Source organism: Gossypium arboreum, chromosome 13 (genome assembly GCF_025698485.1).
Source record: "Gossypium arboreum isolate Shixiya-1 chromosome 13, ASM2569848v2, whole genome shotgun sequence".
Lineage (NCBI taxonomy): Eukaryota > Viridiplantae > Streptophyta > Magnoliopsida > Malvales > Malvaceae > Gossypium > Gossypium arboreum.
The window spans coordinates 109,226,532-109,298,620 of NC_069082.1; the positions used below are offsets into that span (position 1 = coordinate 109,226,532).

General features: G+C 33.8%; 1 protein-coding gene and 1 non-coding gene across 3 annotated transcripts; one reads left to right on the forward strand and one right to left on the reverse strand.

The window, feature by feature from the left end:
* Positions 1 to 35,973: 35,973 nt before the first annotated feature.
* LOC128287166 (small nucleolar RNA R71) lies at positions 35,974 to 36,080 on the forward strand. Its single transcript, XR_008277861.1, has one exon. It is a non-coding gene; the product is annotated as a small nucleolar RNA R71 (small nucleolar RNA).
* Positions 36,081 to 49,741: 13,661 nt separating this feature from the next.
* LOC108463006 (two-pore potassium channel 1) lies at positions 49,742 to 51,329 on the reverse strand. Of its 2 annotated transcripts, none has more exons than XM_017762936.2 (3): positions 51,218 to 51,329; positions 50,188 to 51,098; positions 49,742 to 50,104 (listed from the first exon to the last, which is right to left on the reverse strand). In XM_017762936.2, the coding sequence occupies exons 2-3, from the start codon at positions 51,084 to 51,086 to the stop codon at positions 49,963 to 49,965; spliced, it is 1,041 nt and encodes a 346-aa protein (XP_017618425.1). In that variant the 5' UTR covers positions 51,087 to 51,098; positions 51,218 to 51,329; the 3' UTR covers positions 49,742 to 49,962. The 2 variants fall into 2 exon arrangements, with proteins under 2 accessions (XP_017618425.1, XP_017618424.1); XM_017762935.2 differs by having other exon boundaries at positions 50,188 to 51,095; positions 51,218 to 51,324.
* Positions 51,330 to 72,089: the final 20,760 nt, after the last annotated feature.

Below are 72,089 nucleotides of genomic sequence, written 5' to 3' on the forward strand. Positions count from 1 at the left end.
AAAGTCTTATGCAGATTTGAACGTTGTAACACCCTGAATAATTTATTTCTGTTTCTATAAATATCTGACACAAATATGTATCTGCTTCAGTGGTTAAGTGTTCGAGGTGTGTTTGTGAGGCCTTGGGTTCAAGTCCCATCTTTTCCAAATTTTGTTTTTTTTTTTTATCCAAGCCTTACCCTTGTTGAGTGGGCTTATATAAAACTGTCTGTTAATACATATCAAAATGAGTCTGCTAGTTCGAGTGGTAAGGGAGTTAGTGTGTTGAAGGTCCTGTGTTTGAGTCCCTACGTTGGCATGGGTGTTAATTTTTGCTCAGTTGACTGATAGAGTTTCGGTAGAGCTAAAAGTCTAAGTAGTTGGTGGTTATGATTGTGGATGTAGTGGGATTTGGGTAAAATTCGTTTTTTCCAAAAAATCCCTCTCTTTTGGAATCTGACGTTTTTCTTCTCTGCACTTTTCTTTCGATAAGAATTTTATTTCTTTTCTTTTTCTCTCCCTTCTTCCTTTCTCATTTTGGAAAAATTATTTTTCTAAACTTTGGTGTTCGTACATTTGGTAAGTAAAAGTTGTATGTTTTGCTCGAGTTGGAAGTTTTCTTTAAATTCGATTAGAGCCATGTCAAATTCTTTCTGTTGGAACTGAACTTATGTTTTGGTAGCAACGAATCGTGAAGAACGGGACTCTCCTTTTGTAGAATCGTAGTTGGAGTCTCAAAAAATTGGGTAAGCGTTGAAAATTTTAATTTTGTCTTTGTCTATTTCGATGTAATTCAATTTGGTATCATTTTAAGTGTCTAATTTGGCAGTTTAATGGTCAATTTTAGTTGCTATATGGCTCGGGAGTGTTTTGCATTGGAATCGTACCAGTTGTGTTCCCGAAATACAGAAAATCGAACTTAGGCAAAAGCCAAAAGACCATTCTGTTAATGCCACACGGGCGTGTGCCTGGCCGTGTGGTTAGCCGTGTGCGAGACACGGCCATGTGGTCGACGAAGGTATGGCTATGTACAAGACACACTGTGGCCGTGTAAGCCACACGAGCTAGCCAAAATTGGGCGTGTAGGCCACACAAACGCGTGGGCCCACATAGACATGTCACACGGGCATGTGGGTTTTTAGGCTAGGCCATGTGGGCCACACGGGTAAGCCCAATTTGGGCCTAAAATTATGAAATTTTCCCTAGGGTTGCACGAGTCATTCCGATCGACTGTGGGCCTATCGTAGGGTCGGTAAAGGCTAACCAAACCCTAAAACTATGTGATTTGATAGTCTGATATTCTGCTCTGAGTATGACACTATTTGCATGTCTGTTTAGTATGATGTATATGTATATACTTGATATCTATAAATAAGCATGTAAGCATGATTATTTTGATTTTATATATATGTTTGGGTTGGGATTTGTATATGTGGAGGAAGTGTTCTGTACGACAATCATCACCTATATTCTGCCAGCTTGGTTGCACACTATTTGATATGTGTCGTAATGGCATGATATGGTGTGTAGGGATGGGTGGGTGTTTTTAACCCCACATAGTGTGATGAGATGGTTGGAGTTGGTATGTAAAGGATGGGGGTAGGATTCTGCGGGACTTAAGTCCGAATCTGAATCTAAATCTAACTGTGTATGTGATTTCTGTATGTATAGCATGTCTATGTCTGTTGGGTTACACACTGAGTTTTCATAAACTCACTTCTCTTTGTTTGTTCCGTTCAAGTAATCCTCAAACTTAGGCGGACCGGTACGATGGAGACTCAGTGGTGACCACTCAACCGTAAACTGTTTAAACTTAGTAATTTATGGTTTATTTAAAATTCTGGATTCATTTGAGAGTTCGTAATTTCTGGGATTCTCTAGACTGTATGGTTTTTAACTGTTGATTTTGGTTTTGTATGTTTTGATAATTTGCATGCTTTGACAAAATGTTTTAGTAAAACGAAAGTTTTACGCAAATAAATATTTTTTTCTAAAACTACAAGTCAGATTTTCAAAAGGTATCAGTTTTATTTAACTTCCGCTGTAATTCGTGTTTTGGCAATGAAACAATTGAATAACGTTTCCAGCAATAGCTATAAAAATAAATATGGGTCTTATGAACTTGGATGACCTATCGAACAACTGCACAAGTTTTACCGAAGTAACACTGTTTTCAAAACCCTTCCTTATTACACTCTCTGATTTGGCCATAACGTCAAAGCCGGGTTTGGGATGTTACATTATTAATCTGAGGTACTAAAATTCCCTTAATTCTTTTCCTAGCAATTAATGAGTTATTTTAGTCCAACTATTGAGCTATATTCCTATGCCAATAGTTTAGATCTAATTGATTAAGAACAAAGCCCAATTATGGCTACACAAGATAATCAAGTATATCCTATCCTAATTATGAATCACAGATTGACCCATCTAATTTAGACTAATAACTATTCATTCTAGATCTAAAATGAAAAGTCCTCTTCCGATTTCTTTATGTTTTATCAGACTATTATCAATAAAGATCAAGAAATGAATAAATAATCTAATCTCTATTGAGAATTAAAAAGAAGAAGATGGAAATAGAAAAATTCAATTAACTAAACAAGGATTCCATTGCAATTCTAGAAAAGAAAATTTAGTTCATGGAGAATTTGAAAAATATCTTGAAATAAAAATGATAACTAGATATAGAAAAAAGGAAACAAGAAGAAATTTGATGGAGAAACTCAGTCTTCTCAATGAAATCTATCGATTCTTGATGCATGAAGGCTTTGGCGTCTTCTTCTCTTTTTTCTCCTCTCCTCCCTTAAGTTTAGGTCTCTTTTTCTCTTTTATAATCCATAAAAATTGCAACTCTTGAAAATTGTTTAGGTACATGTGCCGCTCCAGCAGACAAATTTTTCCGCTGGAGCAGAGAGTTGTTTGTCTCTGTTTGCTGGGGCGAAAATTTACTTTAATTGCCTATGTCAAGCTATCCTTTCTCCATGTTATACGAGACCTGCATTAAGTAAAGAACACTTGAAAAATGAGTCTGATTTAACACTACTAATATATAATTAATTAAAAACATAAAAAAAATAAATTTCTTAAAATCTACTAAAATTAATTTATAAAAAAAACTGAAATCCTATTAAAATAAAAGACAAATAACTCTTAACATATTAGAGTTATCACCTTGGAGGTGCGAATGACCTCTTGTTGCTGTGGATGCCTCTTGTTGAAAGGTCTTAAACCATTGGTATTCAAGAATGACTTTTGAGGTTGCTAACTTGGCTAATATTTCCATTGTCGTTTGGCAATCAGGGGTGTAAATAAAGCGACGAATATAGCCATGGCTTCTGACCTTGATATTCTCTTGGACCTTTTTTGCCGGCCTTGATCTTTTGCTGGATTAGCTCCCAATGGCACTTTAGAGCTGGATCACCCATTGCTCCTGTCCCTTGGAAGCTATTATGATTTAGCTGCTTCTTTTTTTTATGTTATTGTTGCCTTCGAAGTGAGGCCTGCTAAAGGGTCTCTTTGTCTTTAGGATTTTTTGTGTTTCTCATTTTTTGTTTATGTTCGAGCCCTTAAGTTTCTTGCCTCAGATTTGCGCCGCTTCCTTAAGTTTTCTTCCCCGGGAGAGGCTGACTTGCTCTTATTAGAGCTTCATATCTCTCCAGCACCCAAAACTTGTTTGGTTGTTCTTCTTTTCCTTGTCCAACTTTTAAGATTTGTTTCCTTTGGGTATGGCAATCTTGGTTGTTAGCCAGCATACCATCCTTTCTAGGGCCTGTCCTAGAGTTGAAATGATAAAAAGAAAAACACGTTATTTTTTTATTTTTGTTATATTTAATCTTTATATTCAATATCTTCAATAAAAAATAAACCTTTAACTCTTGGCCTAGCGGTATTGGGTGTTCATTCTAAAACCCATGTCATTTGTTCAAATCATAAGAGCAATTTTATTTATTGTGTTTAAGTTGACAATTATCTAAGGGTATTGGGTGTTCATTATAAAAACTCATGTCATTTGTTCAAATGGTAGGAACAATTTTATTTATGGTGTTTAAGTTGACAATTATGTGCACTGTTAAGGATGTGTAAGTAAATTATAAATTTACCAAAAATATATTTTAATTATTAATAAAATAAATTATAAATTCCATTATATTGTAATATAATCATACGTTAAACATCACGTATTTTTTAATTAATATATGTAAATTTTTTAAACATACAAATGCAGTTAATTATTATAAAGTGTGATAAAACTAAAATATATCAATCGTAGACCAATATATATATATATATATATATGATAGGATATAAATCAAAATAAACCTAAACTAATAACCCAAATATAATTTACATCTTAAAATTCTGAATCATTTTATTTTTTATTTTTAGCAAACCTAAGTCCTTAATCTTGACATTAAGCAAGGCGAAATTGATTATAAGTTTATTTTTTAAAATTATCAATGATACCTATTATGTTTTTGTCAATTTTTTACTTTTATTTTTAACAATTTTTTATACAAATACACGTTAAATATTTAAATTTAAACTTTATTTTAATTAAATATTAACTTGATGAATTCATTTTTTTCTTTTATATTTTCTAGTAAAACTTTTTAAATAATAGAATTATTATTTGATACACTAATAGTATACCTTTTTATTCTACAAGTAGCCTTGAAAAGTTGACGTGTCTCTTTTTTTAATATATATTTTTTAATATTTTACTATATCCCTATAGAACACTTGTCAACCCTCTAATTTTACTTGCGAGTCTAAAACAACCACTAACAGTATACCAAATAATTTTTCATAATAATAACTACTTGATTTTACATAAAAATAATTTAATAAAGTCATCTCAAAGTTAGTATATAACTAAATTAAATATTATTTGAAAATAATTTATTTTAATTGAAGTCATATATTTTTATGAAATAAGCCAAATATATGTAATTTTATAGTACTTCGATATGTAATTTTTTATTTTTAATTAAAATGAATAAATGGATAAAATAAAAATAAAAAATAAATAAGAGTATAATTATATTTTTATTTAAAATGTTTTAGTAAATTATGAAGGCTTGAAGGCTTACCTTTTATATTAATGTATATTTTATATTAATTTAGGGTGTGTTTAATAAATTATAGAAAATTTTATTTTATTGAAAATGAAAAAATTCAATATTTAATATTTTAGATGTGTTTAATAATTATTTTAATTTTTACTTAGTATAAAATTTTCAACGAAAAAGTTGTTGAATAAGGTAAGTAGCTAGGTAGCTCATTATCACTTAAAAATATAAAATATTAAGTTGATTTTGTTTTATTAAAAATTAAAATAATTTTTTTTAAATGTGATATCTAAATTATCATATTTATTTTTCATTCCAAATTATCTCAAATTGTAACAACCATTTTTCAGTGATGTTAGAAATAGTAATTTGAAACCTCATTTTTAATGTTTGAGTCTGTAATTAAAGTATAAGAACTAAATTGTAAAAATATAAAATTTAATCGCTATAAAATTTTAATTAATTAAAAATTAACTTAATTTGATAAACGATAAAGGATAAAAAGAGGAATCCAAGTCAATATCTGAAAAATAAAATAGGATACGCTTTACCACATTGAAAAGTACCTAGCAATCAATGGAGAGTTGGAATTCAAATTTTAAGATACACTAAAACCATTAATATTTTACCCGGAGGTAAAATTATATTACATTTAAATTAAAAAATAATATTAATTTGATACAATTTTATTTAGGTAAAATTAGTAGAATATGCCAATTTTTTTAATTAGGCTTCTCGGCCTTTTTTTTTTATTTAGGGAAATAGGTCGATTTTAGGAGAAAGAAATGGAAAGCTTGCCCAGTTGGATGCACTTTAGGGAAAGCGCGACCAACTAGACGTGCTTTCCCCCAATGGTAAAAAACGACTTTTTAAACGTTGTCGCTCCAATGGTAAAAAAAATTAATACCCCAATGATGATTTTTTTTACCCTATAAATATCCCCAAATTTTATATTTTTCATTCACATCCTTCTCTCAACTTTCTCAACTCTCTCGTTTTAAATTTTTCGATATTTCATTTAAAAATATTGTTTTTTAATTATCTCGTTTCAAATAATCTTTTCACAAATGATCGCCTCTCTAATTCGCTTCGACGATAAGCATATTTCCATTGCCCAAGCAATAATGGTAAGATGAAATTTTAAATTTGTTATTTTCAATTATGTTAAATTTAAGTAGTTTTAATTTAAATTTTTTAATTGTGGAAATAGGTGGATGATCGTGTTCTGGAGGGCTTCATTCATAATATGGGAAGCCTACGATACTTGAAATTCGTGGCGACTTGCAACAGGCTGGATTCTTGCATGCGTTTCGCATACCTAGGGGTTGCAAACTCAATCTTACACTAATCAGCGTGTTGGTGGGGAGATAGAGGCCTGAAACACACGCTTTTCACTTTCAATGCGACAAGTGTACAATCACACTCGAGAACGTAGCGCTACAACTCGGTCTGCCAGTGCATGGGCCAGTCATCACAAGATTAGCAGTCATTTTGAGTAAAGTGGACCTCTGTAGAGCATTGTTGGGGAAAGTCTCAGACAAGTTTGAAGGTGGTCAAATATTGATCAATTGGTTGAAGAAAAATTTTGACAAGCTCCCTCAAGATCAAACGGAGGAAGTCATAGAATAATACACTCGAGCATCCATCATGAGGTTAATTGGGGGCATTTTAATGCCTGACAAATCTCAAAATTTGTTGCACATAAAGTGGCTTCTACATCTACTGGACTTTAACGAATGTGAAAAACTAAGTTAGGGATCGACCATCTTGTCCACATTATACCGGGAGATGTGTCGAGTCACAATATAAAATAAGATGTCGATTAATAGTTGTTTGCTTCTGCTATAGTCGTGGGATTGGTGGCAACTACTATTTCTACGTCCTAGAGTGACCAACCCATACATGTTCCCGTTGGTGACAAGGTAAACATCATTTAATAATAAATATGTAATTTGTACAGTAATTTTTTTTATTTATTATACGTTTCAACTAACACATCGCTTGTATAGGCGGAACCATAGGTCGAGTTATGTGGGACTGCTCGAGAAGTTGTAAGATTTAAGGATGTTATTAAACTAACGCTCGAAAGCTGAGGTTAGTCACTTATTCTTTTGAACCTATATTAATTACGTAATGATTCGTAAAAGAAAATTTGTACATAACGATATTTACAATTTTTCTTTTCAGTTTGAATGGATGTCATACACTGACACTGATGTCATATCTTATATCTCGCTAGAAGTGTTGACTAATCGGGAGATGTGGGACGCCACGGTGTTATTGATAGTGTACGCGATAGTGAAAATATATAAATCGAACCAGGTGTTGCGACAGTTCTGGAGGAGGAAATGAATTTCGTCGGCACCGCAAGACCTAAAAGAGCTGTACAAGGTGGACATGCGGGAGGAAAATAACGACGACTGGATGCAGCAGCACGGGGAGCATATTGAGGCTTGGGAGCATAGGATGCAATCTTTACTCATTTGTGAACCATTTTTCTCAACGGACACGACGACAAATGTCAAGTACATACCATGGTTTAGACTCACCGGCAAGTCGTATCTACTATCACCAGAGGAGGGGAGAAGGCAAATTTGGTGCAAGAGGCAACAATAACCACCACAAAAATAGCATAGGATGGGATGCGGTCGCACAACAGGATCATCATCGACCTTGGCAGAAGAAGCACCACCTGTGTCTACGCAATATATGGGTCAGTTCACTCAACTTATCCCAGTTCATTACACTAACCCCATGATTTTTTCACAAGCACCACCGCACTACAGACCACCACCGCAAATGGTCGGTTCTTCTATTCCCACAGGTACATATCTCCCTGCATCGACGTCCCCTACAAACTTCACCTCGCTGCTGACCCAGATGTCGTACTAGATGCAGGGGCATGCATGGCCACTGATGACAATGCTAATGTCAATGCAGCATTGGACGCTAATGTAGATGCCTATGCAACACTTGATGCCAATAACGATGTCTAGGGCAATGTCGACGCACTTAGGAGATTTAGGGCACCTTATGGTTATTTGCCTATAGTTACCCAAACACCACTGGCATCACTATTTTGCCAAAATGGGTCATCGCCGCAACCATTACCCGCTAAAGTGCTAAACACATGATGGGAGGCTAAAACCACGCAGAAATTGACCACAGAGGATAAGGATGATGCTGGTGAACCCGAAGATAAAGGCTAAAGAGGCATTGGTAGGTGATACTCTTAGTGTTAATTACACTAAGGAGGAAGTCTACAAGCCTACATTTTTTAATACACCCATGGTTACACCTCCGGATGTACCTCGGATTACACATCCGGCTGTAAGCAAAAAATCTTCTATACGACTATTGTCCATCAACTTATGACACACATTCTCCACGACGACACGGTTGATGCATTTTTGTTATTTTTAATATTACGATGTAAATATATACAAAATTAAAAAATAAATCGTTTAATTCAGACATTACATTTGTCTTCGTTTCTATGTAACATGAGTCATACGTAAGTTAACAATACATAAAAAATTTTAATTTCTTAAATAAAGGAAACACTACATCTACAATATTATTTTGAAGAAAATAATCCTATCAACACTAAGACCCCAATATATCCCTGTGCAGAGAACATTTTATCTTCGTATGCCTTGGGTTTCTTCAGTATCTATATAATCTATGTTGATTGTCCCTCTCCTGAATATCACTGTTGTTCCCTATCCTTATGGAATTCAAGCGACCTTTCAAGACGCAACGTAACTCCCTGTTCGACACAAACTTGTTTAATGCATTAGACACCAGCAATCACATACTCTCATCTGGGACAGTCGAAAATTTAGGACTCCACACACTGTGAATCCATTCGAGTTAGTAGACATCATTGATGTAAGGTGCGTACTCAATTCATACGTTCCCACATGCAAAGGTTCATACCCTGAATCACGAATTTGGATTAAACTTTGTTCGAGGCGTTATCGTCGAACCCACAAGGTTTTGGTTTCGTTGGAATTAGCTCCTATTCGAAAAATAGTGCCACTTCTGAACCATTCAAACTGCACAGCCAGATTGGCTCAAGATCTGACTCCTTCCCATCAATTGTATTTGTTGCACCCTCTTCCTCACCGATATCCTCTTTCTCGGTCACCTCTACTTCCTCACCTGCATATTCTTTCTTGGTCGCATCTTCTTTCTCATTTGTGTCTTCATTGTCACTTTCAAGCAGGTGGTTAAATGTACCATTGCAGGTCCCCGTCGAAAGATGTAGGTCATTGATTCTTCTGTTACCCATATACTTATCAAAAAATAAACTGATTTGGTGTTCAGTGTACATCGATGATCCTCCCGTATAACTGTTTTCACCCCATGACATTGACTAGTGCCAAACTTAAAATCGAATACATTGATTAAATGTCGAGCTAGAGTATCCAGATTGGAGTTTTGCTCAATCCCCAACAAGTACTAACCACCAAAGTTTAGATCCATGCCAACGACCGATGAGTGTCTACCCAATGATATTCCGAGAACAGTGTAGTAGCTACTTTGTAGCAGGCCAGTGAACCTATCATATAACCATGTAGTAAGACTTTTTACTTTGGCTCGTATTCACCGCAATGGTGGTCGAAAATGAGCCAAATCTATTAGCCTCAGTTAAGTCGACGTATAACTCCATTACAATATTTCTGCTTTTGCAGTGCGATGATATGACCGTCTTAAGACTGACCTTGCTAGTCACGTCAAATAGGTCATACATATAGGAGTTAACGGATGCAAGATATCTGTATTACAACTTTGAAATCCTTTTTCAGGTCGATCCCCCGACTTTCATCTTGATTCTAGTTTGTAACTTATGCAATTGAATAGCAGTATTGAATGTCGTTTTTAGGGGCTTCGCTCATACAAACACCACCCCAACCTTTGTATTAGAGATTTGATTGTCGTAGTAAATAACTAATTTCACTCATTGACTCATTTCAATTTCGGTCAGGAATTAGATGGAAAATTAAAAAAAAAAAGTAAAGGGTTATCTAAAGAAGTACACACAACCCTCGTAACGTAAATATTCAATGTTTATTTGTTAGTTGTTTCATGCGTGTCTAAGTTATGAAAATTACGTCCTATTTATAGGAAAATTATATAGGGAGAAAGTGAATATGTGCTTCAAAATTTGTTTACGAATGCACGCATCCGTTGTATTTTTTATGATGCAATCCATATTCAAAACACGTTTAGAAGTCATATAATTTTATTGCACCTATGCTTCCCAATTATTCTGCAATTCATACCGTGCTCCTCTAGTATTTTGAAAAGTTGCTTGTACCCTCAGCAGGAAAGAAAATTTTGTTAGAGAAAAAGAATGTTGACGCTTTGTATTTTTTAGCCTCTTTAACCACATTTCGAATATGTTCTTCACTCCTGTAACGCATTTTCAACGAAAGAATTTTTTTTTTTGCAAATAGACCCTTCCCTATGCCTATAAAGGGGTCACACAGACCAAGCTTCAATTTCGTCTCAAACATCTTCTACTACACACTTTCCACCTCTACTTGATCACGTTATTTCGTGATAGGTTTTAAATATTAATAGTTAATCGTTCTTGAAACTAACTATTATCGCGATGTAGGCAAGTGTACCTATCGAATAGTAGTATATTTTTAGCAAGACCGGATTGTCGAACCCAAAGGAACTAAAAGTACTAGTAATGACTGTCTTTTTATTATCTAGCCTAAGAATAATGGGGTTGTGTTTTAACTAAAAAATTATCTAAACTAAGAACTCACAAAGAATAGAATTGGAGAATTGCTTTTGGGAAAATCGATTGAATTAAGACAATACCTAAGGAAAAATCCACCTAAACTGTTCTTGTTATTCTGGCTCCGAATCGAACGATTTATTCATTTAACTTGTTCTGTAGAGATCCCTAAGTTATGTTATTATCCCTATTCAAGACTAATAACGTCTAATCCCTAGATTGAATAACAGAGAATTTTCTCTAATTAACACTCTAGGGTTGCATTAACTCGATCTATGGATCCCCTTATTAGGTTTCACCCTAATCCTGCAAAATCTTGTCACCCTATGTCTAGGCGCGCAATCAACTTCGCTTAATTATGACAAATGTACTCTTAGACAGAGTCTATTCCTCCTCTGAATAATAGCTTATCTTGAATCAGTATCTTGGGATATAAAAACAAGAATTAAGAACACATAATTAAGAACAAGTTAAATATTTATCATACAATTTAGAAAATAATAACAAGATTCATCTTAGGTTTCATTCCCCTTAGGTATTTAGGGGATTTAGTTCATAACTAAATAAGAAAACATCTCAGAATAATAAAGAATACAAAACATAAAGAAAACCCAAAACTCTTGAAGGGGAATTGATAAGAGATCTTCAGTCTTGATGATGAATCCAGCTTTTGAGATGAATCAATCGGCTTTCTTGGAGTAATTCCTTACTCCCTATTCTGTGTGTCCCCTTTTCTCCTCTTCTAGGGTGTATTTATAGGCTTTGGAATGCCTATGAGCCCTCAAAAGTGGCATTTTCTGAATTGGACTCAACTTGGGCTCGGCAGGGACACACCCGTGTTTGATTACTTCAGGCAGTGTTCGAGCCTGCCAAATTGACACGGCCGTATGGGCTGCCCGTGTAAGGAGGTCCAGGCCGTGTTAATTTCGTACTTTGGCCCATTTTCTCTGTTTTTGGCCCGTTTCTCGTTCCTTTTGCTCTCTTATGCTCTCCTAGGTATAAAACATGAAAGTAAAGCATTAGGAGCATCGAATTCACCAATTCTAATGGAAAATCATCCATAAAATGTGTTAAACATGGGGTAAAAATATGTATAAATTACGGTCTATCAAAACCCCCACACTTAAGCATTTGCTTGTCCTTAAGCAAAATTCTCAAGTTATAATCAAAATAAATTCTTCTCAACTTATAATTCTTATCGAAAATATCTCAAAATAATCCGTAGGTAATTATACATTGAGAATCAACTAAAAGAACATAAAAGTTTGAAACATTCCAAGTTGAGTATTTAATATTGCAAACATAGGTGTCTCTCCTCATTTAAGTAATTACCTTTGATTCGAAATATCACAGAGTTTCACATCCTCACTAAAGATTCGCTCAAAGCACTCGAGGTGTTTAAGAACAATAGATGAAGCACTAAATAGTCAATACTGAAAAGTCATTACCATAGGCTTGTATGAAAATCAAATCTCTACCACTATACTTTAAGATGATACATCAATCAAAAGGTCTTTAGAGGGTTGTAACGAGGCTTGGTTAGGGGTGGTGGTCACAAGCTGAAAGAAAGGGTTAGAATCGAGATTGAATTGAAAAATTACCAAACTAGAAAAAGAGTTGATATCACTTCCGTACAACAAAGCCTCTTCTCAGAATATGGAATTACTAATGTGTATACATAGTTTTTTTTATTTTATTTTTATTATTTTTTTTAAGAAGAAGTTAAATAACATAGGCTAACTTATTACAAACAAGACATAGCTAAGCAATTTCTTCAACTCAAATCTCGACAAAAATATGGATCAAATTAATTTAGGGGATTTCAACAATAATGGGTTAAGAGTCAATATTGAAGTTAATAAAGGGAGTGGCTTGTTAGGCTCAAAGGGGTTTACTAAGGGTTAATCGTGGAGGTAGGATTTTCATCGCATAAGTGGGTTAATCCTAAGTGCCTTAATCATTTTGACATATCAAATCAAATGGTGTGGTCTCGACATGCATAATCAAGCAAGTTCTAGAATAACAATTCAATACTGACGCACTCAAAGCAATAATAAAAGTGAGCATGAAAGAATTAATAGATGCTCAAAAGGCTCAAAAATCTCACAAAAATTATGGCTTTTTGATCTTTAGACTCGTTGTAGCGACATAAAAACTTTGCTTCCGGTCGCTAGTTGAGGCGATGATTTGAAAATTTGAAAATCGACTTTCGATTTTATTAAAAAAAGGGAGTCGCCACCGGTCCTTTTTTCTAGGTGTGATCAGACACCTAATGAATCATCTTTTTTAGAAAAGAAAATTTATTCTTGAATAAAAATGAAGGCCAAATTTGGGTCTACGCGAAAATCCAGAGAAAAATAGGGTTGTCGGTTACGCACGAGGAAGGTATTAGCACCCTCGCGACGCCCAAAATTGGTATCTTTATTAAACGCGTGTCGTCTTGATTTTCAAAAGTACGAATTCAATTTGACATTTAATCGTGATCCAATTGAAAAATGAGAATTCTTAGTTTTCGATTTTTTTTTTAGAAGGGTGTTCTGTTTTTAACACGAGCAGACGAATTTCACCCAACATAGCGATGAAATCGATGGTTTAATGTTAAATCGGTACATTGCCTTATTTATTGAAATTAAAAGACATGAATAAAAATCTTTAAAGTAGTGAACAGCAAGATGATACAAAATGGCAGGAAACAAAAAATAATAGAGTTAGAAATACATTGAAACAAATAATAACTACGACAATAATATTAAAAACAATAACAACGTATGCGATATTAGACATGATAACAATAGTATTAACCATGAAAGAAGGATGAAAGTATATATAAACATATAATAATAATAAGTAAAGTGACGTAAACTTAATATTAAAAATACTAATAGTGCTAGATATATATATATTAAAGTATATGTAATAATAGGAATGAAAAGTGTATACATAATAATACTAAAATATATACATAATATATATAAAATGAACATATACAATATATATTATAAATATTAATAACATAAAAATATATTAATAAATATGTACATATATATTGAAAATAAATACATAATAATATTAAAATCAAATAATAAGTGGCAATAGTGAAAATAATAAGTATGATAATAAATATAATGATATACAAAAATAATATTATATATAAAAATATATATACACGTATAATAAAATATATGTACTAATATTAATAATAAATATGATAGGAATAAAATAAATGTAATAATAATATATACACAATATGGTATTAAAAATATATATGTATATATAATAGTGTTTAAGAATATATACATAAGATGATATATATACATGGAATAGTATAAGAAATATATACTAATAACATTAAAATACATACATAATATATAAAATATATTTATATATATTAGAAATGATAATAATATAAAAAAACTATTCATACGCTATATAAATACGTATATATATATATAAATAATAATGATGTTAGAAATATACAATGATATTAGAAATATACATAAAATAGTATATAAGATAAAGAACTAATAATATTAAAACATATACATAATAATATGTAAATTGTATACATAACATAGTTATAAAAAGTATATATATATATATACGTAATATAGAATTTTAAAATATGCCTACTATATTAAAAGAATATATATAATATAATATTAAGAAGAATATTAAAAAACTATTAATAATGATATATAATATATATATAAGTATTAAGTAAAATAATAATAATAAAATACTAATAAATAAAACTATAATAATAATAAAAGTAATAATAGTATAAATAATATTAAAATTAAAATAAAATAACGAGAAAAGTAAAAAAGGACGAAATTGAATTGAGAAACTAAATTTTGAGGCCAAATTGGAAATAAAAAAAAAAAAGAATACGGACCTTTTGAAGTGCGCGAATGATATGAGGGACTAAAAGGGAGATTTTCCCTTCCCACCAAAACACTGCACTTAAGATAGGATCAAAATGAACACGGAACAAAATCATGGGGCCAAATTGAAAATAAAAAAGTGATTTAATTGCAAAAGCTTGAAAAAGCGGAAGGACCGCGCGCATAAATAACCCATTAAACAAAAACACGCGGATCCTTTAGCGGGTCAGGTCGGACGGATCGGGTATGGCTAAAACGACGTCATTTTGGGGTTAAAGGGCAGCCCCCAAAACGATGTTGTTTTGGGTGGCTATATAAGGCCAAAATTTTTGAAAAAAAATCATTTGTATCATTTGAAAGAAAAAAAAAAGAGGAGAGGAGAGGGGGAGAGGGAGGGATTTCCGGCCACAGGACCGGTCACCGTCCGGCCACCGTAATCGAAAAACGTTATTTTTTTATTTTTCTGTATTTTTTTTACGTTTTAAAATATTATTTTTTATTTATATTTATGTATTTATAAATATGGAAGGAATAGATTCGAAAATAAAACGGAAATGAAAATAGAAAATTCACCTTAGGGCTTTGATTTCGACTTTTGGTATTTGGGTTCTTTGATTTCTGATATTTGGTTTAGTTTGATGCTATTCTTTTACTCTGATATTTTGGAATCGTTCTTTTTACTCAAAATCAAATGCTTTCTTTGTATTTTTTAAGAATTGCCGAAGAAGAAGAGCAAAAAAAAAAGTATTAGATTTGGCTTTCTTTTATAGCCATTGTACAAAAATCTCTTTCTACTTTCTGTCTTTTCGTTTTAATTGGTTGCAGGTGCTGTTGAGTGGTGCTGCAAAGTTGGTGGCTGGTGCAAGTGGGCTGACGTCAGTGGCGTGGTGTCAGAGGGTGGTTGCGGCGCAAGTGGGAAGATGGCTAGGGTTTCTTGATTTGTTTTTTTTTTTTAGGTTAGGGCTAGGGTTAAATATGGGCCTAAGTGTGGGTTAATTTAGATGGATGTGGGCTGATTGGGGCTTGGGTAAGTTAGGTGGGTTTTGGTTTTTTTGTTGTAAATGAGTTTAATTTGTGGTAGGCCAAAATTGGCCTACAACAGCTGCCCCTCTTTACTCATTGTCGTGTAACGGGAATAGAGCAAAGACACAAAGAAAGGCCAATTTTGCCCGATCTTGCCAAGTATTGACTTCTTTGGTGCTCCTCTTTTCTAACAGCCTCATTCTAGTCCACCGCATCTTGTAGCTTTGGTTCAATCCACTGCAAATTCAGAGATATGCCTTATAGCTTCAACCTATTCCAGTGTAACTGCAAGGATATGAGATTTGTGGCTTCGATCTGCTTCACTGTAACTTCAGAAAGATAAGATCTACAACTTTATCTGCTCTTCTACCGCTTCTGTGAGATAAGGTTTGTAGTCTTCTCTTCTGCAACTTTAGAAAGGCAAGATCTGATGTCCTCGATCAGCTCCATTGCAACTTCAGAGAGACAAAATCTGGTGTCTTCAATCAGCTCCAATCTTTATTCTTTACTCGGCAAGTGATCCTGAGCTCAACTCATTTCTCGCAATATGAATTGACTCTTTAAAAACAGACATTAAAAACAGAAATTGAAAATAGCTCAGCACGTGAGCCAAGGCTCAACTCACCTCTCACAATATGAGTTGGTTTTTAAAACTTAGTTTGAAAAGCAGATTTTAAAAATACCTCGACATGTGACCCGAGGCTCAACTCACCTCTCGCAATATGAGTTGATTTTTGAAAAATATAAATTGAAAAAACAGAAATTGAAAATACCTCAGCGTGCCCTGAGGCTCAACTCACCTCTCGCAATATGAGTTGGTTTTTGACAAACAGAAATTGAAATTACCTCAACGTGTGACCTGAGGCTCAACTTGCCTCTCGCAATACGAGTTGGCCTTTTTTTTTAAAAAAAAATAGGAATTGAAAATACCTCAGCTTGTGACCTAAGGCTCAACTCACCTCTCGCAATATGAGTTGATTTTTTTTTTAAACAGGAATTGAAAATGCCTCAGCGCGTGACCTGAGGCTCAACTCGCCTCTCGCAATACGGTTGACTTTTAAAAAATAGGAATTGAAAATACCTCAGCGTGTGACCTGAGGCTTAACTCACCTTTCGCAATATGAATTGATTTTTTTGAAACATAAATTGAAAAACATAAATTAAAATTACCTCAACGTGTGAGCTGAGGCTCAACTCACCTCTCACAATATGAGTTTATTTTTGACAAACAGAAATTGAAAAAAAAGAATTTGAAACATCAGAATACCAAAACATGTCATCTGGTGGAATTCAGGTGTCTTTTCCTTTGATTCAGTACATCTATCATCACATTTTCTTGCTCTGCTGGAGTACCTGTATATGTCATGCATGATGTTATCATGATATGCATATGTTTATCTTAAATGCCTACATGATTATGCTATGCGCCTTGCGTTTGTTTGTCAAATATCCTTTTTCGTCACGATTTTTGTGATGATCTGCATTCATTACTTCGGCTCTTGACTTTCTCTTTAGGTCCTGTACCCTTCCTCAAGTTTTACAAGTAACCTGCGTTTCTCAAATATCACTCTTTTGGCCCTGGTTAAACTTTATCCTTGCTTTGAGGCTCCTGTACTTATCAAATTCTCATCCGGGTAATGCTTAACATTTCTTTTGTCTAGAGTATGTCATTTCACTATTTATCATGTAAATAAATCACATAATGAGATGCATGAAAATGGTCAGGTAGGGACAAAAGGGGTACCTTATATTTATTTATTTCAAAGGTAGCAAACAAAGAAAATTAACCACGGATAGTAAAAAGAATCATAAAGAGAAAGAGGATCGCATTCAACGGATAAAAATACTCTAGATATTCAACATATGAACTCTTCCACGTTTCTTAATCAAGAATCCTTTCGAGTGTGGCCTCTTGTGTAGAAGATTTTGAGCTTTCAGAAATGCTTCAAATACTGTAGTCTCACTATTTGACCCACTGTTCAAAACGCCTTGCTTTTTTTTTTAAGCCAGTGTTTGCTTCATTAGAACGCCCTTTCGAGTTTTCATCCTAATCTTTTGTGTTAATCAAGACGCCCTTTTCGAGTTTTTGCCTTGATCTTTTTTTTAGGCATAATATTTCTTCACAGCATCTGAATTCACTGGATTAGATAACTCCTTCCCATCCATCTCAGTGAGAATCAAAGCTCCACCCGAGAATGCCTTCTTTACGACATATGGTCCTTCGTGGAATTCTCTTGGTCGTACTTTCTTGTCATGGGCTGCGATCATTCTCTTCTGGTACATCTGTCCGTGACAAATTGCCTTTAAACTTTTTTCTTCGATGAGGTTTAACTGGTCATATCGAGCTCGAAACCATTCTGCTTCCTTTAATTTCGACTCTATTAGGACTCATAGAGAAGGGATCTCAACTTCGATGGGTAACACGGCTTCTATTCCATAAACCAGAGAGAAAGGAGTTGCTCCCGTAGATGTCCACACAGATGTGCGATATGCATACAAAGTAAATGGTAGCTTCTCGTGCCAGTCTTTATATGTCTCGATCATTTTCCCAATAATCTTCTTAATATTCTTGTTGGCCGCTTCAACAGTTCCGTTCATTTTCTGGTGATAAGGTGATGAGTTATGATGCTTTATTTGAAATTTCTCACACATTTCCTTCATTATCTTATTGTTCAGATTCAAGGCGTTATCTAAAATGATTCTTTCAGGCAAACCATACCGACAAATGATTTCCTTTTTCAAAAATTTACAAATTGCAGTCTTCATCAAATTGGCAAACGAAGTGGCTTCTATGCATTTTGTGAAGTAATCAATAATCACAAAAATGAATCGATGTCTATTAAAAGCTTTTGGGGAAATTGGCCCTATAACATCCATGCCTCACATAGAAAAAGGCCACGGAGAAGTCATGATATGAAGGGGCGAACGGGCTGCATGAATTTTATTGCTGTAAATTTGACATTTGTGGCACTTTCATGCATAGCTAATACAGTCACTTTCCATTATCAGCCAGTAATAACTGAGTCTCATAATCTTCCTGGCCATAGTGAAACCATTGGCATGTGTCCCACAGATTCCCTCATGGATATCTTCAAGTATTTTGCTAGCTTTAACAGCATCCGCGCATCTCAAGAGCACTTGATTTTTTCCTCTTTTGTACAGGATGTCCCCATCAAGAACAAATCCCGCTGCCATTCTTCTGATTGTTTTTTTTTCGTTCTCATTTTCTTGCTCAGGATACCTTTGATTCTTGATATATTCTAAGATATCATGGAACCATGGCCGTCCATCTAGCTCTTTTTCAATATTGAAACAATGTGCAGGGACTTCATACATGCTCATTTGGAGAGGCATTATTTTTGTTTCTCTATTTGCTTTGAACATTGAAGGCAAAGTGGCCAGGGCATCAACCAATTGGTTTTCTTCTCGTGGGAAGTAATTAAAAGTTATTTCTTTAAACTCTTTGATCAGTTCCACCATTAGATCACTATATTTGACTAATTTTGGATCTCTTACTTCGCAATTTCCACGAATTTGGTAAATCACCAACGCTGAGTCCCCGTACACCTCTAAGATTTCGACGTTTCGTTCAATAGCTGCATGAAGTCTCATGATACAGGCCTCATATTCTGCTATGTTATTGGTACAGAAGAAATTCAGCCTAGCAGTGAACGGATAATGGTTCCCTTCTGGTGATACCAATACTGCTCCAATCCCACGCCCTAAGGCATTCGATGCGCCATCAAAGCTCATTTTCCATAACTTTTCTTTTAATGACTTGCACTCTTTTTCTGTAATGCACATCAAGTCTTCATCTAGGGAATCAAATCTCAATGGCTCGTATTCCTCCGTTGTTCGAGTTGCTAAGAAGTTAGCTATCGCACTTCCTTTTATCGACTTTTGGCTCACATAAACGATGTCGTATTCTGATAGTAGGATCTGCCATCGTGCCATTCTTCCTGAGAGTGCAAGTGATTCCATCATGTATTTTATTGGGTCTAGCTCTGAAATTAACCATGTCGTATGATACAACATATATTGCCTGAGCCTCCGAACTACCCAAACCAATGCGCAAAAGAATTTTTCAATTGACGAATACTTTGCCTCATACTCTGTGAACTTTTTGCTGAGATAGTAAATCGCCTTTTTTCTTTTCCCCGACTCATCATGTTGCCCCAATACGCAACTCATTGAATTTTTGAACACAGTCAGGTACAATATTAACGGTCTTTCTGGAGTTGGCGGTACCAGCACCGAGGGACTAGATAAATACTGTTTTATCTTGTCAAAAGCCACTTGGCATTCTTCATTCCATTCTCCCGGATTATGTTTTCGAAGGAGTCAAAAAATTGGGTCACACTAGTTGGTAAGTTGATCAATGAACCGAGCGATGTAGTTCAACCTCCCTAAAAATCCTCTGACTTCTTTTTGCGTGCGCGGAGGTGGTAGTTCTTGTATGGCTTTTATCTTATCTAGATCAACTTCAATACCTCTCTTGCTGACGATGAAGCCTAGCAATTTTCCTGAGGTAGCCCCAACCGTACACTTGGCTGGATTAAGCTTTAGCTGGAACTTTCTCAGTTTTTCGAACAACTTCTTGAGGTTTCCAACATGCTCTCTTTCCCCATTGGATTTGGAGATCATATCATCGACGTAGACTTCTACTTCCTTGTGCTAAATGTCATGAAACAACATCACCATGGCCCTCTGATATGTTGCCCCAGCGTTCTTTAATCTGAACGGCATCACTTTATAGCAGAATGTTCCCCACATCGTTACGAAAGTAGTTTTCTCCATATCCTTAGGAGCCATCTTTATCTGATTATAACCCGAGAATCTATCCATGAACGAAAACTATGAATGTTTGGCTATGTTATCCACCAATGTATCGATGTGTGGTAAAGGAAAATTATCTTTAGGATTTGCTCGATTCAAATCGAGATAATCCACACACATTCGTACCTTACCATCTTTCTTTGGTACTGGGACTATGTTAGCTACCTATTGTGGATACTTGGAGACTTGTAGGAAGCCAGCATCAAATTGTTTCTTAACTTCTTCTTTTATCTTTAACAGCATTTCAGGTCTCATTCATCATAGCTTCTGTTGAATGGGTTTGCATTCTGGTTTCAGTAGGAGTCTATGGACCACTACATCCTCATCTAATCCTGGCATGTCCTGATATGACCATGCAAACACATCTTTGTACTCATGAAGCAAAGCGATCAAATCATGTTTGGTGTTATCTGAAATAGAGGTCCCAATCTTCACTTCGTGCCTCTTTTCTTCATTTCCCAAGTTTATTATCTCAACAGATTCTTGATGAGGTAGAATCTGTTTATCTTCTTGTTCTACCATTCTTAGTAAGTCAGGAGATGAGACATAGTCTTCAACATTTTCTTCAGCTTCGAGCTCTCCTAAACAAATAGTCTTCTCGAAATCAATTTCAAGATTTGTAATGGGTTTGTTCATATCGTTGATATCTGAGCACCTAAAAATTGAATGGAAAAGAAAACTATAGAGGAGCATCAAAGTATTGGGACCAACAAGCATGGTATGACGTGAGATATATGCAATGACAGGCTGTGAGAAGAGGGAAAAATTATGAAGTTGATGAGAACGTAAAGACCATGACAAAATACATCTTCATTAATGTTCATTTAAATGATAAAGAGCAAAACATAAGCTCTTACAAAAGAATCCCTACTATTACTTAGGGGCACACAAAAAGAAGAGTGTTAACATTAAACATTACTCTGGAGAAGACTTAGAAACTACAATGAGATCCACAGCAGTCCAATTGTTCAAAACAAATCTAGGAGGACAAAGGCGTATCATTGAAACATCTTTAATTGCATCATTTCCTTTGTCAATAACATTTATACTGACATTCTGAAGACCCCTTTCAATTAATAACAGCGTGCTTCGTGGATTATCTTGCCCGGGGTATATCATTCCTGCAGATGTAAATATTTTTGACAAAGGAGGGTACGTTATGGGCTCTCATTCTAATTCTCGGCCTAAGACTCTTGCAATATTCCTTTCTCGATCTTTCTGCAACTGTTTCCTTCTCTGTCGTATGTCTGGCTGAAACCCCAAACCGTATCGGGCCTTGTGGTGCACTAGCTTTAGAGCCCTAACTATTCCTTGCAGATACCTTCCCAAACCCTTCCTTGCTCGGGCTTCTTTTCCCACAGTCATCTTAACGCCCAATCTGGTATTCCTTGACAGTTTTGGCACCAGAATTCTATTTCCGTCAGCGATAAAAGTGGCATTGACAAATCCAAAGGATCAGAAGGAACATTCTATTGCATCTTTGCTCACTTCCAGGTACGGTGCATCGGCAGAGATAGATGCGATAATGTCTTCTTCTCCCTCGACAGTGACCAAACAGCCATCCATGATACACTTCACTTTTTGGTAGAGAGAGGACGGAACTACTCCAGCAGAATGGATCCAGGGCCTTCCCAAAAGGCAGTTATACGAGGGTGTGATGTCCATGACCTGGAACTCGGCATTATAAATAGAGGGACCCACTTCTAGAAGGATCTCAATCTTTCCCATGACTTCACTCATTGTCCCATCGAATGCCCTTACTGTGGAATGACAGGGCCTTAAATAGGACAAATCCATCGGAATTCTGGAAAGCGCGGCCAAAGGCATGACGTTGAGTGCCGACTTATTATCGATGAGCAGGTTTGATATTATGTAGCCCTTGCAGCGAGTCGTAATATGCAGTGCTTTCACTGAGCCTCTACCGTTTGGTGGTATCTCATCACCACTAAAAGAGATGAAATTATCAGCATTCAGATTATTCACCCACCTATCAAGCTTCTCAACAGATATGTTGTTTGCTACGTAAACTTGATTTAACACCTTCAGCAAAGCATTCCGGTGTGGCTCTAAATTTAACAGTAGAGATAAAACCGAGATTCGTGCTGGTTGCGTATTCAATTGTTCCACCACATTGTATTCACTGTGCTTAATAAATTTCAAGAACTCTTGTGCTTCTTTCTCATCCATAGGCCCTTTAGTTTCTTGCACGGGTAGAGTTTCTTGCTCGACTTCAGCCTCGTACATCACTGCCTTTCCTTTTTGCTTCCAGTCACTTTTCTTCTTTATCGGCTCAATCTCTTTAGAATAACACCGCCCACTGCGGGTAAAATGACCTACCTCCCCAACATCTCCAGTTGTGGCTTCGAATTTTTCACCTTCAGGTGTGACGATGTTGATGTCGTATTTCTACGGTATCGCCTTGTCGTCCTTGTAAGGGAAAGGAGATGGTGCTTCAATGATCATCTTTGGTTTCACCGGTTCCTTCCTTGCATCGTAATAAATTACGAATGGTCGATCGACGCTATACGGAAGACCTAATGATTGATTGTCAAAGGCGCATACTTCTCCTTCATCGGCCTCTTCCCTTTTATTAAAAATCCCAATCTCCTTATTATCCTTCATGTCTTGTAATAATTTTCTAAATTCTTCACAAGATTGAATGTTATGCCTTTCAAGACCATCGAAATTACAAAAACCTTGACCTCCTTCTCCGAAAATTTTGTCGGTGCGACAGAGTAATCCCTTCTCAACCAATACCTCCCAGATTTTCTGCAGAGGTGTCCTTACTTCAGAAACATAGTTTTTTGTTTGCCACTTACCCTCATTCGTTACCACGTTCACATTCCCTTCAGCATGGTCAGGGAACGGGTTTCTAGTTGTATTGCTAGCACTATCGAATCGCAGGATGCCCGCATCAATGAGTCCTTGAACTCTCCTTTTAAAGGCAAGGCAATTCTCCGTAGAATGCCTCTGGTTTCCAGCATGGTATACACAACTAGCGTTAGGATCGTACCATTTCAGGTACGGGGGTTTTAGGGGTGCCATATAATAGGGAGATATCAATTGTTTCTCTAAAAGTTTTGGGTACAATTCCCTATATGACACGGGGATAGGAGTAAATTGCGATCTTTCGGGATTGGGTCTTGCTGGTCTTGGTTCATTTTTGGGTTGGCTTTGAGCGGGTACAGTGCTTTGTGGGAATGTGGCGACGGGTCTTTGGTTGTTCGTGGCGTATACGGGGTAGGAAGGAGGTGGTGCTTAGTAGCAAGGGTTTTGGGGAGGAAATTAGACGTTTGGGGATGAGTGATATCGCGGTCGTGGTTGGTTTGAGTATGGGTTTGGAGTATAGCGGCTTCTAGCTCCCACCATATGGGTTTCTGGCTCTCTTTTCTTTACGGATGTTGCCCTTCTTGAATTGTCAGAACCTTTTATCCTTCCACTCTTGATGGTATTCTCAGTAAGTTCCCTAGATATCACAATATCCGCAAAGTCCTTTGTGGCACTTCCCACTAACTTGTCATAGAATGGCACTTTCAACGTGTTGATAAAAAGGACCGTTATCCCAGTCTTAGTCACTGGAGGCTTCATTTGGGCTGAGATATCTCTCCACCTTTGAATGTATTGCCTGAAAGTCTCCGTTGGTTTCTTCTCCATCATTTGCAGAGTCATTCGGTTAGGTACCATATCGGATACGTGTTTGTACTGTTCACAGAATGCTGACGCTAAATCCTTCCATGATTGGATCCTTTCTCTATTAAGCTGATTATACCATCGAAGAGCTGATCCGACTAAGCTATCCTGAAAGCAGTGTATGAGCAGCTTATCTTCATTCACATAGCCGGTCATCTTCCGGCAAAACATGATGAGATGTGCTTTTGGGCATCTTCTCCCATCGTACTTTTCAAATTTCGATACCTTAAACTTTGGACCCAAAACTAAATCGGGTACCAAACTAAGCTCTTTAGTGCTCAGTGAAGAGAAGACTTCAGTGCCTTCTATCGCCTTGAGCCTTTCCTCTAGGCTCCTATATTTCTCCTTTGCATCGTGATCATCCAATTTCAGTCTGGTTATATCTGCTGGATCGTCCAAATCTGGAACGGGTAGATCAACAGGACTAGCCCCCGGGTTTGATATGAACATTTCTTGCCCCTGATTAGCAGGTGGCGCAGGTCGTTACTCCAGGCTGGTAGGTTCCCATTGAGCGTACCCTCTTTGTGTTGCGTGGGTGTGCGGTGGAGTAAATCCTGGAGGATGGGGCATATCCTGATTGAGGTTAACCCTTGACTGTGGTTCCACAACGTCAGGGTTCATAGGTCCCTTTCCTTTTACCAGAGCCGACATTATTTCCATCATCCTGGCTATTTGGTCCCTTTGTTCGAGCGATTCTTCTCGAGATCTCACCATCAGATCTCTGGTTTCTTGTTGTGACTTTGCCAAATGTTCCTGTAATTCCCTTTGTATTCTTTCCATCCTCTCAATCCTTTCATTAAATTCAACTTCCATCACTCTAACTTGTCGATGCGTCCTATATGAGTGACGTGATTCCAGGTTTGTAGTGTCGCAGCTGCGGATTATATGGTTTTAGCCTCAGTAAATGATTAGGGTGATATGTACATGCAATGAATAAATGAATGAATGAATGAATAAATGTCAAGTGAATGTTAGTCATGAATGTATATGAATAAATGTCAAGTGAATGTTAGTCATGAATGTATATGCAAGAATTTGTTGTTGATTTCAAGATAGCCCCTATTTAGGCATTTCATTTATCAAAAGAGTCTTTTACCAAACATTTTGTCGTCATCATACGAACTTTCTGGCTATATCGCTATATTTCTTCACTCATTCTAAGAATACCGATATGTTTGATCTTTGGCTCGGGGGGAACTGGCAACTGAGAACTTTGGCTTCATCTGATAGTTGTACCACGTGCATGGTTGCTTTACGAATTTTATTGATCAAATAACTCAATTTCTTGTCCTTTTCATAGAGGGTTCTTTCGTAGGAGCGAGTATCTCTGTCATACTGACTATTCTTTTCTTGTAAGGCTTCTAGGAGAGTATCTAGCTGTTGTTGACGAGCTTGCAGCATCTCTTCTAATTATCGCATTTTCTCTCTCAGCTCTTGACGTTCAGATCGGCTAGCTATTAATTCGGTAGACACAGTTTCGTATTCTGCATTCTTCTTTCTTAGCTTTAACATAGCCCGCGCAGCTTTTCCCTCTTCTTTCTTCGCTTTCCCTTTCCAGAATTCCATCCCGCCTTTGATGTTGCTTAATTCTTCTTTCCATTCCGCTGATGACTTGCCCAGCCCACTATTCTTTATAGTAACTCTTAATTTCTTATTTTCCAGATGAAGATCTCTTAAGTCATTTTTTACGATCTCAGCTTCTTTTTACAACTTTCTCGGCTCTGGATCTTTCAATTTGAATATCAATCTTCAGCTGGTAATTTTCCTCTTGAAGAGCACTAAGGTCCCCGTAACATCTTGGCTTTTTCTCGTTCAAATTCTAGTCTTGCCATTTCTAGCTCAGATGGCATTTCTTTCGAGAAAGAATTTTAGAAGGTATAATTCGTTGACGAGATTTCCTGACTATTCACTCGTTGTTTTCTCCATACATTATAATCCTGGGAGAAAGTATCAGCGTATAGAGCCAATTCCATCATATGAATTTTCTTCCAAGACTTCGCCGTATCTCGGACCCTTTTCATATAACCCTCGCCTGCGAAAGCAAATTCGGACTGTGCTAATCCTCCAGTGGCGGGTATGAATTGTCGCGAAGAAAACTGCCTCTAGGCCAACAACGGAGCATAACCTACTCCTCCCCATAATCCGAGCAGTGGCATCCAATCTTGGTTTCCAACCTTGTATAACAAAATCGAATGGCGGATCCATGGTGCTCTCCAGGTTACATATTCAGCTCGAAGGTTCTGAAAAACTGAAACCCAATGCTCTTTGGTGACATCCTTTGGCCATTCTGTCTCAAGATAGGCTTCTAACGGGGCGAAGGTTTTTGAAAACATGTGGTATGGTGTGCGCTTTACTTTCCAGAAATGGCTCAAAATCCAAACATTAAGCAATTGCGCACATCAGATAAAGCGTCCTTCCCCTTTCCTCCTACAACTGCTTAGGGATCTGAAGGTCTCAGCCAAAATAGTTGGGATAGGGTTGATTCCTTGTTTTAACTTTTCAAAGAAGTCCACTACTACAACCTCTAAATGTCCCAGAACTTTTGGGAAGACGACCAATCCGTAAATGGCCAAAGCGAACAGATTCACTCTCTTCAAAACATCGGGATGATTTAGGACTAAATCCCACAGGGAAAACCACGAAATACAGCTGATTTCATTCTTTTTCTTTATTTGTTTCTCGGCCCATGTGTCGGTCAAGCCAGTCAACTTTACCAACTTTTTCTTGAAAGTCATCGGCTTGGGCTCCTTCACATAAATCTTGTAGAATTGCATATTATCAATACGAAGTAGAGTAGCGTACTCTTCCACGGTTGGGGTCATATCTTCTTGATTGAAAATGAAACACTGGTAAGCCGAATCCTAGAATCTGATCATGGCCTGAATCAATCTTTCATCTATGTTGACGGCGATCAGGCTGGCTATATCCCCGTACCTTTCAGTGAAGATGTCTCTAGTGTCCGAATCCCACTGTCTCCAAATCTGAGTCAAGTCATCAAGGTTATTCTGATGAACGTTCACAGTTACGTGCTCGGGTAGGTTGGGAATACATCTTTCCATTAGACTGTCCCCTTTTTTCTTTCTTGGTTCTTAGAGACCAATCTCGGACCACAGCGTTTTTCTCGGTTGTTTCTATAATCGACTCTTCCATTAGAAATCCGTTTTTTGCAACCGATCTTTAATCAACACCCTCCTAATATGATGCCTATAATGCATGATGAAAAATAAAGATAAAGACAAACAACCTTGGTTAGTAATCACAACAAATATGAGAAAAACTATGGAAAATCTAACAAATTAAGTTACCCGGTCCAATAGACCCGATTCCTTTGCAAAGTATAAATGAAAGGTAAGAGTCGTTTCTCCCGTATACTTATTTTGGTGACTACTAACGGACGGAGGTTCAACATGGCTCTAGTTAGGTGGCTCGTATGGTTTACTATATGCGGTTTCGGTTCTAGACAGGTACTCGAATTGTTCGTACTATCGTCTACTAAGACTAGTACGGAACCTCGGTCATTGCCCATCACAGGCTTACGAGTTCAATTCGAGGGATTACATTTTGTTATGCCTATGCGGAGGGACAAGTTAACTCACGAAAGCATAAGTCATATGTAACCTGAAAGTATTTACTAGCCTGTGCGGAGGGACGAGTTAACTCACGAAGGCATAGCATTTACTTCCACTTAAAGGGACGGAGCCCGGTAGAGAGCTCATGTTATGCAACAATGCAAGTGCGCGGTGTGTGGGGAGAAACTCACAAACTTTTACGTTTTATTTAAAAACTGAACAAAAGTTTAGAGCTGAAAAACAACTAGATAAAACAAGTTAGAAGAATATTTACAACACGATACAAATGCACGACTTTTCAAAAACAAAATTTAAGGATCACGACTAAATATTAATTTGAACAAGGAATTTTGAAAATTTTGACAACACGTGTTTAATTCTAGATTCGACTCTCCAATGGTCCCCAGTGGAGTCGCCAGCTATAACGACGTAAAAATTTTGCTTCCGGTCGCTAGTTAAGGCGATGATTTGAAAATTTGAAAATCGACATTCGATTTTATTAAAAAAAGGGAGTCGCCACCGATCCTTTTTTCTAGGTGTGATCGGACACCTAATAAATCATCTTTTTTAGAAAAGAAAATTTATTCTTGAACAAAAATGAAGGCCAAATTTGGGTCTACGCGAAAATCTAGAGAAAAATAGGATTATCGGTTACGCACGAGGAAGGTATTAGCATCCTCGCGACGCCCAAAATTGGTATCTTTATTAAACGTGTGTCATCTTGATTTTCAAAAGTACGAATTCAATTTGACATTCAATCGTGATCCGATTGAAAAATGAGAATTCTTAGTTTTCGATTTTTTTTTAGAAGGGTGTTCCGTTTTTAACACTAGCAGACGAATTTCACCCAACATAGCGATGAAATCGATGGTTTAATGTTAAATCGGTACATTGCCTTATTTATTGAAATTAAAAGACATGAATAAAAATCTTTAAAGTAGTGAACATCAAGATGATACAAAATGGCAGGAAACAAAAAATAATAGAGTTAGAAATACATCGAAACAAATAATAACTACGATAATAATATTAAAAACAATAACAACGTATGCGATATTAGACATGATAACAATAGTATTAACATGAAATAAGGATGAAAGTATATATAAACATATAATAATAATAATAAGTAAAGTGACGTAAACTTAATATTAAAAATACTAATAGTGCTAGATATATATATATATATATATATATTAAAGTATATGTAATAATAGGAATGAAAAGTGTATACATAATAATACTAAAATATATACATAATATATATAAAATTAACATATACAATATATATTATAAATATTAATAACATAAAATATATTAATAAATATGTACATATATATTGAAAATAAATACATAATAACATTAAAATAAAAAATAAGTGGCAATAGTGAAAATAATTAGTATGATAATAAATATAATGATGTACAAAATAATACTATATATAAAAAATATATATACACGTATAATAAAATATATGTACTAATATTAATAATAAATATAATAGGAATAAAATAAATGTAATAATAATATATACACAATATGGTATTAAAAATATAGATGTATATATAATAGTGTTTAAGAATATATACATAAGATGATATATATACATAGAATAGTATAAGAAATATATACTAATAACATTAAAATACATACATAATATATAAAATATATATATTAGAAATGATAATAATATAAAAACTATTCATACGCTATATAAATACGTACATATATATATATATAAATAATAATGATGTTAGAAATATACAATGATATTAGAAATATACATAAAATAGTATAAAAGATAAAGAACTAATAATATTAAAACATATACATAACAATATGTAAATTGTATACATAACATAGTTATAAAAAGTGTATATATATATACGTAATATAGAATTTTAAAATATGCCTACTATATTAAAAGAATATATATATAATATAATATTAAGAAGAATATTAAAAAACTATTAATAATGATATATAATATATATATATAAGTATTAAGTAAAAATAATAATAATGAAATACTAATAAATAAAACTATAATAATAATACAGTAATAATAGTATAAATAATATTAAAATTAAAATAAAATAACGAGAAAAGTAAAAAGGACGAAATTGAATTGAGAAACTAAATTTTGAGGCCAAATTGAAAATAAAAAAAAAGAATAGGGACCCCCTTTGAAGTGCGCGAATGATATGAGGGACTAAAAGGGAGATTTTCCCTTCCCACCAAAACACTGCACTTAAGATAGGATCAAAATGAACACGGAACAAAATCATGGGGCCAAATTGAAAATAAAAAAAGTGATTTAATTGCAAAAGCTTGAAAAAGCGGAAGGACCGCGCGCATAAATAACCCATTAAACAAAAACACGCGGATCCTCTAGCAGGTGGGGTCGGACGGATCGGGTATGGCCAAAACGACGTCGTTTTGGGGTTAAAGGGCAGTCCCGAAAACGAAGTCGTTTTGGGGGGCTATATAAGGCCAAAATTTTTGAAAATAAAATCATTTGTATCATTTGAAAGAAAAAAAAAAGAGGAGAGGAGAGGGGGGGATTTTCGGCCACAGGACTGGTCACCGTCCGGTCGCTGCACCGTTGTCGATCAGCCACGCCGCTAAATAACGTATTGTACCTGGTGATGAAAAATTGGAAAAAGGTATTTTTTTTATTTTTTTTACGTTTTAAAATATTATTTTTTTTATTTATATTTATGTATTTATAAATATGGAAGGAATAAATTCAAAAGTAAAACGGAAATGAAAATAGAAAATTCACCTTAGGGCTTTGATTTCGACTTTTGGTCTTTGGGTTCTTTGATTTCTGATATTTAGTTTAGTTTGATGCTATTCTTTTACTCTGATATTTTGGAATCATTCTTTTTACTCAAAATCAAATGCTTTCTTTGTATTTTTTTAGAGTTTCCGAAGAAGAAGAGCAAAAAAAAAAAATATTAGATTTGGCTTTCTTTTATAGCCATTGTACAAAAATCTCTTTCTACTTTCTGTCTTTTCGTTTTAATTGCTTGCAGGTGCTGTTGAGCGGTGCTGCAAAGTTGGTGGCCGGTGCAAGTGGGCTGACGTCGGTGGCGTGGTGTCAGAGGGTGGTTGCGGCACAAGTGGGAAGGTGGCTAGGTGGCTAGGGTTTCTTGATTTGTTTTTTTTTTGGGGGGGGTTAGGGCTAGGGTTAAATGTGGGCCTAAGTGTGGGTTATTTAGATGGATGTGGGCTGATTGAGGTTTGGGTAAGTTAGGTGGGTTTTGGTTTTTTTGTTGTAAATGGGTTTAATTTGTGGTAGGCCAAAATTGGCCTGCAACACTCGTGAATTCCAATTCAAAGTAATACTTAGACTTGGGGAAACAACCTATAATTTTAAATTCTTTAAAAATAAACTTATCATGCTTGATTCTCTAATGTCTTAAATTTTAAAAAATCAATGCATAAATCCCTATGTTTTAATTCAAGATATATCAATCAAAATCATAAATCAATTAAAATTCATCCTAAATATGATATGAGAGCTTTTCAAGAGAACAAGGTGATCATTCAGGGATTTTTCTGATAATGAAATGAATGCCCCCCCACACTTAAGATGTACATTGTCCTCAATGTACAAATATAGGTATTATAGAATATGTATTATAGAATATAAAAATAAGATAGGGAGAGAAGTGAAACTTCCTGTATGATGAATTCCTCGAACTAGAGTTTTGGAGAGTAATCGGTTCGAGAGTGGAGGAGGATACTCCGGCGGTCGTATAAGTTTATTAGTCCATAAGCCCTGCACTAAAAGAATTTTATATCTAGTGGTAGCTATGGTCGTGGTCGATCAGGACATGGCAGTCGTGGAGAACCTTTCCCGGTGGAGTTTTTCGTTCTGATACGATGATGAGCTTAAGAACTCTTATATAAATCTTCATCGCTGGATGGTTCGCGAGGTGGGACTGGCGATGAGATGTGGAGGTACTGAAAAATCTACTGTAGAGTAGCATTAATGTTGTCATATTGAGGAGGTGACATCATTAGGAATGTCCTCATAGGCCTCCTCCTCGGTAGATTGGATGTGACGATATTGAAGAGGGTAGGTTCCTCGGTGCCTTTCGATCATCCTCATGCTAAGTATGCTCGAGATGCCTTGTGGAGACATCTGGCCAATGAGGGTCAAGGATGATTCTTGGGCCGCGGTGTCGAGGAGCCCAAAGTGTCGAGCCAATCGCGTCACATAGGGGCCAATGGAGATGACCCCCTTCCGATGCCGCTCCGTCTGGTGCTGAATCGCAAGGGCGATGAAATAAGCAAGGTTGATGATGTGTCCGTGCGACATACACCGTAAGAAGTAGACATCATAAGTGTTGATGACGCCAATGCTCTTTCGCCTCCCTGTAATCTTGTGAGCTAAAATGGCGTGTACGTACCTCAGGGATGGTGGGAGAACTGATGCCTTGGAGTGGCTAGGATTGTAGGAGGCTGGGCCAAGGGCCAAAGTGTGCCAACACTTTGAGGGAGAAAAATGTATGTGGCGAGTGAGAGCATGTAGTTTATTTTACTCCTTGAACTCCTCCATATATAAGCGTAGTGTAGCACCGAACTCTGGGACGCTTAGCTGGCAGACTAACCCATCTAGGTGAAACTGGACCATGCCGGGATCATCGTAATTTGTCATTACGGTCTGAAGATTGAACTTTGAGTATAGTTCCATTGTGAGCTCGAGGTATGTTGGTTCGATGATCCCAAAGAACAAGGGTCAATGGTTAGGAGGGCCCGAATCGCATCAGCCATCTGAACTTGTTCTATGACAACCCAGTCGATGCAGTGGCCCGTAATTAAGGGTCGAGCTTGAAGTATTTGGAAAAGCTCTTCCTGGGGCCCTCGGGGGAACTGTAGGAGAGGGTGACGAATTTCCACGGTTGGACCTGGGGAAGATGACGCTCTCTTCCTCTTCTTCGAGGCAAGTACGACAATTTTCTTTCCTCGTGAAGACGACATGGTACCTGTGATTTAGAATTATCAAGTCATCTTAATGAGTGGTCAAAGTAAAAAGAATACAATTTTCAAATAAAAAGCATAATTTCAGCCACAACCAAACATAACTAATATAATAATTTCGTGACATTATCATTGTATGAGAATGGGCATAGTAATGGCATGTGTAGGACAAAAGAGTGAGGCTTTCCTAACAACTTGTTTTAACATGAGATGTATGATAAATAATCGAAGAATGAAAATTAAATGATAAACATTGGCATGGAAATATCATGAGAATAAGCATAGTAAAGTCATGGGTATGAGGTTTCCCTAATAACTTGATTTAACACGAAATGTATAATAACTAACCTAAGAATGCAAACTAAATGATAAAATAATGAGTAAAAATGAAAAATAGTTTAAAAGAAATGAAGATTATGCTAATAATAAGCATTAGTAATAAGTAAAATAGAAGTGAAAGGAGTAAACAAACGCTAAGGGAGAGAGATTGAGCATAAAAAATGGAGTGAGAAGTGACGCACGGGCGTGGCAGGGAGGCCGTGTGGAGTTGCAGCGGCTAGGGTTAGGGTTTTTGAATGGGGAAGAAAGTGAATAGTGCAGGGTATTTATAGATTTTAGGGCACACGACCATGGCACACGCCCGTGTTCCCCAATTTCAGCCCTTGTGATTCACGAATTTTGAATTTGGGAGCATCTGACATTTAGTACATGTTCGTGTTCCGTGGGCGTATGGGTCCACACGGCCGTGTTGCACGACCGTATCTAGCTTCGTTCGCTTCTTCCACGACAGTGTGTTCAAGCCTCACGCCTGTGTTAATTTGACAGGTTCGACAACGAGTGTTAGACACGGACGTGTTGCATGCCCGTGCTAGTTTCTTAGTTTCAACCACAGGTCGTCCACACGGGCGTGCCGCACGCTCGTGTTGTTTTGGCAGGCTTGACCATGGCCATAGCGCACAGCCGTTGCATTTTATCGTAGCCCATGTTTGGGGAAATCCTTGCCCTATTTTCACATGGCCATAAGCACCCCCGTGTACTTGGTCGTGTCTCTGTGGAAAACTTGTATTCAAAAGCTTCGTTAGTAAGTTAGATGTTGAAGACTAAATTTTTAAAGAAGTTAATACAGTTAGTGCTCGAGTTGCCTCCCGAGAAGCGCTTATTTATAGTCTAAGCTTGACTTACCTCTCCGTTGAATGATCATGGTGGTTCGAGGAATTTATGCTCCTCATTCCTGCTATCAATATTAAAATAAGGTTTTAAACGAGTGTTGTTTACCTTAAAAGTGCCGAACTTGGGATGACTCACCTCCACCGTACTGAATGGAAAAATACTGAGTACCGTAAGAGGGATTTCCTCATTCGGTGTGGTGGTGACAATGTGGGGATCTGCGGCATCTAATAAGACTTTATCACCAACCTTAAGTTGATTTTGAGAGGTATCGGGCTCGTTTTGGCGCAGTTTTGGTTTATCGTGTGTTCTTGGTTTATGTGTTCGCCATTCATCTAGCTCTTCTATTTGTAGGCTTCGTTCCTCTTGAGTAGGTCCTCTACTATTGCTTGAGAGTGACTCATGTGCTTCCTTCAAACTCATTTTCTACAAAGTAGGTTGCACCATATTGTTAGTTTTAGTAGAATGGTTTAAATGATCACCTTCAATTCATTATGTGTTGCCAGAATTGCGATCTTGAAGGGTAATTGTTTTGTCTCCCACCCGGAGTGTGAGTTCACCTGTGCCAACATCAATGATTGTTTTAGCAATTGCTAAAAAAGGCCTTCCTAGAATTAAGGGAGTGTTGCTATCCTCTTCTATGTCTAGAATAATAAAGTTAACGGGAAATATAAATTTATCGATTTTAACTAGCACATCTTCAGTAATACCCCTAGGGAATCTTATAGTTTTATCTGCTAATTAAATGCTCATCCTAGTCTGTTTGGGTTTCTCGAGACCTAGTTGCTTAAACATTTTGTAAGGCATGACGTTGATATTAGCCTTTAGATCAGCTAATGCATAACTAACATCTAAACTACCAATTAAACAAGGAATCGTAAAACTCCCTAGACCTTTTAGTTTGTTGGGTAGTTTATTTTGGAGAATGGCCGAGCAAACTGCATTCAGCTCCACATGCGACGCCTCGTCCAACTTCCGCTTATTTGCTAAAAGCTGCTTTAAAATTTTCATTGCATTTGGCATCTGCGATAGAGCTTCAATAAACGGTAAGTTAATATGTAATTTTTTTAAGAGTTTGAGGAATTTACCAAATTGTTCATCTGAGCGGTCTTTCCTTGTTGCGTTGGAGTATGGCACACGAAGGTTTATATTCGATAGTCATTGGTTTGTTTTTATTATAATCTACCTCATCTTTACCTTTGCTTTCCACTGTTTCTTGCCTCGATTCTGGTTCAGCCTCAACGACTCCTTTGGCATCTTGAATATTAATTGCATTGAGCTGTTCCCTTGGGTTGGGTTCAGTATTACTTGGTAAGCTACATTGTGGTCGTTCTGAGATTAGTTTGGAAAGCTGGCTTATCTGAGTTTCGAGCCCTTGGATCGACGCTTGTTGATTTTTAAGTGCTGTCCCGGTGTTCTGAAAACGGGTTTCTGACACTGATATAAACTTTGAGAGCATCTCTTCAAGGTTTGACTTCTTTTCCTGTTGGTAATGTGGTTGTTGGTAGCCTGGAGGATGTTGTGGTCTTTGATTTCCTTGACCGCCCCACGAGAAATTGGGGTGGTTCCTCCAACCTACATTATAAGTGTTACTATATGGATTGTTTTGAGGTGGAGGATTATTACCCATGTAATTTAATTGCTCGTTATCCATGTTGTGGCAATAAGGTTGGTATTCCGAATGGTTTGTTCCACCTCCACTTGCTTCGCATTGCATTACTAGGTGAACCTGTGAAGAACTAAGAAAACCATTAATTTTCTTATTCAAGAGTTCTACCTGATTAGAGAGTATGGTAACTAAATCGACGTTATAAACACCGGCTATTTTTGTTGGCTTTGTCCTAATGACTTGCCACTAATAGTTATTCAGTGACATTTCCTCTATGAACTCATAAGCATCTTCAGGTGTTTTATTATTAATGGTTCCGCCAGCAGCTGCGTCAACCATTTGTCGAGTCGAAGGATTCAGGCCGTTATGGAATGTTTGAACCTGAAACCAAAGCGGTAACCCATGGTGGGGGCACCTTCTCAAAAGGTCATTGTATCTCTCTTATGCATCGTAGAGTGTTTCCTAAATCCATCTGTACAAAAGAAGAGATATCATTATGTAATTTAGCCATTTTAGCCGGCGAAAAATATTTTAATAAAAATTTTTCAGTCATTTGTTCCCAAGTAGTGATTGACCTCGTGGTAACGAGTTCAACCACTGTTTAGCTTTGTTCCTTAATGAAAAGGGAAATAACCGAAGACGTATGGCATCATCGAAAACGCCATTGATTTTAAATGTATTGCATAGTTCCAGGAAGTTTGCTAAATAAGCGTTGGGATCTTCATCCTGCAAACCATCAAACTGAACAAATTGCTATATCACTTGAATAGTGTTAGGTTTCAGTTCAAAAGTATTTGCAGCTACAGCAGGTCTAACTATGCTCGACTAAGTTCCTGTTAGAGAAGGTTTAGCATAATCATACATAGTGTGTGGAGCAAAATTTTGATTAACTGCAATTGTAAGAGGTAGCTAATTGCCTTGGTTTTTAGCCATCTCTTTGGTTGGGGGTTGAGTATCGTCTTCTTGCTCGTTTTCTGTGTATCTTAAGCTTCGCCTTATTTCTCTTTGGTTTCTACGAATTGTGCGATCGATTTCTTCGTCAAAAAGTAGTGGCCTTGACGGGTTTCTTCTAGTCATAAACTATAAAAACCTACCAAAAGAAGAAAAAAGTAAATTAATAAGTAATAATAATTAAATTAAATTAAATTTCAAGAAAAATAAATGGCTAAAGTAATAAAAATTGAGCGTTCCTAATATCTTAGTTCCCCGACAACGACGCCAAAAACTTGATTGCATTATTTCTTGATAGGTTTTAAATATTTATAATTAATCGTTCTTGAAACTAACTATTATCGCAATGTAGGCAAGTGTACCTATCGAACAGTAGTATAGTTTTAGCAAGACCAGATTGTCGAACCCAAAGGAACTAAAAGTACTAGTAATGACTTTCTTTTTATTATCTAGCGTAAGAATAATGGGGTTTTGTTTTAACTAACTAATTATCTAAACTAAGAACTCACAGATAATAGAATTGGAGAATTGCTTTTGGGAAAATCGATTGAATTAAGACAATACCTAAGGAAAAATCCACCTAGACTGTACTTGTTATTCTGGCTCCGAATCGGACGATTTATTCATTTAACTTGTTCCGTAGAGATACCTAAGTTATGTTATTTTCCCTATTCAAGACTAATAACGTCTAATCCCTAGATTGAATAGCCGAGACTTTTCTCTAATTAACACTCTAGGGTTGCATTAACTCGATCTATGGATCCCCTTATTAGGTTTTACCCTAATTCGACAAAATCTTTTCACCCTATGTCTAGGCGTGCAATCAATTTCGCTTAATTATGACAAATGTACTCTTAGACAGGGTCTATTCCTCCTCTGAATAAGAGCTTATCTTGAATCAGTATCCTGGGATATCAAAACAAGAATTAAGAACACATAATTAAGAACAAGTTAAATATTTATCATACAATTCAGAAAATAATAACAAGATTCGTCTTAGGTTTCATTCCCCTTAGGTATTTAGGGGATTTAATTCATAACTAAATAAGAAAGCATCTCAGAATAATAAAGAATACAAAACATAAAGAAAACCCAAAACTCCTGAAGGGAAATTGAGGAGAGATCTTCAGTCTTGATGATGAATTTGGCTTCTAAGTTAAATCAATCGGCTTTCTTGGAGTAATTCCTTACTCTTTATTCTGTGTGTCCCATTTTCTCCTCTTCTAGGGTGTATTTATAGGCTTTGGAATGCCTATGAGCCCTCAAAAGTGGTCTTTTCCGAATTGGACTCAACTTGGGCTCGGCAGGGACACGCCCGTGTGACACGCCTGTGTTCGATTACTTCAGGCCGTGTTCGAGCCTGCCAAATTGACACGGCCGTGTGGGCTACCCGTGTGAGGAGGTCCAGGCCGTGTTAATCTAGTACTTTGGCCCATTTTCTCTGTTTTTGGCCCATTTCTCGTTCCTTTTGCTCTCCTATGCTCTCCTAAGTATAAAACATGAAATTAAAGCATTAGGAGCATCGAATTCACCAATTCTAATGGAAAATCATCCATAAAATGCGTTTACGGTCTATCACTACTCCATAAATCATTTTTAGGTGTTAACAATTCCGGTTGCTAAAAATATTTCCTTAATGTTTGAAGTATTCTTGAGTTGTCAGTGATGCAATATCACCCTGAGCCGCACACATTTCATAAATCATGCCTACTAGGAACCATTACCTCCAAAGCCTATCCCGAGGAAATTAGGTTCGAGGTGGTTTTTCCTTTTACGGTCAAGGGTGGAAGTCTATGTGAATGTCTCAATCGAAAACCGTTATGTAATAATGGATCGGGGGTATAACGGGGGAGCCAGTTCACAATCGTTACGCGACCACAAGCTTAATCATTTCGGATACCCAAAATGATACCTTGTAAAGATCATATAGAAGTTTGAAGGCATATTGATACGGAAAAACTCTAGGGCTTTTCGCTATAATCAGTGTAATTTTTTCTCCATTTCCAAGCAACTGGTACCTTTAACCTTCCTTTTTATTTGAAGGCTAGCACCGTTATAGACGCAAAAGGACTCTCAAGTGGCGAATGATTGTTGCAGTGCAGTAAAGATGATACTCCTTTCGAAATGACGACGATTGTCTTTATTAAATAAGTCATTAATAACTACAACTGCTACTGCGTCGACCCGAGTTTGGCCTCTACTGTGCTGGAACATCTGCTCTCCACATGAGAGCCCTCTTGTGCCCACATCGATGTCAACCTTCGAATAAGAATGAAAGGTCAAAGATACTGACTGCTTGGAAATAGAAAAAAAAATTTATGTTGATTACACCGGAAGTCCTTAGAGCTTTCCGTATGATTATGGCCTCAATCTTATATATGGAATATATAGGGCATCGTTTAGGTATCCAAAAAGCTTAAATTCCTAATCGTGTGACGACTGTCGCTTGGCCCCCCAGTTATACTCGAACCTGTGACTGCATCACGGCTGCTGACTGGGACCTCCACCTAGACTTCAACCCCTAATTATATCAAACATTATTACCCCAAAACTAGATTTTCCCACAATGGGTTTCTGAGGTGATGGTCCTATCTTGCCATGATATATGAAATGTATGTATTTTGAATCAACCTATTTCTCTCTCCAAAAATTAATCTATTTACCTAAATAAATAAAAAACCCAAATTCCTAATTTAAAAAATCGTCATATTATGCTAATTTTGCTTTAATTTGAGGAAGTTAATTTCTTAAAATTGTTGTCAATTCATTGATATTATCTTTAAATTGGGCTGAAGTTTTATTTCCAGCTTTTTAATGTGAGTGTCAGAGCGATGTATATATATATATAAAATAAATTTCAAGTAAAAAAAGTGGATTTGAATTCCTTTCATATAAAAACAAAAGTAAAGAAAAAGAAGGGGTATATTAGGAAGGAAACACTAGAGCAGATTAGCAACAAGGGTAAAAAGGAAAGTAATCAATCACACCAACCCTGCTAAGAAACTCCAAAACACACTCTTTCCTTCCACCTCCTTTTCTGCATCACAAGTATGGAGATCCCAGGAAAACTTTTGAAGTTAAAGTTCCCAATAATCCTAACAATCACCCTTTCACTTGCTCTTTCTTTACTCATAATTTTTGCGCCTTCTTTTCTAACCATTTTAACCTACTTTTGGCCTCTTTTCCTCTCCACTGCCCTCTTCCTTATAGTTGTCATCTTCTTTGCCAAAACCTCCGCTGACTCCCTGGCCGATAAGCCCGGTGAAGGCATCCTTGACTACGTTGCTGGCCATCCCGAACTACCTCTTGATTCTTACAAATCTGACTAGGTTCTTTTCCAACTCACTTGTCTCATCTCTAACTCTCTTTGCTGTGTTTTCCGTTTTTCGTTTATCTTTTTATATTTGAACTGTAAATTTCGGGTGGAATAATATTAATATTAATAATGAATCACTTTAAGCACTACTGTTTTTCTTTACCTTTTTGCATTTTTGAGTATTTAGTTCTATTAACACCTTTTAATTTATGAATAAATTATTCAAAAAGTATGATTGTGATTTGACACTGCTTTATTAATTTATAAAATTGAAAATGAAAATAAGTATAAACAGTCATACAAATAGAAAAAGGAAATTGTGATATTTATTTTTGCAAATATAATACGAAGTTTGTTCTTATATGTATTGATAATTATTTTTATTTTATTTCACAAATAGAGTAAAAGATATGCTTTTATTAATTTTTTAGTTTAAAATTACAAAAAAGAAAAAAAAAAGTGCTCTGAAATATTAACATCACAATAAAATGTTTTAAGGAAAATATGAAAATAGATACAGCTTAGGCGTAATATTCCATATATTCCTTCACGAATAATCTGAGACGTTGAATATCTGGATCTGGTATATACGTTCCTATGTTTGTGTGATGGAAAATTGAAAGAGGGGTTTCAGCTTTCCAGAATGATGTTGGAGTCGCTGTTTAAAATGGGCCCCTTTTTCAAAAACACAATCATTCAGCCATTGATATTTGACGTAACACCATTGAGTTTGGGTGATGCATGTGTTTTCGGATCGTACCAGTTATGCCTTGTTTCATTTGCCTTCTGTCCAAATCTTTTCATATGTCAATTCAATTATTTTATTTTCTATTTTAAATATTAGGATGAACTTTTGAAAATTATTTAATAATTTTGACTCACTTTTACTTTCAGCATTCCACCTAAAATTTAATATTCAGATTTTGCTTTTCCAAAATGTTAAATCTAAAAATTCGATTTTAGAAAATCAAAGCTGGTAATTAGATTTTTAAAATTTCCATAATTAAAAGGTCGATATTGCATTAGGACCCTCATTTTAATATTTGCATTTGCAATTGCAAATTCAAACTCGATTAGATATGTGATTAATTGCTATAATTTGAGCATTATTTTCACATTAGGGGTCTTAATAATTAATTCCATATTTGGGTTAAATTCTTTATGTGAATCTATGTTGACGTGTTTATCTCAGAATAATAATTTTATTATTTTGACCAATTATCCATTACAATGAAAAATTCTGTTCATCGAAATTTGTTGTACTTGTGCCCCCATTCATCGTTTCCATTGCTCTGTTTGCAAGGCGAAGAGCTCAAAACAAATTCCATGTTTTCAGCCGAAACTAAAATAGTAGGTCTTCAAGAGTTGCTATTAAGAGTGATGAGGAGGTCTGTATAATCAGTTTCAAAAATAACCTTGTTCTAATTATGGGAGATCTTGTTAGAGCATTAAATCAGTACTACTGTTAAGTTTTCTTAAAACAAACCTTTCTCCATGTCACATGTTCCATCCTCGTATATGATATCGTAAAAGTGGTGGTAAATTATTCTTGGACACCATCCAGGCCAAGAGTTTTAAGAGACCCCACTGCTAACATCACTCTCCTAATTCCATCATCCTAATAATATGGTTTCGATAAGTTTTTATTGGTTGCTTATTGTCACATCATATGTTTTAATACAAAAAATGGGAGTTCCAAATGGGGTGGACAAAATCAAAGTATAGATACCAAAATGACTGAAAAATCCTAAGTGGTAATTTCCTTATTTCTTTGAAAAGCGATAAACGTGACAAAATTTTTTATGTTGGTAACTATTTTTTTTTAAAATTTTGGTATATGATATTTGCAATGAATCGTGTTGTGGATTGAACAAAGTTGGATAACTCGTATGCTTACAAGTGATTCAACGTAGAATGGGGTCGGGTTGGGGTGTTTGGGTTCACAAACAACAAATTTTTCTTGGTTTAATACAGGGTTTTCAATTGATGGCTTTTGAGGTGTTGGTAGATTTCGAGAGTGATTTATCAAATAAAAGTTTCACTCTCCAAATTGGTCTACTGTGGGTATCAATGTTGTTGGTGATTCGAAGTTTGGATCAATCGCGGCTGAGGCGATGGCTTCTACAATAAAAAATATGGCTATGACTTATGGGCCACAATAAAGATTTTGGAAAATATGGTTTTTATTTTAGTAGAAAGTTCTTTTGATCGAGAGAGGAATTATAGTAAACAAATGAACAAGATGTACATAAAAAAGGCGGAGAAGAAGATTAAAGTAGATTCAGTAACATTTGAGCGTTGTAGCAGGTGGTGGTCAGTGAGGTGAAAAAGAGGCAAATATGATTGACGATCAGATTTAACAAAGAAATAAGTTGAAAGAATTTAAGGAAGAATCCTTTAAGAGTTTAAAACGCTAACAATGTCAAAAGTGCCAAAAGTCTTTTCACCTATTGTGAAAGGCTCCAATTTATAATGTTTCAAGAATGGGAGTTACAAAGCTAATAATTAATGAGAGTAATGATATATATTTTTCCAGTTACAATTGAATTAATGATTAAGAAAGGGACACTCAAAGATTTTGTTTGTGATGATGAATAGTGAAGAAGAATTTACTATGTTTTTGAAAAGAGAGAAAAACATTCGGCGTTACAAGAAAAAGTTAAGGAGAACTCTTAATTGTAAAAATAAATTTTCTTTCAAAATCGAATTTGTGATCTCAAAACTACTGTTCCGATTTTATCGAAAACGAGCTGTTACATTACCTCTATATGTGATCCATTAAGCTAAGCTCTTCTGAACATTCCAAAAGTGAAAATAACCCAAGAGCTCTGCCATATTTTAGGGTTACTACCACTTCTTCTACTTTGGTGAAGCGGTATCACGTGAAACATTTTTCGCAAAACATCTCTTGAAACACAAGACGATGATTGTTCTTGGATGAGAGTTGTTCCTAAACTTGGATAAGAGTTGTTCCTAAATAAGAGTTGTTCTGTGGAGATGTTTTTCTTGGTAATTAGCTTGCTCTGAATAATGGCTCTTTCGGAAAGAAAAAAACACAATTTTCCTGAATACAAATTGTTTCAAATAATGATGGTTCTAAACATAGTTATTTCTGAAACGCTACTATTCTAAACAAAAGCTATTTTGAACTTTAGTTGTTTTCGAATAACAACTATATTGGATGACAACTATTCTACTTAAAGTCCTATTCTGAACATAATTATTTTAGGCATAATTATTCTCGAATAACAGTTATTCTAAACAATAACTATTCTAAATAAGAATTGTTGCTCTGGAAGAAATATGCTTGGAAGCACAATTTTTCTTGAACAATAATATTATTTATTATCTATAATTTTATTTTTGATTCTTGCCTTCGTTTCTACTTCTTGATGGTTTTGGAATTTTTTTTTGTGTGCTAGAGAAATCCACCCGTGATGGTGACTAGAAATGGTGCAGCCACCAGTTTTTGAAACTTTCTTTTGGGAGCATTTGGGCCTTTTTATCAAAATAACCTGTAATTTTAATTAAGTACTAAAATGATATACTTTTTTTATTAATTACTAAAATGATCTGAAATTTATAGTAAAAGTTGGTGGAGCCAAATTATTTGGCGCAACCAACTTGCCACGTCAACAGGGAGCATAAAAAATTAATTTTTTGGTGGAGCCATGTAGAACGGCGCCACCTGTATAAATACCAAGGAAATACTGAAATTTTTGAAAACATGAGAGGACTTCAAAAAAATTAATCATTTTTCTAGTGGAGCCAAATTAAATGGCGCCACCAGATTCTGCCACTTTTTTTTATTTACTTTTTACTTTTCTTTTGTCTTTTCTCTTTATTTTATTTTATTTATTATTATTAACTTTAAAAATTTTGAAATATATATTTGAAATATTTTATTAATATATATTTTGAAATTACTTTTTAAAATTTTAAATATTATTTTTTAATATTTAAATATTTTAAACTTTCAAAATTATTATTAGTTTTATAATAATTTAAATATTATTTAACTTGTTTTATAATATTTTAAATTATGATTTTAAATTATTTTTAAAGATATTCAAACCATTTTTAAATTCTATTTAAAAGTTAAAAATAATATTTTATTTTAAAATTGAAATTTGAATTAAAAAATTAAAAATATTTTTCATTTTCTAGAAATACTGTAAATTTTAGTTTTTATTATCTTTTGTCTTTTCTTTAAATTTTTTAAGCTTTATATTTTTCTTGTTTTATTTTGTTTATTTATTTATTTATTTTTGTTATTAATTTTAAAAATTTAAAATGTATATTTGAAATGTTTTATAATATATATTTTAAATTTTAAATTATTTTTAAAATTTTTAATATTATTTTTAAACATTAAATATATATTTTAATAATATAAAATATTTAAATATTTTAAAGATATGACCTTTCAAATTTATTATTAGTTTATTAATATTTTTAATATTATTTAATTTTTATAATATTTTAAATTAAGATTTTAAATTATTTTTAAAGATATTAGCTTTTTAATAAAAATAACCCCAAAATTTAATTAATTATTAAATGACCCATTTTTAATTTGGCTCCACCAAATTTTACTGTAGATTTTAGGTCACTTTCGTGTTTTATTTTGAAAATGAAAAATATTTTTAATTTTTTATTAATTCAAATTTCACTTTTAAAATAAAATATTATTTTTAACTTTTAAATAGAATTTAAAAGATAGTTTGAATATCTTTAAAATAATTTAAAATTATAATTTAAAATATTATAAAACAAATTAAATAATATTTAAGTTATTATAAAATTAATAATAAATTTAAAAGTTTAAAATATTTAAATATTAAAAAATAATATTTAAAATTTAGAAAAGTAATTTCAAAATATATATTAATAAAATATTTCAAATATATATTTCAAAATTTTTAAAGTTAATAATAATAAATAAATAAATAAAATAAATAAAGAGAAAAAGACAAAGGAAAAGTAAAAAAGTTAAAAAGTAAAAAATAAAAATAAAAATAAAAAGATTGACATGGCAGAACTGGTGGCGCCGTTTAACTTGGCTCCACCAGAAAAATGGTTAATTTTTTTGAAGTCCTCCCATGTTTTCAAAAATTTCAGTATTTCCTTGGTATTTATACAGGTGGCGCCATTTTACATGGCTCCACCAAAAAGTTAATTTTTTATGCTCCCTACTGACATGGCAAGTTGGTGGCGCCAAATAATTTGATTCCACCAACTTTTACTGTAATTTCAGGTCATTTTGGTGTTTAATTAAAAAAGTGGGTCATTTTGGTACTTAATTAAAATTAAAGGGTTATTTTGATAAAAATGCCGGAGCATTTGGTAACTACTATTTCAGAATTTGGATTTAGATTTTAAAAATAATGTAAATTAAGTAGTAAACATTTTAGAAATATAACATTTATAATTAGGGGTAAGTAAAACTCGATTCGACTTGAAAAAATGGAAAAAAAATTCGAATTTCGAGTTAAACGAATCGAGTTATTCGAGTCAACTTGAATTTTTTTTAATTTCGTGTTCGAATCGAGTTGAATTTTCAAATTCGAATAACTTGAATAATTCGAATATCAAACTATAATATTTTACATTTTTATCCCAAACTCCCAAACCTTTTTATTTTTCCCTCAAAACTATTACTCCTTCTCACTTTTCCCCCAAAACTTTTACTCCCCTCCTATCCCAACCCCCCATTTACCCAAAATCCATTTCCCCCCAAAATTTTACTTTCCCATTTACTTTTCCTCAAAATTTTACTTTCAAAAACCCTCAAAGCTTTTTATTTTCCGCCAAAATTTTTACTCCATCCCACTTTCCCCCTAAAACTTTTAGTCCCTTCCCATCCCATCCCCTATCTACCCCAAACTCATTCATAGGGCTGTGCAAATTTCGAGTAAAGCCGAATTGATTCGGTTAACCGATTGAATTCGGTTAATCGGTTATTTAACTAAATTAGTTCAGTCGGGGGTCGATTAATAATTTTTTGGAAGTTCGGTTAACGGTTAATTTAGTTAGAAATTGGTCAGTTAACTGAATTAACCGAATTTAATAAATAATATTATAATATTAATTATTCGGTCAGTTCGGTTAATTTTTTAGAAATATAAATTTATCGGTTGGTTAAATCAGTTAATTTTTTATATGTTTTATACTTGTTTTAACCAAAAATAAAATATATGTATATATAAATTTCGGTTAATTCGATTAACCAACTAAATTAACAGAAAAATTAGGTTTGGATAACAGTTAAGGGCTTAAAAAAGTCAGTTAATTCGGTTAATGGTAGTTCGGGTTAGTTAACCAATTGAACATCCCTACCAATCCTGTCCCCCCAAATTTTTTTAATATTTTCCCTTCAAAATTTTACTCCCCCTATTTACTTTCCCTCAAACTTTTACTCCCCAAAACCTTTTATTTTTCCCCTAAACTTTTACTTCTCACCTTTTACTCCTAAATAAAAATCAAAATTATCCAAAAATCTCTAAACATAAATAGTAATAATTTTATTTTTATCTACTATTTATATTATTAAATTAAATTTCATATTTTATATTATTTATATTATTGAATTGTTTAGTCATATTGAATATTTATATTAAAATTGAATTATTAATAATGTCATAAAATATTCGTGTTAAAATTTTACATTGGTATCAATTTCACATTTTATCTTTAAAATAACTTTTATTAAAAAATTATATTTTTACATTTAATATATTTTTAATTCCAAAATACATAGTGACAAGAATATGAAGATAATTGAAACAACTAAGCAAGCAAAGAAACTAACATGTATATAAAAGATTAATAAAAAAATTATGAGGTGATGAAAGTTAATAAAAAAATTGAGTACGGTGGACAAATTTTATTATAGTCAGTGACAATGGTTACAAGGACCCAAAATTATTTTTTAAAATTTAACTCGAACAAATATATTCGATTAGATTCGAATTCCATCTCACTCGACTCGATTCAAGAAAATTTCAAATCAAATTATGATGATAAAATATGATTCGTCAACTCGATTAACTCGAAATTTTTTTATTCGATTCGATCGAACGCTCACCCTATTCATAATTATTTCTCAAATCCATGAATTTGTTAGAAGCTTGATTAGTAATGAATTTGAAATCCTTAAAATATTTTTGGATTTGATAAATCCATATTTTTATACTTTTTTAATAAACCTTATATTGAATCTCAATTTGTTTGTCCACTTTATTCTTACCATTTACATAATAATTGAAATTCAAATTTTCAAATCCAAATCTACAAATGGAGTATTTATGAATTTCCTTTGTCTTTAAAAAATTCAAGAAAAAGTAATAATTTTTGAATGAGAATTCAAATAAAAATATTACCCATAAGGTGGTATGTTTAACTTTTTTAATTAGATAAATCTCAAAACTATACATAAACTTTGTTTAATATATAATTTTATACATGAATTTTGATTTTGTGTAATTTTATATGAAATTTTTATGTGATCCAGTTCTCACAATTATTAACACAATTATTGATCTAAGATCATTTTATGTTTATATACTATATAAACAAATAATTATATTTATTCAATATAAAAATAATTTGATGTATTTATTTTTTAAATAGATATAATTAAATTAAAATTAAAGTTTCATATGTATAATTTCACATTAAATAAAAATTATATATAATTTTAAGATTTGTCTCTTTTAATTTAATATGTATTTATTGATAGGTTAGACGTGTGACATTATTAAAAAAACTAATGGTTTTAAATTTATGGAGTAGAATGTTTGATGGATCCTAAGTTTTTCTACCAATTTAGACAGAAAAAAAAAAGGCCTAAAAATAGTCTTAAAGTCATTGTTTTCATAATTCAATAGGATCATACTGTCAAACTAATTTGACTGAAAATTGATTCAGAATAATGGGTTATATCAGTTGACCAATAAATTAATTGAATTAATTAGTTGAATCGATTAAATTAATTTTTTTATTTTTAAAATATTTTTAAAATTTAATAATTTATTTAATTGAATCATGGAAAAAGTTTTTCATTTTAATACATTTAGGGAAGTTGGAGTAAACCTAAGGATCCGTTTGTTTACCAGAAAAACATTTTTTGGAAATTGTTTTCCTAATTTTCCAGTGTTTGTTTGCTTGAAAATAACTTACATTTGTAGTTTTCTAGTGTTTGTTTGCTTGAAAATAACTTACATTTATAAAACGTTTTCAAAAATACTGGAAAATGAGAAGGGATTTTAGGGAAATTGTCTTATAGATTTTTAATCAGTAAGACATTTTCCGGAAAATCTTCCTCCACTCTCACCATATTCTATTAATATATACTTCATTTGGTTAAATTATACATTTGAATGAAAATTATATTATTTGTAAAGTTCTTTCTCTCCTTTTTACAATGCCAATTGAGTGAAAATAATTGTTACAAGATAAAAGATTCTGATTTTTCTAGCACGAAATTGCTTATATTATTTGGTAATTAATTTCAAATTTCGATTGCGCTTTTGTCTAGAAAATTATTAAGCTAGAAAAATCAATTGGCATTGTAAAAGGAGAGAAAGAAATAAATGTACATAATTTAAAGAAATAAACAGATATAATTTAGTCGGATGAAGTATGTATTAATGATATACTTAAAATCTAGTTTACCCATAAATAAATCATTGCAATATATGTAAAAACAATTTAAAATATAAATTTATTAATATATATAATAATAAACTCAGATAAACAATAAAAATATAATAAATTCTTAAATATATATTTGTTTAATTTAAAATAGCTTTTATGAAATATTTTTTAGGAAATCTACCAAACAACAGAAAATATTTTACACAGATTTATCCAAACACCAGAAAAGTAAATCATTTTCAGAAAAGTAAATCATTTTCCAGAATTATTTTCCGGAAAATATTTTACTGGCAAACAAACGGAGCTTAACTTAAAATAGCTGAAAAAAAGTCGGCCTAGGATGCGCTTTTCACCATGACCATGACTAAGAACCATGCTTCTTCCTTATTCGAAAACCTGGGTTGAAGCTGTGAGATGTAGGGGTGAGTATTCGATTGAGTCGAGTCAAATCGAGTAAAAAAATTTTGAGTTAGTCGAGTTAACGAATCCTATTTTAGCAACCGAACTCAATTTGAATTTTTTTCGAATCGGATCGAATCGAGTCAAAAAATTTCGAGTCAAGTCGAGTCAAGTTAACGAATCTTATTATTTATACTCAATGTTGCGTTTATATGAACCGATTATATAACTAATAAACCAAGTATAAAATTATTTAACTACATAAACAATATAATTGTTCTGCCTTTTAACTTAATGAGTAAACAATTATCAAAACAATATAGTTTTGCCTTTTAATTTAATGGTTTTAACTTTTGACTTTAAAAAAAGGTAAACATTTATCAAAATGGCGTAGTTTTGCCTTTTCTTATCCGGATTTTCGGATAACTCGAATTGTGTAATTTATATTCAAGTTAAACCGAAAAACTTAATTTTTTTATTTGAGTTGATCTAAATAACTTGATTAACTTAAATAACTCAAACTATTTAATTTAAAATTTAAAAATTATCAAATTTTTAAAATCAAATCAGATTTTGCTCACCCTTATATTGGATTGAAAGCGTGGAGTAACAATAGGTCAAAGGCTTAATCATCCCAACCACTTTAATGCCCTGCTTGATTACAAGTCTACGCTACATGGACTCTGCAATCTCAATAGATTTACATCCATTTATAAAAATACTAATTATTGCTTCTTTAATCTCAAAATACATTTATTTTTAAATGATTATATTAAATCATAAATTTTGTAAAAGTTAAAAAAAAGAAAAAAAGAAGGTAGAATAAAGCAAAAACCCATCGTTATTGCAATAAAAATACATTATACGTACGTCCAATATGGTTTCAAAACATAAGTAGCATGCAGTTTTTACAACATATACTCGGGGATTGCCTAGCAAATTTTATGGCTTCCAAGGAGAGTATTTCAACGTAAGGAAGGTTGAAAATTAAGGGCAAAGGGAGATTTTAGTTCTCTAAAAATAAGATCTAGTATAATTGATGATCTTTTGACGGTATGATCGTCATTTCTTTTCCGATGATTGAGCTGGAATCACATCGAAAACCGATCGATCATCGACACCAGCATCCTTCATAGCGCATGAAATATCCTCTTGCTTGATCTTTCTCACCTCTTTTAGCTTATATAAAATGAAATCAGCAGCCCTATAGAAGAAACAAACAATTAACAACATTGTATATAATATTGAAGTGATTTTATAGGAGTAAAAAACTCATAGCAATTTTACCCATGAACTTTGCCTTTCTCAAGATTATCAGCAGCTTCAAAGTCTTTCTTGTCAATAATGTTACTTGCAATAACCCACTTCACTAATTTCTTTGCTTCAATATCTGTGTAAACCTCAGCAACGTAGAGAAATAGTTGGCCTAAACAGGAAGTTCCGGTGAATATCCAAAGTGCGCCAAACATTCGACCGAATTCACTCGAGAAACTCTCATCTCCGAACCCTACGGTTGTCATGGTGGTACAAGCACAGTACACTGCATCTTCGATTTCCATTCCTTCGACGTTAACCAGAACGGAGACCCCGATGACAAAATGCACCGCCATAGCGATCAATGATATTATACACTTGGTGTAGTCTATTTCTATGCTTTCAATCTCGTTAAGGGCTTCCATCGGACCCATTTTCCTAGCTGTGTGCAGGGCATTAATCAGCACCTTTTGTTGCTTGAAAACCAAGTATTTAGCAGCTAGTTTCACTACTATTCCAAACAGAAGCATCCCTACGGTGATGAAACCAGTGCAAACCACTTGTGAAAGGAAATCGTGAGGGACAAGGTCTCCATAACCAACAGTGGTCATTGTCACCACAGACATATACAGAGAATCAATGAAATCATTAGTTTTTTTCCCTCTGATGTGATTTCTTAATGCCAAAAAGCTTAAAGTTCCAGCACCTATATAGATAACATAGTACAGTCCGAGCCACTTAAGGTCCGGAAGATTGGTCCGAGGATCACAATTTGTAGCTACTGAAGTGGCTTTGCAACTCTGAAAGGTGGTTTTCTTGGGGCCATTTTCATCATTTGTTAAGTTTGGGGAATCTGTAGCAGCCATTGGCAACTTGGTCTGCTTTGCAGCATTGGCAGCCATTGCAATGATTGAGTTGAAGTGACCCAACATTAAGACAACCTGCTAGAAGAATTACAACGTAAAATTTCATAGTTATATCATCTTTATATATATTCAAATAACATTAGAGAGCTAAAAAAAACAAAGTGATCAAACAATGATACAGAATATTAGAAACTTACCGATTTCGAGGAGATTACAACAATTCAAGAAAGAAAAAGCTTAAAATCTGGTATTATGCTAAGATTCTTTACCTGAGATACCAAGTTTGCAATTCAATATAAAATGGTTGTAAGTAGAAGGGAGTTGGGTTCCAACCACATTGGAAAGTTCCTGGAAAGATCCCAAGTTGATGTCGTTTTGTGATGCAAAGATATTAATTTGCACCTTGGAGTGAAGATGGGTTTTTTATGCTAGTGTGCTGAATTTATGGGAAATTTCGCATGAACATCCAAAATGGGAAATTTCAATAGTTAGTGACAAGTTGGATTCCCCCCCCCCCCCCGCGGCCCCTTTTAGACAAAGCTGTTGTGACGACTTGATAATGACACTATCAATATTTTCGTATCCAGTAAATGTTGTACACTTGGTTGAGTGTGTGTCAAGTCTATACATGTTCGTCATTTGGTGTTAATTATGTAAGAGATGACTGAAATCTGCAAGTATGTGTTTCTGCAGTTAACCATAACTATGATGATGAGAGTATGTTGGGATATTTTCGTTTCCAGGAATCATATGTTGAAAGATTTTGGACTGAAAATTGAGAAATAAAGTTGATTCTGAATCACAGTTGTTTTGAATTGTTGTGCTATTGCAGGTAACTGAAAAATGGCCAGTCATCTGCATTTGAGCATGAAAGGCTCGCCATCAAAGTTACGAACTTGTATATATACATATACATCTAAGTTACAAACATTTTGACTAAAACTTTTTCAAAAAAATTTCTAAACCCAAGTTTTCTATTTTACTTTATGGATTCTATTACCCTTCCCCTTGGATTAATTATTAATTATTATTAATTATTAAATTATAGAGTAAATATTTTAATATTAAAGTATTTTATACTTTTAAATTTAAAATTTTATTACCTCTATTTTTAAATTTAAAATTCAGATCCAATTGTTAACACGACATCATTAATTTCTATTGTTAAATTTGTTTGTGTAAAATTTTGAAATTAAAAAAAATCCACTTGATAACCATGTAACAAAAACAATGGCATTCTAATTGACTTAAATTTAACAAATAATTTTAATAGTGTTAACAACTCTTAAAAGTTATATTAACATTTTGATCAAAATAAAATATTTGGGCTAATCAATGAGATTGTAAAAATTAAGATACTAAATTATATAAAAAATTAAAAGTATAAAAATTAAATCTTAAATGCAAATGCATCACACTCACAGGGATCAAAATTGAAATTTGAAGATTTCGTATATAATGCAAAAAAAAAAAAGGTGTTAACGAGAGATTTATATACAGTTATATAGATTACGGGCTATAATAGCATTAATCTGGAATATAATCCCCTAACGAAGACTGAGCACTATGATTTAACTTCTGACTACATGCATTACTTTGGCAAGCACTATTCACTTTACATTATTGACTGACATACCATTAATTTACTATTCGACGTTAACACTATTTTAATTTTCTTAAAAAATTGTAAAAACAGAGTTTTGTTAAGTGCTTTTTAGCCGCATTGATATTGTTTTTCTCCTTTCTCTATTGTAACTGTTGTGACTACATCTTCTTCAAGCTCTATAGTCTTGATGGAGGATGTTGAGTACATTTTTATCCTAAGCTTTCTATATTCTATTTTAATTTTGGTCCAAGCTAAGAGTATGCTAGCATTGGGCTTTGCTTGTAGAAACCCCACCATGTGTTGATCTAGAGCAACAAGTTTTGTATTTTTACCCAAAAATTAAATGGGATATTAAAGGTTGTATTTTTCATTATTGAATTTATCTGTCAGAACCGAAAAAAAAATCTGACATAAAACTTAATAAATTATAAATTAAGATTTTTCATGTCAAATCATGAAAAATAAATAAAGAACAAGAATAAATGTGGAAGTATACCTAAATTCATTGATTTTTTAAAATTTTTTGTTTTTTATATTCCAAATTAGCACACAAGTAGATCTGTCCATGGGTCGGGCCAACACACCCAAAAAGTAGGAGAGTTTGGATAAAAATATAGGCCTGAAAAATAGACTTGGGTCGGGCCTCGGTGTAAGCTTTTTTTACCAGAGCCCAGCCTAGCGTGGCCTGAATATGCAAAAAAAATTGTTGTTCTTTTTACTGTTTTCTTGTTTTTAAAAAAAAATTATTTTGTTACTATTTTTTTGTTTTTTTTTTCACTATTTTGCTATCATTTCACAATTTGTTGTTACTATTTTGTTGTTATTATTTGAATATTGTATAACTCTTGTTTTATTATTAATTTTGTTACTATTTTAGAGGAATTTGCTTGTTAAGTTGCACAAATCTTAGTGTTATTTAAGTATAAATATTTTTAAAAATTATTTTCAATTTGTTTGGAAACATTTATTTTAATGTGTTTAGTATTTTGATTATGAATGAGATGCATAATTTTGAGAATAATTTGAGGGAGGATTGAATTACTTGTGTTCCTCTTTCAATTGGAATATATGAGAACTGATTTGGAAATTTAAATTGGGAATCAAATTTAAAATATATAAAACAAGAATGTTTGATGTCTTTATCGTTAAATAAAAGGTGCTTGTTTTACACCAAAATAATAACAATAATGTGCTTGTTGGTAATTTTAGTGAGCGAAATATTAGCAACCATGATTTAATAATATTTGAATAATATTGATTCTGTTTGGAGAAAATGTTATACCATGATTTAAAGTGTTCTGTTCAAAAAATAGAAGGATTTAAATAAAATAAAAAGTTCGAAAAATGAGCTTAAGTAAAATTTATGTCTCGTTTTTTATATGGGCTGGACATTGAGTAAAAATTTTTGACAAAGTCCGGCCCAACTGAATTATTATGTTTTAAAATAATACTATATGATAAATAATAATTATATATATTTATATTAAATCACTAATCCAATAACAATTAAACTGATTGTCCATTAGTTAAAAAATTTTACCCAACCAAATAACCCAACCCAAAATAAAAATTTTAAAATTTTTATTTAATGCAATAAAATATTTATTATATTTATTTGTATTTTTAATATAATAAAATATTTATTATATTTATTTTAGTGTTTTTAATATAAATACTTTTTTAATGTGTTAGAAATTTTTATTTTAACTTTTTTATTGCATTTAGTGTATTATATATTTTAAAATAATTTTAAATAAAATTAATCTAAAAATTAAATATGGACTAGTCAGTCTGAATTTACTTTTCTTAAATTAGGTCGGCTAGAAAAAAATAAACTCATTTTTAGATTGAGCCTAAGCTTGAAAATTTAGTCTAAATATCTTATGTAGGCCAGACCTATAAGCACATCTAGTTTGGAGGAAGTATCCCTTTATTTGTTTCCTTTATTTTTCAATTTTGGTGGCATTTTAAAAAAGAAATACTGGAAAGTAAAGAATTGGAACCACCTTACATATGTTCAATTTCAAAATTAAATACCCTTTAAATTTTTTATGTATTAATCATAATTTTTATGTATTAATCATAAATCAACAAAAGAATTTTTGCATTAAAATCAATTTTTGTAGAATGATAAGCAATTTTCAACGTATTTTATCCTGAACTTGAACATATCAAAATCATTTTAATTTTTTTGCATCATTTTCTCACCAAAAAAACTTATCCAAAATGTCACCAAAATTGTGAGATAAACGGAAAAATAATAATAAAGGATGACACCCCTCTAAACGAGATAAATTATTGTATGGCATCTATGCCTAAGAAGAAAGTGAGTCAGAATTTATTTTTAAGTATAAATTCTATTTTTTGATAATAATAATTCTATCGGTTTCTATAAGAGAAAGAGAGAGATTTCGTTTCCTATTGAAAGTAAGGAAATTATTGTTAATTTTGTGTTTAATTCGAAATTGTTCGAGCCCACATTTGAGGTAGTCTGTGGTACGAGAATAGTAGAGAAGGTTGTTCGGTCGAAAGCTGAGAACGTTTAGCATTCATCTTGCTCAAAGCACAAGTACTATTTCGGGAAAAAAAGTTATTGCTACAAATATCACAAACTTGTTCAGTTTTCAAAATTTTATTTTTTCACTATACAAGAAAACCGTTTGTGAACCGAATTTTTTCCACTAGATAGTATGGCAATGCAGCACCTCCTAAATCTCCTTTGGGCTAAGATTTAAACGCTTCCTTGAATAAACACCTCGTGAAAGAATGGATGGCCTTCAATGGTGATCCCTTTAGTCATGTTGGCATAAAACTCATACACAACCTACTTCACATAAGGCTCTACATAGTAGATTGAACCAAGTAGGCCTATATTTTGATGGATTTGATCAATTCCATGATCTCCAAAGAATCCTACATTGATGTTTTGTTCATTTATAAATTCCTTTAAGATAAACTTGGCATAACGTTTAGAGTAGCTAGGGTTCTAAAATGCCTTTTGTTATTCAGCACTATTATTTCTTCTTACATTATTATTGCCTCTATAGCAGCAGCCTATATTTTAGGCACACTTGCCCCTTTCATTCTCTTGTTTCTTTGTGCAGTAGTGAATGAGAGATTAAGGTTCTTGGTATGAGCCTTCATAATGTTGATGAGATCCACATTGTCAAAAGGGTTTGAGTCTGAACTAGATTCAGTAGAGGACTCTAAAGAACAATCAACAATAAGCTTCCTCTAACTTCTAGGTTTGGCCACCATGGGTGTCTTTCCCTTTTCCCTTTCGAAAGGAGCCAAAGCTACGAATTTCTTGGTTGCAACAGACCTGGTTCTCACTGTTCTTGAAGTAGTGCTAGCGACAGTGGGCACTGCCCTAGTGATTTCAACCTCAATGGACGAGGTTTTCTCAAACAAGATTTCAATTCCTTCTTGTTCTTCTTTCTCTGGTTCTAGCTCTTAGATGTTGGTGGGGAAGCCCACCAATTTGTAGAGGGCCTGTGTTAGTTAAGGTCGAATCAACAACTAGATTGGTAGTTAGATTGGGGTTGGTTTAGGGAAACTCTCACTGAGTGGTTAAGGCTTGAATTAAATCTTTAATATTTTCTTATTGATTTGTTTGAGGGTTTGGAGATGAAAGTGAACCTATTTTAGTTGATGCTTTGGTGGACACGACATTGGTTTGGGAAATAGTGATAAGATCTTGAATAGTTTCAGAGATTGGGATTTTATTAATTTTAGGATTTTCTTTAGGGGAGGAACCATGTGAAATGTTTATAGGCTCAGTAGGACTGGTTTCAAATGGTTACAGTTAATGAGTTACTTGTACAGGCTCTTGGTCTAAATATTCATCTAGAGGCTCCAATTCAAAATTTTGAAGTTTATTCAATTTAGTCTAGTTTTCACGATTTAGTTTAGTTTTAAAATTAAAATTTTCAAATGGTTGAAGTAAGGGGGTTACTTTTACAGGCTCTTGGTTAGTGGGCATCACCTACTCTAAACATTCACTTAGAGACTCCAATTCTAAGTTTTGAAGTTTATTCGATTTAGTCTAATTTTTACGATTTAGTCTCTGTACCAAAAACTAACCAAACAACATTTTCATCAACCAACCACTACAGATGTGGTTACCTAACACCATTTTCATACAAACAACAACCTAACACATTCAAAACATGCATTCAAATAAGCACAAGAATAAGTTTAAAGAACGCCTAGAGATTTCTTGGTGGTTGCTTGAAGGAAATGATGGAAACAACAATTGAGATGAAAAATACCAACAAAGTTTAGATTTTTACATTTTGAAAAGAATATGGAGTTGAGCTATATTAAAAGCTTTGGATGAAAATGAAAATACAAGATGAAGTTTGAGTACCAAAATGCAAATAACACCAAGCTACAATAGAAACTAACTAACAACTAAAACCCTAAAATGGTGAAGAATACTATTGACTTAGATAAAAGGATGATAAAAAGTAAATATAAAGTTGTCTTCTTTAGTTTTCAGCCAAAAGTGGCTTTTAACGTCTGATTACAATCCAAAAAGTTAACAAAAATGCCCTTAGAGCTGTGTGTTGATTGGAGATGGTGTTGGACAAAAGACTACCCTTGTAGCTATTCTCTCCCTAGTAAGGAGCAATGTTGTGACACCCAGGCTTTGTTGTTGCAACACCCTAGACAGTAGCAAACTCATAGATCTTGGGGTCTCAGTTTTGCGACATCATTGAATTTGGTCTTAATTTCTTCACTTCAACACCTTAAGATGTAACACTCCAAAATTGGGACTAGAAATTTTGAGAGTATTTTAGGAATTTTAGCTTATATGTGCTTAGAATTTCGTAAGTGGTAATCGATAATGTTTTCGATAATGGCTATTAGAAAATTAAGTCAATTTTTGAAAATGAGTTTTAAATACCTTTAATTTGGAAAAAGGACTGATTTGTAATAGGGTCAAAATTGAGAATGTTTATGTTGCAGTTAAACCAAGTTTTGAAAATTGATTCTAATATCACCCCCATCAACAGTTTTCTTGTTAGTTTTCTTCCTTTGCTTGATTTGTGCCATCTCTTGTTTCTCCAAACACATTCCATTTGTTTTTTTATTCCAAAATTATATTACCTTGATTTCTATCAACACCTAAGCCTTAAACCAATATAAATTTCAAGAAATACACTAAAACTCAAAATAGTTTCCTCCATTATCAAGTTGTGGGCTTTCCGGATTTTCAACAAAACCTCTATTTTTCTTCCACCAAAGGTAACCATTCATTTCCCTATTAGTTTTTAACTTTATTGGATTCTTAAAATTGAGTTTTTAGCCATTAAATATGAATTTTGAATAAAAGCTAAAAATTGGGTCGTTTGTAACACCCTATACCCGGCCTGGTTGCCAAGCCCGAATACGAGATGCCACACCACCGTATCATGTCATATACAACAAGTAAAAGCTCATTCTAACAAAACATCTATCAGTCTATTATCCGATGCTAAACTTAGATTAATTAGTCTTATAAACATATTAAAACATGCATAAGGTTTGTTTAGCAAAATTCTCAAACCAGGTCCATAGGTATTGGTACTGACACTAAGGTATCGATACTTTCTTTAAGTGTTATTGATACCACCTGGAAAAATGATACCAAACTTACATTTTGTTTCTCAATTAAAAGCTAAAGTCTCAAAAATTATCGATACCTACTATGAAATATTGATATTTTAACCCCAAGTATCGATACTCGAGCAAAAGTGTCGATACCAAATCTCTATTCTGACTCCCTGTATGTTTCAAAACACAGAGCAATCTCTGCTTGCAATTACCTTCACATTGAAATAAAAAAGATTCCGACAACAGGAACATAAAAGAAAACTACAGGAAACTGTCCTGTCACGTCCAACCTCTCTTATGAGGTTATGAAGTTTGAATAGGAAAACATAGGGTACTAGGTGCCTAAAATACCCTAGGAGTAATTATGGTTTAGTTAAGGAAAATAGCCCTAAGTGGCCGTCCAAAATTCGGCTGAATATTTCTAAATTTTGTCGTGTCTTCATGGCGTCAAGAAAACCCTAGTGTCACGGACTTAAGATTTGTGCCTCACAATCTGTACGGCCTTAGGCAGTTTCTCCTTCCCAAAAACACCTAAGTCAACCTAACTCCCACAATATGAGGATTCAACAGAATTCCTCCACAAAAACCCAACTCAAACAAAAGCAACTCGAAAACCAACAAGATGAACAAAGAACAAAATAAGAACAAGCCACAGAAAATAAGAACACAAGAGACAGAGAGTTTTGAGTTAATGCTCTCAAGAATTCTTATTGCTCAAAAAAACTCAAGTGATTTACAATGAGGGGAGAGGCCTCTAATTATAGTTGAGCCTCTCTAAATCTAACGGTACAAATCAAGTACATCAACGGCTATGATTAAAAGGTATCTACAAATCAAATCTCTAAGATTACAAAATCATATCCTCTAAGATTACATATCATATCTAAGATTACATATATTTGAAGATCATGTTTCCATATTTGTTGAGCTTGTAGATGGACCTTCAATTTCTTCAAGCAACGGGCCAGTCCAATTGGGCCAAATGACCTCCTTCATTCTTGATGGATCGCACAGATGTGTCATGGCTGCGGGCTCCCATGCTCAACCCATGACACTAGTCACAACATCCCCGTCCAAGATACGGCTGAATCCTTTCAAATTTCATCGTATTATCGTGACGTGGGAGAAGCCCTTGTCATGATATGGAGTCTTTTTTAGCCCTTGCAGCTTTAAAGTTCTGTGTTGCGACACAGACCCCCTGTGTCGCGACATGGTTGTCTTCCTTTGTGCTCCTTGGCTTGAAATGGTACCCTACACACTCAAATAGCCTACTAGTCGTTTCCGAAGCCCGAGTTGGCCTAACGGGTTATTGAAACACTTAAAACATGCATAAAAATGTTTATTTTGCAATAATTTGGATCTAGACTAATAAAACCAAAAATGCTATAAACGATACTAAAATTGCTAGAAAACTAGTTTGTTAAGTGCCAAAAAATACATAAATTGCCACTATAATTTGTGGCAGGTCACCGATCCCTCCTAAAATGAAAAAAATTCCCCTTTAGCCCTTTATAATCTATAAAAATTTTAATTAATAATGATAAAATTGCACTTTGACCTCTCAAAATGATAAAATTTTGATTTAATATTTTAAAAATTATAAAGATATAGGCTATTAAAATAGTAAAGTTAATTTTTACTATCGCAAAAATATGCAATTTAATTCTGCCCCAAATATTTTTTGACTTCACCTGGATCAACAATAAATGTCAAACACAAATAACTAGAAGACGTAAAAAATCCTAGATTCCAAGTAACATAACAAATAGTTAGTTCCATAATCTAGTAGCGCCTCGAGAGATCATACTGATCTAATATCACCCTATTTTCCTTTCGTGATCAGGGAGTAAGAAAAATCTAATAGTGAAACTGAATTGTATATTGGAATTTAGATATATAATTAAACAAAAAGTGGCAGATACTGACTGAACATCTTGTTTATGGAAAGTGTATGAAGGTCTTGTCCTGGAATTCTTGTTCTGCTATTAATATGGTAAACAAATATGAAAGGTGTAACTTTTGTTTGTATTAAATAAGACTTTTCTCCATAAACTTAAATAATTCATTTGCAATAGCTCTAAGGATAGATACATATGTACATATTCTTTTTCCTTTTTTTTTTGTCACTGGAATAGATTAAATTTGCATGTTGAGACCTTATTTGATCATTTGAACATTCTTTAGCCATTGTCTTTATTAGAATCCAGATGTTGAGATTTGAATTCTAAACCAGCTATCGTAACATGAACTAATTAAGCTAAGCTTATGTTTTGGTGAATGCAAAATAATATTTCGGCTTTGTTATCTATATACAAATTAAAAGGTTAAATATTAAAATCGTATGCAGATACCATTATTTACCAAAATGGGTGTTTGAAACAGTTCCAAGGGTGGAGGGAGAGAGATGGGCAGCACCCATATTTTTTCTGACACAACAATTGAAACATCATTACAAAATGATGTGTTTTTTATTAAATAATTTTTTAAGGGTTGAGGGGGAGAGAAGGGCGGCACTAATATTTTTTGGTGCAAAAATACTTCTAAATGGTGGAGGGTGAATTTTGTATTGTTTTGTTATTTTTTGAGGAATTACTAATATTTTTACACCTATAAACAAATCAATAACAACATAACTTTTTACGTTGATCACCGTAATTTTTTTAAATAATTAAATACAAAAATGGATCACCGTATGATAAGTGTCAAAAGTAATATATTGTAATCCCTTTCTTAATATGTTTTTGAGTGATTAATCAATGTAAAATGGTGAATTTTATGCTTTTAATCCTTTAAATTCATGTTTCTATACTTAAGAGAGCATTTGGGAGCAAAACAAGCAAAAATAGAATGAAAACCAGAAAATTGGAGCAAATTTCAGGAGCCACAAGGGTCGGACACACGGCCATGTGAGCCACACGGGCTACCACACGGCCATGTGCCAAACCGTGTCGATTTCACGAACTGTATTTTGGACAAGTGGAAAAACGCAATTATTAGGTTTTTCGGGCAATTTAAGACCTATAAATACCAAATATAATAAAAGGAAAGAGAGCCGTCAAAGAATATTGAAGAAAACAACTCGAAAAACGCCATTGAATTCGACTCTAAAGTAGATTTCCACCAAGATAGAAAATCTTCTTTTGATTTCTTTGAAGTTTACTATGAGTTCTTCTATTTATTGTGGTTATACTGACTTTAAGATGTTTTTATTTGCGATTATGAACTAATTTTCTAAATGAATAGAAATGAACTCTATGATGAATTCTATCCTTTAATTTCTATTTTATGCAATAAATACTTGAATCTTGTTCTTAGTTATGTGTGCTTAATTCTTGACTTAATATTTCCCGATTATTAATTCATGTTTGATGTGCTTAATTCAGGGAAGGAATAAACCTTGTTTAGTTTAGTTGAATCACTTCAATTTGTCAGTTAGATAATAGAAAGACGGTAATTAATAGTGCTTTTAGTTCTCATTGGAACAATATTTTAGCTCACCATAGCTATACTATTTATTGATAGGTGCACTTGTCTTTGTCAAATTTTTAGTCGGTTTCGTGGACATCACCATATAAATATTTTTTATAAAAAAAACACAAAAATAAATACCAAAATGGGTTTACAAAAATAAATACTAAAATGGGTTATTTGCTGGAAGTTTTATAGTGATCCATTTTGGTTTTTTTTTTGGGGGGGATTATTGTGGTAAAAGAACTTCATTTTACAAATGTTGAAAATATGTTATGTAACAAAAATTTTGTTATTGGGATAAAAATGAAAAATAAATAAATGAGATTGTTTTGAAAAATATGTGTAAAAATATTAGTAATCCTTCAAATTATGTTGTTATTGACTTGTTTATATGTGTAAAAATATTAGTAATTCTTCAAAAAATAACAAAACGGCACAAAATTCATCCACCACCATTTAGTTTGTATTTGTGCACCAGAAAATACTAATGTCGCTCATCTCTCTTCCTCGACCCAAAAAATTATTTTTTTATACTGGTGTTGATGTGTCTCACATGACTATCTAAAAATACGACTAAGGCAAGTGTACCTATCGATAAATAGTATAGCTCTGGTGAGTAGAGATATCGTATCCACGAGGACTAAAAGTATTAGTAATTACAGTTTTTCTATTATTTAGTTGAAAATTTAGAGTGAAGGGTTTAAAGCTAAAATCACCAAACTAATTTAACTAAGAACTCAACAAAGAATGAATCAGGAAAATAATCGAAAGATAACCAATGAGAGAGACAATACCTAGGAAAGAATCTACCTAGATTTCATCTATTATTATGAACCTGAATTAAACGATTTATTCACTTAATGTCTTGATCCATAGAAATCCTTAAATTATGTTAATATCTCTTTTGAGAGTAAGAACAATTGACTCTAGGTTGATTAATTGAAGTCTCTTTCTAATTAAAACTCCTATCATCTCATTACTCGATCTATGGATTCCTTTATTAGATTTGACTCTAATTCGGTAGATTTATGTCGTTCTATTTCTAGGATTGCATGTAACTCCACTCAATTATGCTATATTTACTCTTAAACAGGAACTTTTCCTCCACTGAATTAAGCATATTAAACATGAATTAATATCCCAAAAATATTAAAACAAGAAATAAGCACATATAATTGAGAACAAAAATCAAGTTTTTATCGCGTAAAACAGAAATTAAATAATAGAATTTATCTTAGGTTTCATCTTCCCTAAATATCTAGGGAATTAGTTCATAATCCTGAATAAAAACATCTCAAAGTCAGAAAAACCACAAGAAACAAAGAAACTCATAAAAACTTCAAAAGAAATTAAAAAGAGGTTTTTGATCTTGATGGGAATCTGCTTCAAAGTTGGGTCCAATGGTGATCTTCGAGTTGTTTCTTCAATATTCTCTGATGGCCCCTATATCTCTTCTTCTATTTGGTATTTATAGACTATGGAATGCCCAGAAAGCCTAAAAATTGCGTTTTTCCATGTTTTTGGGAAGCAAGGTGCGAAATCGACACGGGCTAGCACTGGACATGTGTATAGCCTGTGTGGCTCACATGGGTGTGTGTCCAGCCCATGTGGCTATTGAAATTTGCTTTATTTGTCCGATTTTAGTTTGTTTTTTTGCTCCTTTTGCTCCCAAATGCTCACCTAAGTATAGGAACATGAATTCAATGGATTAGGAGCATCAAATTCACCAATTTGCATAAATAATCATCCAAAAACACATTAAGAATAGGATTAAAATATGTTAGCTTTATCATTTATCAAGTGTTGCCCATCTCTCTCCCTCTACCCTTAAAAAATATTTTTTTATACTGATGTCACCCATCTCTCCCCTTCCACCCTTAAAAAAAATTTAGAAAAAACACATCATTTTGTAATGATGTTTCAATAATTGTGTCAGAAAAAACATAAGCGCCGCCTATCTCTCTCCATGCACCCATTAGAATTGTTTCAAACACCTCATTTTGATAAATAATGATATTAGTATACCATTTCAGTATTTAATTTTTAAATTTGTATTATATAGATAAAAAAGCCTAATATTTCTATATTCCATGTAAGGATTTGCTGCACTTTTTCAAAACTTTTTCTTTGGGTTGAGGATAGGTGAAGTTGGTCATTATTTATGAGAATCATGTTAGGTCACTCTCTATTAAATGAGTCTTTTCTAAATTTCTAACAGTTGCTGATACAGATTGTGTGAATAAAAACATGTTGGTTTATTTTTGGCATTAATTTAAATCCACATAAAGGAATTGAAAATGAAAGGTCTTCAGTTTCTAATCACATTGGTGTAAAGGGACCATAACTTCTCCTTATTGTCTAATGGTAAGCAGAAGACAAGTTTCAATCTATTTTCAGCCATGGGGAAATAAGTTTCTTTGATAAAAACCAGCTTTTAAACTTATTTTGTTATTGCATCATTTAACAAATTATATTGTTACTCTGACAAATCATTTAACAAATTATCCTGGATTAGGATAGGCATGAATCATTGATCCCATGCCATTATTGTTACTTTGAAAAATTATATCGGAAGAAATGCCCCCACATGAAATATCAACTTTAATTTATCTATTTTCCCAAAGAAACTTGTGAGGTGTCACTTTATGACTCTCATTTTTAACCGGATAGAGGATAACACTAATTGCTAGGATAGTTACCACCATCGATTTAAAATTTATTTGGGTTTGGGTTGGCATCCTCCGAAACCCATAAAGTTACAGACTGAGCTTGCATGATGGGATTGTAGACTGAGCTTGTTTGTTGAGCCGACGCCTCTCCGAAGTTATACGTGCATAAAAACATGTAACACGGGTTAAATCTAGAGTAAGGTACGTATTTGTGTACATGGAGCCTACTTAGCCTGTTATTTCAATGAAAAGTACCTATACCTTATAAATAGACAAACATCATCAAATAAAGAGGACGGATAGAAAAATACCTCAACAATTAAGTTGAAGACTTGAAGTTAAACTTGCCTATATGAAGTAAATCCATAGCTATAACTGAGGCATTGATGATAAAAGCTATGCCATAATTGCCGTCGTTTTCAAAGGTTCATTTTTGTCTAATTGAAATGGAACACTAAATTAATATCGATTAAATGCTTTTAATAAAAAATGAAGGGACCTGATATCAGATGAGAACCATATGATATACATAGGGACTTAGGGGTATTCTCTTTCACATTTAATTTTTTTTTAAAAAGATCTTTCAATATTTTCAATGTTTTTAAATGATCTATTCCTATACACATTCAACCTAAATACTAAAAGAATAAAAAGGAATAGATTACTTCAAAGTGTTTAATATGTTAGTTATTCATTGATCTCTACAATCTTGAATTTTTGTTTCTCTTTAAACATAGGATAGTTACTGTGAGTTACCCAGAAACTTGAAATCATTAAATTTAGATTAGGAATTTGAATCTTTCATAGCACATTGCCTAGCAAAGTGAAGCCTCGATCCCCTAAGCAAGAAAAAAAATACTACACTAACAAGAGAGAGAAAACATGAACTATAGTCAACCAAAACAACTCCTAGCATTTATGTATAAACGAGAGTTTATCTAGACTTTTTCAATTTTCCTGAAATATTTTTATCCTACATTTGTGTTCAATATAGATATGACACATAATTTTCACAAAAAACTTTTAAAAAAGTATATATATATTTGTATCTAATATTCTAGAGTGTAGAAATAGAAAAACAAAAGAGAAATTTACTAATATTAAACAGATTCTTCTGATGATTTAAATTTATCTTGGAGTCATCCCAAAGATAATGTTTAAATCGTGACCAATTGTTGTCGAGCTTTGATCCTGAGTTCTTCTTTCATTTTTGTGATGAATTCATCAAACCTTTTGTTTAGCTCTTCTGTACTTAAATTCCTATCTTCTTCTTCTTCTTCTTTTTATTCTTTTTCTTCTTCTTCTTCTTCTTCTTCTTCTTCTTCTTTGTTAGGAGTAACAGAAGTTAGTTAACAAAAGGATAGCAGTTAATAGTTAGTTGATCAGTTGGTTAGTCAGCTGATTATTACCTTCTTGTATTAAATACTCTTCACCATTCATTAATGAAGTGAAGTTAATCTCATACTTACCATAATCTTGATATAGTATCTGAGCTAAGGTTTTTTCTTGGGATAGCTCATTCTTCCTCTTTTATTTCAGTTTTCTTTTCTCATAGCAAATAAAACTCTACCTACGAGTGATTCATCTCGTCATTTGTCTAATATTGACGGAGCAAATTCACAAGATCTTCACAGCACGTCTCTACAGACTATTCGTTACTTCTCCAAACACGATACGATCAAACTAGGGGAGCACAACTACTTGTTATGGAAACACCAGATTTTATTGATTTTTGAAGGCTATGATCTTGAAAGATTTTTGCTTGGTACATCTCCTGTTCCACCTACGCATCTACCTGGTCCTGACGGACAGTATGTTGATAATCCTTCTTTTCTGATCCATAAGAAACAGGACAAATTCCTAGCTTTTTGGATGCTTTCTACAATCACATATGAAGTTCTGGTTCATCTTACATCAGCTAAGACCAGTTTTGACATTTGGTTTGTCATTGAAAGGAGATTTAGGGCGAAATCCAACATCAAGTTATCGAGCATGCGACATGCACTATATTCTCTCAATAAAGGGAGTCTTACGGTTAAAGCGTATTTGAAAAAGGTGAAAATTCTCAGTGATAGTCTCACTGCTGCTGGTAGTATGGTCACAGAGCAAGAATAAGTTGGCATCGTACTGGCTGGTCTTTCATTTGAGTATGAATCTGTCTGTTTGGTTGCCTCCGCTACGCCAATGTCTCTCGAGCTGTTAATAGAGATGCTTCTTGATTGTGAAAAACTACATTTGTCCTCTTTGACTAAGGTAACTTTGCAAGCTAATCTGGCGTCTCACCAAAAATAGGTTAGTAACGAGAATTCTAAACACCCTACTGCATCTAATTGTTATTCAATATTGTAAACATGGCCACCGAGGGCAAGGCTGTGGTTGGTCTCGTGGCAGGGCTCATGGTAATAGCAGAAATTGGTTACGATCTAGATCGCAATGCCAGTTATGTGGCAAAATCATCGACTTAGTTTAGACTTGCTATCATCGGTTTGATGAATCTTTTTCAGATGTTAATATCAACTAGCCTGTGACAGTTAATTACCATCAACTTCATGATCAACGATGTTCCTCTCTGTGTATTTCTTCATATCAGGCTACCATCGCATCCTTTCATTCCTCTCCTCGACAGCCTTCCTCTACTGCTCATGATCAGGCCTGGTATCCAGACTCTAGGGCAATTAATCACATCACCCCTGACTTGGCTAATCTTTCAATAGTTTCCCCTTAAACAGGTACAAGGCAAGTTTCTTTGGGTAACGGTGCTTCTGTTTCGATTGCCAACATAGGCTCATCTAGCATCCAAGCTGGTTCTAGGATTTTTTGCTTACAGAATGTATTACATGTTCCCACTATATGCAAGAACTTGTTATCAGTTGGCCAATTTTCCAGGGATAATGCTGTCTATTTTGAATTTCACCATTTGCTTTGCTTTGTGAAGGACATTCCCACCAAGAAAACCCTCTTAGTGGGCCACATGCATAATGGTCTTTACAAATTTGATACCTTTAGCTCGGTCTCCAGCAAACATGTTGCATGCTCTCAGCCTCATTCAGCGTTCTTATACACAACTCAACTGGTGCCTTCTTCTACACTGTGGCATTGACAACTCGGTCATCCATGTACTAATGTTCTTACTGATGTTTTACGTAGTTGTAATGTTCTTTTTAGACGTAGTACACTATCACCTATTTGTTCAGCTTGCCAATTAAGCAAAGCTCATAAACTGCCCTTTAGTTCATCAAAAACATTGTAGTCGTTGCCTTTTGAATCAGTGGAATCAGATGTTTGGGGTCCTGCTCATCTAAAATCGAATGGTTTTTTCTATTATGCCTCCTTTGTTAACATGTATAGTAGGTACACTTAGGTTTATTTCATACAGACCAAGTCAGAGATCTTCAAGTGTTTTCTTCACTTTAATACAATGGTTCAAGTACAATTTGGTTGCTCTATTAAGAAGTTTCAAATTTATTGGGGAGGTGAATATCGATTTTTATCCAAGAAGTTGTCTTGTCTTGGTATACAACATCGAGTTACTTGTCCTTACACTTCTGAACAAAATAGGGTGGTTGAAAGGAAACATCGACACCTTGTGGACATGGGGTTGACCCTTCTCGCACAAGCTTCACTACCGTTAGATCTCTGGTCACATGCTTTTGCTCATGCTGTTCACTTGCTAAATAGGCTTCCTACTCCCCTCCTATAGAAGAAAAGCCTTTATGAGGTACTTTACGAAGCTCGACCTTCCTATTCTTATCTAAAGGTTTTTGGTTGTGCTTGTTTTTCCTGCTTGAGGCCATATCAGAATCATAAACTATAGTTTCAGTCCAGCCAATGTATGTTTATTAGAGTTTCTATAAATCAGAAGGGTTACAAGTGTCTGGATTAGGATGGCCGCATCTTTGTCTCTCACCATGTTACATTTGATGAAACACTATTTCCCTTTCAGACTGGTTCCTTCTTGCATCCTAGTTCGAGCATAATCAACTCTATTCATCACAAGTCCAGTCTTCCCGTGGTGGCAGCCACAAATACTTCAGCTCATAATTCTTCTGCTCTAGATCCAGTTGTCTCCTCTCCTCTAGCAGGGTCAATCTAGTCTTCTGGCCTATGGTCTCCTCCTCGACAGTCTGGCTCACCAAATTCTCATGTCGATTCTCCAACTGCAGTTGCTCAGTCTGCTTCTCCTGATCAGGATTTTCCTATTATGAATATTCATCCTATAAGAACCCGATCAAAAAATGGCATCTTTAAACCTAAAGTCTTTGCCTCGTTCTTAACAGAAAAGGAACCCACTTCTATTTTCAAAGCCTTGCATGGACAGCAGCTGCACACACTGAGTATGAGGCTTTACTTGCGAATCATACCTAGGATCTTGTTCCCTTACTTGAAGGTCGGAGGACTGTAGGTTGCAAATGGATTTTCAAAATCAAAAGACATGCTGATGGATCTGTGGCTCGGTACAAGGGTCGGTTGGCTATCAAAAGGTACCTTCAAGAGGCTGGTGTTTATTTTCAAGAAACTTTTAGCCTTGTGGTCAAGTCAACAACCATTCGAGTAGTTCTGGCTCTAGTAGTTTCTATGGAATGGACTCTTCGACAAGTAGATATTAACAATGCCTTCTTGAATAGAGACTTGCAGGAGGAGATATATATGGTTCAACTGCCAGGGTTTTAACAACAAGGAGGTAGTGGTCAACAGTTGCTCTGCCGATTGAGAAAAGCACTCTATGGACTTAAGCAGGCACCACGAGCCTGATTTCACAAGCTCAGGGACTTCTTTGTAACTGTGCAGTTTGCTGTTTCAAAAGCTGATAATTCCCTCTTTATTTATCAGTTCGGTTCTCAACTAATATACGTTCTTGTATGCATTGATGACATAATTGTAACAAGGACTGATTCCCAAGCTATCGATCGATTTGTTAAAGAGCTTGATGTCCAGTTTTCTCTTAAAAACCTGGGCAGGTTGAGTTAATTCCTCGGTATTGAGCTCAGCTATAAACCAAATAGAATTTTCCTGAGTCAAAGGAAATATGTCCTAGATCTTCTTACAAGGGTGTCCTTGGTTAACTCAAATGACTCACCAACGCCCATAACAACAACCTGTCATTTGACAGCTACTGAAGGAACTCTAGTTGAAGACACAAAGATGTACAGAAGTATAGTTGGTGCCTTACAGTATGTCATGATTACAAGGCCAGATATAGCTTTTTCAGTTAATAAATTAATACATGCACAAACCATCAGACCTACATTTTAAAGTTGTTAAACAAATTTTGAGATATTTGAAAGGGACTTTGGATTATGGTATAAAGTTCACTTGTAGTTCAAAATTTCTACTTGAAGGATTCTTCGATGTTAGTTGGAGGTCTGACAGTGATGATCGTCATTCAACATCCGGTTACTGTTTCTTCCTTGGAGGAAATCCCGTCTCCTGGAGTTTTTAAATGTAGCAGCTAGTCTCGCATTCTACTGAGGCAAAGTATCGAAGCCTTACTCTTGTTACTGCTGAGATGGTTTGGAGTCAGTCATTATTATCTGAATTAGGAGTGTCTACTAAATGTGTGATAGCTCAGTTGCTGTAGCAGTCGCTAGAAATCCTGTAATGCATTCGAAGTTTAAGCATATTGAACTGGATTTGCTCTTCATACGAGTGAAAGTTGCCCAAGGAATGTTCCAAGTTGGACATGTTCCAAGTCATGAACAAGTTGCAGATGTGTTGACAAAACCATTGTCTGCAGGGCCTTTTCACAAATTCAGAAATCGACTCAGGATTATCACTTGTGATGATGAAGATACAGAAAAGGAGGTCAAGTAGCACAGGGAATGTTAGGAGTAACAGAAATCAGTTAAAAAAAGAATAGCAGTTAATAGTTGGTTGATCAGTTGGTTAGTCAGCTGACTATTACCTTCTTGTATTAAATACTCTTTTCCATTCATTAATGAAGTGAATTCAATCTCATACTTACCATAATCTTGATATTCTTCCTCTTCTTCTTCTTCTTCTTCAAAATTTTCACTTTCTCCAATGGCTGGTACATAAAGTACCTTATCTTCTCCAATAAAAACAATTTCTTCTACTTCTTCTTCTTTCGTAGTTATCTTCAAACCCCATTTCTCTTCTTCTATCACATTATTATTTTCTATTGCCTGATCAGTAGTGTTATCCAAGGCAGCTTCATTGTCCAACAATGGTGCTTTTGGCTCCAAATCAATTGACTGATTAGATTCATAGCTCTTGAAATAGTGATCATCATTATACATAGATGAAGAACTGATTAATCCTGAGTTTTTCACAAGAAAAACAAGCAGTCCATTGCAAAAAAGGAACATGCAATTCTTATCTATAGCATGGCTAAACAACTGGAAAGGAAGTGAATTATGGAAGTTGGAGTTGAAGGGATAGAGCAAAGAAAGCTAATATGAAAAGGAAAAGAATAGGGAGAAAACTGAAACTGAAAGGAGCAACAATGTTTGAGCCAGTTTTTTATGAAGCTGAGATTTCATAAACCAACACAAAGATTGTTGCTTCTAGTTTTGTTTTTGATCCATTTTTCCAACATCTTAAATTGCTTCTAGTGTTTTCAACTTGGAAAGGGATACGAAAAAATGGTGTAGCAAAGAAAACAAAGGAGGCCGGTGGATGTTTTTATAGTCACAATACATGTATGCAAATACAATTAGAATGTCGAGGTATCCATGACTGAACTAGTTTTAGATCTGGGTCCCGCGCCATCCACTTAAATTATTCATCTTCTTTAAAAATATACAAGGTTATTTTCCAACAATGCAATTTAGCCTCTCATTTTCTTATTTTTTCAATTTTGAAAAGACATTTAATCACAACATTCCAAAGTGACAAAAGGCAGATTTGCAATTTGCTTCTTTCATTAAAAAAATAAATTAATTAATCCTTGTATGTTAAAAAAAAATGTAATTTACTTTTCCATTAAAAATTCCATTTGTGTGATGTTAAGTGAAGATTCAGCTTTTTCAATTTTTTTTTAAATATAAGTGATTTGGAATTAAACGATGAGTAGGACTAGATAAAAGTATTATGGAGGCTCATGTATTAGGAGTCAGATGCATTTTGCTTCCTTTACTCAAAAAGTGGATAAATTAGCTCTACGTTAGATTAAAAAACAAATTGGTTATTTTTGTTAAAAATTTTATTTATTTTTATTGTTAAATGTTGGCGTAGCCATGTGTACCTCATACTAACGTGATAATATTTTAAAAATTAACAAAATCCTTAAAGTATTTTTATAATTATTTAAAAACTACATCCAAAATGAAGCTAGACACAAGGTTGTCCTAATTCATTTCATCTTGGACATTATTCTTCAAAAATTATAGAACATAAAGAATTATTTAAAATTTATTAAGAATTATAAAATTTTAAAATAAAACAATGCCCAAAGTGATAACTATTTGTTTAGGATCATTCTAGTACGGTTTCTTAAATAATTGTTTAAAATATAAAAATATTTATAAATATTTATAAATTATAAATAATTATTAAAATTTTCAAAATTATAAAATTGTATATACTCACATTTAGCATGTTTAATAAATTCAAATATAACATATACGACTTCTTACTTAGTTGATATTTATAGTTAATCAAGTTGATGATTCTTTTTTTTAATTTCTTATAATTCACAATAAATTTAAAATAAATTTCTATAATTTTGTATAATTATTTAAGAAATAATTCTAAAATGAACCTAGA

Excerpts from the sequence above, each read along its gene's own strand:
- LOC108463006 (XM_017762936.2), bottom strand. The coding sequence starts at position 51,086 with ATGTTGGGTCACTTCAACTCAATCATTGCAATGGCTGCCAATGCTGCA. Across the intron at positions 50,105-50,187 it reads GAGAAAGGCAAAGTTCATGG|GGCTGCTGATTTCATTTTAT; the intron begins GTAAAATTGCTA and ends TTTCTTCTATAG.